Genomic DNA, 72,089 nt, shown 5'->3' on the forward strand with positions numbered 1-72,089 from the left:
AGCCTTCTAATAGGAGAAAAATATACAAAATTTGAAGGAGGAAAAGGAGGAGATACACAACATTAAAGAGGAGGAGAAGTCCTCCACCTTGAGCCGTTTCTAGGTTCTAGCTTTCGTAACTTTTTATGTATTTTGTTATATTTTTAATTTAGGTTATGGATACTTAGGGCTGCTTTGAAGCCCTAGACATGATTGAATTAATGTTATGATGCAGTTTTAGTTTATCAATTTCATTTGCAAGCCAGAATCAGTTTTTTGTCTCAATTGTTTCAAGCACATATTTTCAAGCTTAGCTACCTTGTTTATGTTTGCTTTCTGTTGAGAATGATAAAGATGACCGCCATATCTTCTTTCATTCCTTAGCAACATGTGGTTAGGTTCAGAACTAATCATGTAAGTTGATTCCATGAAAATCTAGGATAAATGTCATGTTCTAGGGTTCATGTGATGTTCATAATCCTCTTCGTTCTTAACGAGTTTCTAGGTGCTAAATCTGAGTATATGCCATGCTAGGTTGCACTTACAAATATAAGTTTGATGTATATGCCATGCATCTAACATGCAAAGAAGGTGAGGATTCATACAATCTAGTTATATGCCATGCTAGATATGTGAACATCTTAGTTGTGCATTTGAAATGGATAAGTTAAAAGATCATCTCATTGATTCATGAATGTTTAGGGGAATGCCATAACTCATTTTAAGTCATATTTATGTCCTAAAAACGTTTCTAACCTATTTCATGTCTTAGGTTTATTTTTAGATAGTTCTAATTTTTTTCCTTTTCTTTTTGTCTTTATTTCTTTTCCAAAATTACTTAAAGCCCCCAATTTTAAATAATAGGAGTCATTAACTGATATTAATATGTAAGAGTTAAAGGTTTTACTAAGTTGTTTATCAGTCCCTAAGGTTTGACACCCTTACTTGTGCCACTATATTATCCTTATATTTGCACTCGAAATGAACTTGAACACCAACTACTTGCACCATTATTTATACTATCTTTCTAATAGAGTTAGGACCCATATGTGTTGGTAAATTCTACTTTTATTAGAGAGATAATACAAATAATAGGACAAATTAAATTCCTAAAGTGAAAGCTTTTAACACTAAGCGATAGAACATTGAGTGAAACATGTGCAAGAAAGCTTCTTAGACATTGGCTACATTTTTTCTTAGGGTTCATAAAGTAATTGAAACCAAAAAATGAAAAACTTGCATGAATCGATTCATACTTTAGGTTTTTTTTTTTTTTCAACAAATGATTTAATCTACACTAAGGGGGAGGGGTTGGAATTAGGCTCACAATGGGCTAGCATAATGTGGTTCAAATTTGTCTTTGGCAAAAATCGAATCAAAGACCTCTCACTTACAAGTGAAGAGGAATGCCACTAAACTGTAGTATTAAGTGGCTCATACCTTAGTTGGAGGATCAAAAACTTCAAAATCAGCATCTGTCTTTCAAGAAGAGCTTGTTTTTATCTAAGAAAGCATCTTATGATTTTTGTCAAAATAGAACGTAGAAGAAAGACTACACGATAGTTAGGTTTGATTATTGGGTGTGGGTTTATGGATAAATACTTTTTATTGTTAATCATCTTGTTGGGTGTGGGTTTATTGATAAACATTTTTTATTGTTGGTTTCATCTTGTACTTGATGGTAATTGTACAATAAGGTAATAAAGACATTGCAAATTAAAAATTTGCGTTGGGTGTAGAACGAGGTTACAGGGTTTCAAATAATATTTTCATAGCATTTTTAATGGATTTCACACACATACTCCACATGGACTCTTTCAATCCAGTGCTGACCCTGGCCTAGGGCAAGCTGGGCGATTGTCCGAGGTCTTAAAAATTAGGAGCAAAAAAATTATTAGGGTGGTATATTCATATATATATATATATATATATATATTTACATAAGCATATATTTTTACAGAATTTGGTTAAATCATCAAGAAATTTAGCTAGAAGCTATGGTTTTTGTTGTTTATGTTGTAGGCATAATTTACTGAACAATTATGGAGGCCAGAGAGAGAGGGGGTGCAACACAGTAGAGAGAAAGAGAGAGATGTGTAATTGTGAGGTATGTGTTATATCACCCCATTGTGCATTTATTTATAGTAGTAGGTGATGCGTAAATATATAAGCACACAAATTAAACCCTCTTTTTGTTAATTGTAGTAAAGTATGTAAGTAGGGATCGTTCTGGACCGGGGATTAGGAGGGACTGCTAAACACTTGAAAACTGACTTAGAAACGTAAAAACAAAGTTTAAAACACTAGATTAGACTCAAAGAATGCAAAACTAAAGTTTAAAACACTAAAACAAACCAAAAACTCAAAACAACAACCAAAAGACTCAAAACTGCCTTAAAAACACTTTCTGGGCAGTTTTGAACACAAAGCACCAAATTGGACAAATTTGGGTTTTAACTTGTACCAAAACATTTAAAAACATAAACCAAAACACTTTCTAACTAATCTAGGACTCCAAAATAAATGGGGGTTTGATTTGGACGAAAATAACTAACAAAACAGATTGCAAAGTAAAAACAGAATTGAAAACGATTTTGGGATTTTAAATGGATGATGGATTAGTTAGAGGCTCTTTCTCCACACATGACAAGTATGCAAACGACTCGATTTCCAGTTATTCCTTCATTGAATTATGAATGACAATGCCCCAAATTAACCGTGACATCACTAGTTAATTCTCAAGTTTTCCTTGTGTTATTGGATTGGATGACATCATTCGACAACTCAAAGCATTCCTCGAAAGTTCCCTACATGACATCATAATAAAGATACAATCAAAGATCATTACGTTCAATGAAAACTATAAGCATTGACAAAGCATTTGCAACTATGACATCATGTCACTCATGCTAGGAATTGGACTTAACGCGATTGTGACTAGCGACCTTTTCTACATATGAATATAAGTGTGTGACGATTATGTGAAACAACCTTATATTCTAGCATCATATTCATGCAAGCCAATTAAGTGTCGACCCCTAATTAACAAACACAAATACGTTATTACTCGCACAGTTAAGCCAATTGCATTCACGATTCAAGAATTCAGAACTGGAATTTATCAAATCAAATTGCACACATAGTCATGGCTTCGAAATCACCCCTAACCAATAGGGGTTTAGCCACTCATGTTCATAGCAAAACGAAAGAGAAAGAAATTACACATTGAAATTATGAAACGAATTACACCTAGAATGCACCAACAATGAAGCTTGAGCATCCAAGAGTCCTTCCTTCTTTCTCCTTGCTACGACACACGAATGGGTGAGTTTTGGGGGTTATGGATGGTGTAGAAGGATGGGTTTATGGCTGGGATAGGTGTATGGGACGGCTAGGGTGGTTTTGGGTAAGAAAATATGGTGAATGGTGAAGGAAAGGTGCGGCAGAGAGTGGGATGGTGTTTCTGGCGTGAATGGTGAATGTTTTATGGTGGTGGATGGATGTAGGTAGGTTATGGTGAAGGATGGAATGCTTAGAATGGTCAGCAAGGGCCTTTATTTATAGGGGAAGGAAGGGCTACGAATTTATTAAATTTGGAATCAGAAATCAATGGAAAATAGGCAAGTAAGGTGCAGGAATTAAAGAGAAAAGGAAGGGAAATTCGGCAAAGATTGTAGGGCAGATTTAGGAATGTGTTTTGAGGCACAAAATAGGTAAGAAACATCTCCCCTTGCATGGCAAGACTTTAGAACAAAGGGGAATGTAATTTTGGGTCAGAAAATAGGTAAGAAAGAGGGGAAAGGTGCGGCAATGCCTAGAACTAAAGGGGAATGTGAATTAAAATCAGAAAATAGGAAAGGAGAGGATCCCTTGTGCGGCAAGGACTTTAGGGAAGGTTTAGGGCTTCTAGAACAACCAATTAAGTGCCCTAACATGTTTTGGAATCCCTTTGTGGCTGGAACATAGATGAGGAAAGATTAGGAAACTTCCAAGCCAAGAATAGAAACTATCAAGAATGGAACCTCCAAGAATAGAAACTTCCAACTTTAGAAACTTTGGCTTCCAATTTTGAACTCTTCATTCTTTATTTGTCTTGAATCCAATTCTTCACATCTTCATTCAATCCTACGCTCATTTGATCTTCAATTTCGTCCATCTTCTTAGCTCCACGCATGTGCAATCCATTTGATGTCCAAAACTGCTCCAAAAAGCTCCAAAATGCATCTTTTTGCATACTTTGTCCTTAAAACCTGAAATTGCACGAAAATGACTTTAAACACTAAAATAACTAAGGAAAACAACATAAATGCACAAGAACAAGCTAACTAAGTTGCATAAATATGCTCCTATCAGTAGGGAAGGTAAATTCTTCACCCCAATATGATTACAACTCTAATAGGATAATATCTAGTCTAAGCGATATGGTAGAATCCCATAAGGATATCTAGATATGTTAAGATTTACACAATCACATCTTTAATCTAATAGGACTACAACACTCTCGTTGAGTGTGTAAATACTCAACTAAATCACATATCAGGTATTCAGCGATCAAGTAAGTACAGTTGATGAAGTCATCAGCACAATGAGCGAATGCAAGTCTCAAATCAACGAAAGAATGCATAAAAGGTAAAACTCACAAAACCTCGCTATGGTAAAACCCAAGGTGGGATAAAAACCCATAGACTAAGGAGAAAAGTGAGAAGTTGTATTAAGTCAAAACTATACGTCTTCTGGATGCAAGTAGAATAGCTCTCAAGGGTATGACCAGCCCTGGATGGGTGCCTCGTCAAAACCTAGTTAGGTAACAAAAACCCAATGGGAAAATGCTTCTAAGCTTAGGGAAAAAGAGTACATTAAGATCAAGTGAGTATACTTCTGGATACTCCCCTTGAATTTGACAGAACTTCCAAATGAGAACTATAAGCATTGCATATGAATAGTTAGGCATACCAAATTCTCAAACAAGCTTCTGGAAGGTTAACTTCAGCAGTGACATCATGTAGAGGTCAGCAAGGTTGTTTGGGATCGGCTTGCATGACTTCAATCTCCTGATGCTTTGCTGATGTGATGTAGACGCAATATGTCTTGGCATTAACTTCGTTGATGTATCATGTCTTGGTCAAGTGAATACATGCGGCATAGTGTTCATGGATCATTGTCAGGACTTAACAATGGATGAAAACAACAAGTACTTCGAATATGCTCAACAAGAGTTCTCAACCATGTCTCATGTATGGGGAAGTGAAAAGAGGTGAGTCTTGGAACGGTTCGAAGATTTCGCAACTAAGGTCATATCGTGGACCTCCAAGATATTGTGATATCTCTCACGGTAAAAACATAACCATTCGGGGATGTGCTTTGTGCGGGTTTGATAAGTAACCATCGTCAACATAATAAACACGGCAAGCATCATTCCCATGATCAAGGGGGTCGGATCCACTCGAGATGCATTGTAATTAGTCGAAATCCATAGTAACTTAGGGGTAGTTGGAAGTGTATTTAATACCAATTCAATGGATGCGTGTAGGCGCGATGCTGCATCTTTACTAATAGATCAACATCGAAAGAGATGTCCTATCTAATACAATGAGCCAAGTATAACAAAGCGCAAAGTTGAACTCAGATATGGAACTTCGGATTCCATAACCTCTTCAAGGGTCTCATTTGCATATAGCGTATGAAGATCATATGTATAATAAAAAGGTAACACCTTTGGGGTGTAGTTCGACTAGTAGATCAAAGTACCGTAAGAACAAAATTTGAACTTCAGGTTAAGGTATAAATGAGTTTTTTCGAGATCCTTCATCTCAAATTTCGTCTTCAGGTGCGAGACAGTTTTCTCAAGCTCTTCTAGAGTCTTTGTGAGATTTATGTCATTTGACATAAACTATAACTCTAGAAATTCAAAATAAGACTTCATAGTTTAACACGCAAGGGCATAATTTATATCCCTAACTGATCAAATAATCACTTAGAAGGGTATACCACATCCGCTGGATTGCTTCAATCCGTAAGTGAACGCCTCAAACGAGTTGAGAAAGTGTTCCGTGGTTTGGAACTATTTAAACCAGTCCATGTAATTCTTCAAGAACTTACATGTAGATCTCCATATTAATATCCCCTATGGAGAAACACTAACCACAATTCATAATGCTGCAATCAATCACAGAGCGTTTGAAAGAAATCTTGCACCATAAAGCGTGCATCATATCGCACTATTTCATTCATCTCATTATAAACACAACATGGTTACCTTGGGAAATGTAGGAACTACATGTCCAAACACACTTTGGCTTAACCTGGTTTGTAATTTCAGTTGTCCAATCAGTTCTACGTTGTCACTAATCAACGGTGATAATTCAATATCTTCACTTTTCATTTAAGTCGATAGCTACCATATGAGTGAAAACTTCATCAATGATAATCTCATTCCAATTCCATTGTCTCATCCAAACTAGTATACTGGACCAAGAACTTCAAGTCTCGGGAGTAATTCGGATTAATCTCATGAGATGGAAATGATTTAAGATAAGGATCGAGTATGGATTCATTTTGTGTCATGACCTTCCTCTTATAGGGAAGTGAATTCTATGAATCGAGTGATCTGTTGTGCATGTATAAATCTTCTGCCCGAAGGCCCTACATCACCTGCCTGAAGGCATATATAAATCTTCCGCCCGTAGGCCATCACCAACCCAAAGGCATATATAAATCTTTCGCCCGTAGGCCCTACATCACCTGTCCAAAGGCATATATAAGTATGATTCACCTGAAGGCCCTACATCACCCGCCCAAAGGCATATATAAATGAATATCCACTAAGTAAGCACAGACAACATAAATTCGATAAAGCATGATATTTCATAAAGCGTAAATCCGATTTACTCATAAATGTTTCATAAAACGTTTTCATAAAAATCATGATTTTCATGTATGCATTTATAGTAATTAAATCATGCATTTTGGAAGGGGTCTACTCACAGATACTCTGTCGTCGAAGAGCCGAGCAAACTAGAGAAGATGAGGTCATCCTAACAAACGCACCTAAGCACATAATGGGACCAATTAATAAAACTTTATTAAAATGACTGAATTTGGGAAAACAGACGTCATGATCGAAAAAGTTAGCCGAAAAGTCGCCGACACCACCGTGGACGGTTGCAGAGCACAGTACCTCTGGTGGAGGCTCGTGTGCTCCATGCACCAGCCATGACATCCCTCAACGCGTTGACTTTCAAAATCTGGGAATAGGGTCCGGGTCAAGTAGGATCTGGGTTTTAGGTTGTGGGGTTGGGCTGGTTGCTGGGTTTTGGATACGATTTTGGGTTACGGGTCGGGTCAACCCAGTTTCAAGCCGTGGGTTGTCCAAAATCTAGGAAAAGGTTTTAGAGCTCTGTTCGAGCTTATTTCTTCACCATTTTCGATGTTATAGATATAGAAATGAAGCTTAGAATGAGAAGAAGAGTTTGGTACCAATTTGGAGATGTGTCGTGGCCATAGTTGGCTGAAAAATGGCCTGAAAGTCACGGTATCCCCTGCCGATAACTGGGTTCATTACTCCAAACCTATTTTTGCGTCCAACAGCAACCAAAACTACTAAAAAAGGTCCCAAACTCACTCATAAACACGATCTACAAAGATCTAGATGGTTTTCAAGACTTACCAAAGTGAAAAATGACGAGAACTCGCCGAAATATGTCGAGGAGGAAACATGAACAGTGGCAGCCACTGTCGAGTGCTACGGCCTTAGCTTGGGTTTGAGATAGTGACTAGGAAGGCCTTAAGGTGGTGGTGGTTGGCGAAGGTGCTTGCCAAAACGATGAGTTGTGGTGGTTCTAGGAGAAGAAGGGAAGGTGAGTGAGAATGAGAGAGAGTTAATAAAGGGATAGATGAGTGAGACATAAGGGATGTGATTCACGGGGAGTGAGAAGAAAGGGAGAGGGCCAGGAGAACAAAACAAATGGGTGGGCCCCACTGGCACACCAACAAGATCCATTAAAGACAAAATTTAAAATAAATATCCTAACCAAAGTGAAATTACAAAATTTCCCTTGACGTTCCATGTTTCGTAAGAATCTGGGACAAGTCATTAGAATCCGGGACTCGTCCAAGGAAAAGCTGGAAAACTCACTGGAAACTGGGTAAATTTTAAACGTTCATAACTTCTTCAATACTCAACGAAATCAAGTGATTCCCAAAAATCATAATTCTCGAAGAGACGAAGAGAATGGTACATTTTTTTACTGCTAAATCACAATGGTTTGGCCGAAAAATGGCTCGAAAATGGCTAACTCAAAATCAAGACAATCACTTTTGAGCCATTTTCTGGCCATACCAGAACGAGTTAGCCCCTAAAAAAGGTACCATTCTCTTTGTCTCGTCAAGAAGTATGATTTTTGTTTTTGAATCACTTGATTTTGTTGAGTATTGAAGAAGTTATGAATGTTTATAATTTACCCAGTTTCCGGCGAGTTTTCTAGTTTTCCCTCGTACCAGTCAACTTTAAGGCTATTTTCCGGCCATATCTGGCAACCATTGGGCTTCCAAATAGATATAATCTTATTCTACACTTTCCTATCTTCATTTTGATATATGGGTCAAATTTGGTTAAGAAACGATTGAGTTATGAAGCTTTGAAAATTGCCCAAACTTCCGACCAAGAACTCCGGTACACTTAACGGAGTTTTTAATGGAAGGACGAATATGACGGATGGTGGACAATCTCAGGGACCACTTCTATTGATTTGAAATCTCAGAGACCAAAGTGATGTGTTATACAAATCTTAAGGATCATTTTCGCGATTTAGCCTTCTCTCTAAATACAATGAACTACTAATATATAGCCATGTACTACTGTCGATAATTAAAAAATATTTTAAAGGATAAAAAAGATAGCCCGATACACTTTTTAGGCCTCCAGATATGACAATCATATATATATATATATAACTAGTTTGATAGTGCTGTGCTTTTTACAAAAAATTACTTCTGGTGTGCTGTAAGAGTAAATAGCTATAAAATAAAGTTGTGTGTTTGTAAACTTTTTTTTTTCTTTTCTAAAAGTGCTATAAAAAAAATAGTGGATGAGTGTTTAATAAACTTTTATATAAAATCGTTGTGGATATGTTAAATGAATATAAATGATATGGTTTGAATGTGATATAATAATTGTCAAAGAGAATAATGCAGAGATATATTAAAATTTTGTAAAATATGCGGAGTTATACTTATCATTTGAAAATTTCATTAAATGGTGTTCCAAACATACCAAACACAATTGGTGTTCCAAATTTTGTAATAAGTTGCTTTTATTAGAAACACCACAACCCCAAACCAACCCATAGTCTCTTAATGAATAGAGGTAGTAAAAATGAACTTTTCTTAGAAAATGGATTTTCAAAGGTAGTCAGCTATATCATATGGGGTGTGCTATCCACACACCCCAAATTACTTCTCACACACCCCTTGTTAATTTCTATCCGTTGATCTTCTTCAATTCATCTGATCCGACGGTCGAAAATTAGAAGGGTGTGTGAGAAGTAAAATGGGGTGTGTGGATATCACACCCCTATTAGATTATGAAATAGATTCGGAAACCTCCTAATATCTTGTCACATCCCGTCCCGGGATTCTTTATATCGGGGACGTGAAATGACGAAATTACCTTTGACGGGTATTAAGGTATGTGTGTGTATGTGACATATTATTTGGACTAAATTCATATATTTCAAGCTTTTGGAAAATATTTTAAGTTGGATTAAAATTGGTTTGTACTTTATGTGGTTAGGAAAATAAGGGTGGAATGGTTTTGAGGGACCACACACACACACGGGACACCCTGTCCCTTTCCCCGTGCCCTCTATCTCTCTCCCCTTCTCAGTTCTTCCTCTCTCCCTCTCGACTCGTACGGACGAGGCACCAAAACCCTCCAACTTTCACGGATTGACGTCAAAAAGGTAAGTTTGTGGATCCTTGCAACCTTGTGAGTTCAATGGTGCAGTTTTTAGAACTTGGAACCCTCGATATCATGTGAAACCCGAACCCCCATTTTATGTCACTATTCATGCAATTGTAATATGTCGATTTTCATGGAATTTTAAGCTTGTAGTGAGCTTAGTGAGGTCCCAAAGAAGCTCGGAGTGCTTCGTTTGAAGGTTTTGGACGTCGAGATCATTGAGTTCGAATTTGGCCGGTTTTCTTGGAATTTCTTCAGTGAGATTTTGTGGGTTTTAGAGCCTTAAAGTAGTATAATGTGAAACTACATGCTTAGGGCTTCATTTTGATATAAAATACGAAAAAAATGGTTAAGAAATGACGGAGAACAAGGAGATTGAAAAATCTCCAGTTTTTCGGCCACCGGAAAAACCAGTCCGGCGAGCCGAGGTAGGAGACGCGCTTGGGGGGCGCGTGCAGCTTCAGAAAATTTTTCTAAAAATTTCTTGACGTCCGTGACGTCGAGTAGGTCGATGTGGTATATTCATATACCTAATTTGGGCACCGTATGAGAAGTTATTTCGAATTGTCGGTTATGTGCTTAAATTAATGTTTTTATAGTTGTTTCGCATATAGGTGACACCTATCCCGAGGACGAGCGCATTCAGGGACGTCACGTGGGTTAAGACCCATCGACTTACCAATGAGTGGGCAGTTTTGTTTTCAGTATATACCTATATACTATTGATTTTCCCAGAAATTTAATTTATATGAAAGTATGTTTTCAAATGCCATGCATGCATACTATGAATTATATGAATTGATATTGATGCATATATATATATGTGAATTGGTGTTGTGGACGCACAGGTGAGTATCAGGTGAGTTTTATGTTACTCATGTGAATCCTTGATGATGTGAATTGTGTTGAGAGCTCATAACCTGCACCCCTGGTGTTAGTGCTTATATTATTCACCGCACCGCACGCTCACCTTGGATCCAAGTAGGTGCATGTCGTACAGACCATGAGAGGGTTCCGACATGCTAGTCGTACAGATCACTAGAGGTGGTTCCAACTAGTAGGTGACCTTAGATTATGCGCGCAGATGATTGATGAGAGAAGCACTAGAGCGTATCATTACACCATTCTTGTCGTACAGACTACTTCAGGTAGTTCCGACTTATGTGCAGAGTAGTGTTGAACAGGTCACCGTGGTGACTCCGGCTGGGTTGGATATTGAGCTATGGAATTAACCGTACAGGACCAACTGCAGGGTCTCCGATTGATTCATTATGTCACCTGTTATTTTGATGCATCCATGTTTTGTTATTGACATTTATGGCATGGCATATTCCTGGATTTGTGATAGATTGGTGATTTGTGACGTATGAGGTTTTATATACTATTATGTTATTTTTTGGGAAAGTATACAGGTTTTACAGTGAGGGGTTAGAAATGTTTTAAATGAAATGTTTTGGAAAACTTTGGTTTTACTGACCCACTCAATTTTGTTTTTGCGCCCCTCCAGGTTCTAGTTAGCAGTTGGTGGCTCACGAGGTCTTCTTCAGCGTTCTGACAGACTTCCTACATGTAGGACTCACCTGCAGGTGTTGTAATTTAATTATAGTCCTACTTGACTGCACCTAGTTTTTATGCTCTGAAATTATATATTGCACACTTAAACTCACTCTAGCATGCTAGTTGGATATTATTGCTAGTAGTTGTTTTAAATTCCTTCATATTTCTCATATCCTTTGCTTTCGCATCGCACTTTTGGTTACGTCACACTCACGTGACGACCAACACGCCTTGATTCTAGGATCGGGGTGTGTCATATTTGGAGAAGGAATTAATTTTTCTTATTCCGACTTTGCAAATCTGTGGGACATGAAGTAGAATATAAAATGATTAGGAAACCACCTGATGTTTGTTGGAAATTTTTGATTCGGTATTTCAAAATAGAAAATACAACTTATCAGTCAAGAGTTTATTGATCATGTTAATATCATTCCTAATGATTTTTTTTTAATTTTTAATTTTAGTTTTGTTTGCAAACCAAAACTGATGCATTAAAGGGGTTTATAAGCATTTGATTGTGCAATAATGCTCTTTCAATTCAGGCCAATGTTTTTTTAGCCCTACATTTACTATTGCATAAATAAAAAGGGTGATTGTAGTTCCAGCCAAGTCCTCTCCTATTCTATAAGTTTTCAATCCTTCCCTTTTTATTTGATCACCCATTCTCTTAAGAGCAAGTCCAGCCATCCCATCCTTAGCTGGGCAACAATCCAATTTTCCCCTCCCCTCCCTCCCTAAAAAAAACCCAGTCCACCCCACCATATCCAATGGGGTCCGGGGGAGGCCAGCAAGTTACCTAACTGAAAATTGATTGATCCAATACCCGCTGACGTCAGCCATGTGAAGACTATTTTTTTGCGTCAGGCGCGTGGGCGCGCGTTCCCAACAGTGTGCAGAGGGGAGGACCTGCGCTGCAAGCGCACTAAGAGGACGTGGGACTTGGGCTACGTGGCGTGGCGATGGCTATTGGATTTCCAACGGCTAGTTTTTAATTTATAAAAAATTTATAAAAATTAACTTAATAAAACAAAAAAATTATTTTTTTTCTTTTATAAATACCTAACCATCATCTTCCACCTTACACTACATTTCAATATTTTCAATACTTTCAACCAAAGTTTTCATATACTTTTGTTTGCAGAAAAATGGCTAATGAAGCATGTCTGAATTGGTCGGTCGTCGAAGATGTTACGTTATGTGAATGCTGGGTTCAAGCTACTCATGACCTGATTACAAGTATTGAGATGCACTTGTGAGAAGTTTGGAAGACGATTTGTACCTTGTTTTGTGAGAAGCTTGGCGGCAGAAGAACGGAACAAGTCTTCAAGGTCGCTAGAAAAACATCAACCAATCTCTTACTAGTTGGAAAAATGCCATCGCTAAAGCTATTTCTAATCAGAGTAGTGGTGAAAGTTTAGCAGATCAGGTGACAATATTTTTATTTATTTATTTGTATTACACCCAAATTGACATTAATTAGTTTGATTATAATATTGTCTTCTCCCGCATTTTATAGACACTTTAAGCACAAGTTTGGTACAATGTGAAAAATAAAAACAAATCATTCAACCGCTAGGAATGTTGGAATGTTGTCAAACATTGTCCTAAATATAGAATTGTGCCAGTCAGTTGAGAAGTTGTCATGCATGGCATCCCTCTACACTCTTCACTAGAAGTAAGACTCACACCAACAAGAAGGCGACACATTTGAGGTGTTGGAAGCGACCCCTGAAGGAGTGCCGGAATCAACTCGTCAATCGCTAAGGCCTCATGGTAAAAGGGTTGCAAAGAAAAAATGGAGTTCTTCCAGGAGTGAGTATTCAAAATATTTGGAAGAACTTGCTCGCCAAGGTGAACTAAACTTGGCGTGGGACGCGGCCAGAGATGAGGCTAAAGCTGGCACTATGCAAGCAATCTTAGCAGCTACTAAGAGACATGATGCAGCTAATGAGAGACAACGAGAACGACTTAATCAAGAAAGGGAGATGCTTAGAGAAGAAATGATGGCTCAACAAGATCGTGACATTATGAACAAGTCTTTGGAAGTAATGTCTCCAAATTCTAAATATTTTTGGAGATCAGAAAAATAGAACATGGTGCAAAGGAGGCATGCAAGAAACAAGGGAACAAGTGGAGAGGATCCTAGCTACACAGATCCTAGCAACATAGATCCTAGCACCACATATCCTAGCACCACAAATTGGTGTAGTGACTACATAATTTCTTATTTATTTTTAGTACTTTTGTAATTTCTTATTTACTTTCAGTACTTTATGTAATTTTGTATTTATTTTTAGTACTTTATGTAATTTCGTATTAATTAAATCTGGTACTTTATTTAAACTAAGAGTATGTTTATTCAAACAAAATAAAATTACAAAAGCACACCAAGCAAACTTAAAAAAAATACACCAAATAAACTTAAAAAATACACCAAATAAAATTACAAAAATACACTAAATAAACTTAAAAAAAAAAACAAAAACCAAATAAATTAAGAACTTTATTCTTCCACCACAAGCTTGTTTTAAGTTTCTTCACCTTGTTTCAATCCCCATAAGTGCTCAATCAAGTCACTATGATGGCTTAATTGCATGTATGGAGCTTGCTTTGAATTATACCGTTCAATGACCCTTTGATTGTAATGTCCATCCCCTTCCAATGGCTCGTGTTGCACGGTGTTTTTGGTGCCATCATGAGTAGAATATACGTGTTCTGGAATTGTTGAGCTTGTCCGGTTCAAAATCATCGATGACCTCATAATCATACTCATCTTCCACAACCATGTTTTGGAAAATGTGATGAGCACAAATTGTATACTTATTTAATCCGAAAATTACATTTACTTGTGATATATTGAATTTAAATGTAAAGAATTACATGTCATTTGTATTTTTATGGCTAAAATAACATGGAGAAATATATCATAACTCTTTGATCTTTAAAGTTAGTCAAGTGAATCTGGTACTTATTTTAAAGGTAAAACTAATGAAAAGCGCTTGAAAACTTTGAGTTTTAACGATAAGGACAAAATAAAGGGTAAAGTGAATAGTAACAAGATTGACTTTTTAGCGTAAAAATGTGGTTTTTCATTAAAATAAATAGTATCAAGTGCTTTTCGTTAAAGTTCCCTATTTTAAACGACCATTTATCTAGTGCTATAACTATTTAACCATTTGTGTATTTGAAATATTAAAAGCCAAGACCACCATGTGCTAATTGATTTCAATGTGAATTGCATGCATGATGAGAAATATAGAAGAACATGTGGCTACAATGCTTACGAAGGGTTGCTCTTATCGTTTCATCTGCTTAGAAGAGAGAAAAAAAATGCTGCTATCTTATTAATTTCTAAGGAGCAATCAACATCAAGTAAACCCAAAAGACACAAGAGTATGTATATCTTCATTGAGAAATAAATGAAGGTGTGTAAATGCACAAAGTGGCTATCAAGGAAGGCATTTTATATTAGCACCCCACATTAAAATTTTGTATTAAATAACTTATTTACCCTACTATGCAATGACAATTTTAACCTTAATAGGTTAAAAAAAAAGGAAAACTAATGAAAAGGGCTTGAAAACTTTGAGTTTTAATGATAAGGACAAAATAAAGGGTAAAGTGAATAGTACCAGGATTGACTTTTTAGTGTAAAAATGTGGTTTTTCGTTAAAGTGAACAGTACCGGGTGCTTTTCGTTAAAGTTCCCTAAAAAAAATATTATATGCACTCCAAATCATTTTTAACGTATTACTTATCTTCTTCAACTATCAAAACCCCTCCAACCCTCCATTGTTGAACAACACCCTAACCAATGAAACTATAAACATGTTGATTGAGAAAAATTATTTTTGATGAATGAAACACAAAATTGATGTTTCGGAAGTTTTACATGAGGTAAAACTTCATATTTTTTATTGTTTTAATGATTTTGATGACATCGATAATTATTTAATCTTACTTTTGATGCGTTATTCAAGCTTCTATGTTCATATTCATCAGGGATCACAAGGATTACATGATGAATTAAACACCTAAATTACCTCCAAATATTAAAAATTGATGACATGGGTTTTAATGGTGGAATTGAAAACAACCCACATATGCTTTAAATCTCAGGCAGCATCTTTTGTCAAAATTCCAGTCAGCATTTTTTGTCCAAATTAAAAGCTTTATAAGATTTGAGAAATGTGGGGTGTATAGAAAATATGGGGTGCATGTAGAAAATGTAAGGTGTATATTAAGAATGTGGGGTGTGAGGGTATTATGGGGAAGTATGTGGGGTGTATTAAGATCATTTTTATTTGAAAAAGCAAATGTGGGCTGTATTAAGTATGTGGGGTTTATTCAATAATTTGTGGGGTGTTAATATAATAAGCCATCAAGGAATTCAATTGTCATCTCTTCCTCTTTTTTTTTGGACAAACAAAGTAAATTTCATTTAAAGAGAAAGCTAATACAAGGTAAGGACAACTCCAAAAGAAAGTCTTAAATAGCCAAGCAAAAGCCCAACTTCATAATTGAAAACTACAATGAGAAGGGCCCAAATGGAGCAGCCCATAGTAGCAACCAAACCGAAAGACCTAGACAACCACCTCCACCAAAACAACCGTACCACCACTGCAAATCCGTCAGCACCACCGGGAAGAAAGGCCAAAGAACCAAATGGATGAATGGAAAATGGGGGTAGGCAAGCTACCTACGCTGGGAGTGCTCCCATAATCCTACCAAATAGTGCAAAATGCACTTTAAAAGGGTAGGTGGTAGAAGATTCATGATGAGGAGGGATGTTTGGAGAGGAACAATGCAAAGAAAACAGATCTGAGATAAACTCAGGGAGGACTGAGACCAAGCTCAAAGCAACCTGAGACACAAAATGCTCAGACAAAAAAAAAAAAAACTAAATACAAATACAGATAATCTAAATCTCCAACCATGGTGGCTTGGAGAGGGAAAAACTATGATGGAGTTGTAGGAAAAGGGAGAGATGGGGACATCGGGAGGAAATAGAAGGAGAGAATGGGAGAAAGTAAGGGAATAAGTGTGGGAAAAGGAGAAGAGGAAGAAGGGCAAAAAACAGGGAGATAGTGATGAAATAGAGGGTGGACAAATGAGTAAAAGAGAGGAGGGTGAGGAGGGAAGGGCTAGGTTACCGCCAACCTCAAGCCGGAGCAGGAGGCCAATGGCAGAGAAGGTTTTAGAGGTTTAGGCGCTTTACTTTGGGGGAGGGAGATGGCACAGAGTCATAGGCAAAAAGACAGTAAAAAAGACTATCATCTCTTCCTTTACTATCAGCAATAAATTGATGTTAAGTATTTGTCGGTTATGGAGAAGGAAAGAAAGGTAAAAGAAGGGGAAAAACAAAGAACAAAAAGACACGGTTGGTTTTGTTTTAATATATCAATAATGAGGTTAATCGTTAATGATGATTCAAGAGGGAGAAAAGGGGGAAGCAATCAGATCATTAAGGAGAATAAAAAAAAGAAGTGGTACGGCAACAGAAAAGCAAGGAGTTTTAGAGGGTTTTTTTTTTTTTTTTTTTTTTTGGAAAACTTAGTTTTTTATAATATTTTCGGTAATATTTCGGAACTAATTTCTTTGCACTAGGGCTACAATGTAGCAAACTATAAATTATTAATTTCTCAGTTTAATTATTTATGAATTTTCATTCACTTTGAGTATCATTTTGTTGTGCTTACGAGCTTGATTTTAATCTTGGTGATTGGCCACCACTTTAGGTTGAGTTGAGTGTATGTAATGCGAGTTAACGCAAATGTCATGTTGTTAATTCGGTTTTAGCGTCTTGCAAATGGTACCATGAATTCTTTGATGTAGATGCCATCGACTAGGTTTCATGCTGTCTTTTAGTTATTTCCAAAATCGTTAATGAATTCGTATATATTTAGTAATCTAGATGTCATAGATTGTTTGCACATATGAGTATACATAGTAATCTAAATGCTATAGATACTATATGAATTAGAGGAACTAGACTGTCAATTTGGATGATTACTCTTTAATAATTAACTGTTGAAATTGAGTTGGATTGGTTATGGTGAATCAGATGCTTTAGTGTCTTTCACAATTGATTGATAACTTGATTTCTTTGTTGTTCTCGTCACTTATTTAATCTCATTTTATTTTTATTTACATTCACAATTTCGAAGTTCTTTCTCAAATTGTCAATCTTACAATTCCAATTCAAGTGCAATTTAAATTTAAGTTAGATAATTAGAATTATATCATTCTTAGTTGGAACGATCTTGTGCTTGCCTACTATACTACTTTACGATTTGTACACTTGCAAGCATTAAAATTTGAACTTAATTGGGTTGATTTTGGTTAATCTAATTTTGGCAATAGAATGATACACGTCATCATGTTGAATCGAAGCACCTCTACATTAAACAATTTGACAGCACCTCTTACAATCGCCCAACGAGCTTGGAGGATACCAAAACAATGCTCCACACCCTTCCTACACCCCTCTTGACATCTTGCAAAGTGTTTTTTTTTTTTTTTTGTGTGGATGTGGTACTGTTTTGACAAACGATGTCCACCTTGGGTAAATGTCGTCTGCTAGGTAATATGCTCCCTCGTACTTAGTTCCATTGATCCAATATGCGGCTTTCAGTGCTTTTCCTTGCTGCACCTTGTTGAACATTGGAGATTGGGTAAGGACATTGGGGTCATTTTGAGCTCCTAGAACACTGAAAAAAACATGTCAAATCCATGTGTCAAATGATGTCATTGCTTCCAAAAAGATATTTTTGGTTCTTTTTCTGTCGCCATAAGCTCCTTGCCAAGAAAGCCTCGCATCTCACTCTTCTTCAGAAGCCTTCACAGGTCTGTTGGCGTGGGTTTCTGGAGGTACTCATTGATGTATATAGCTTCGATTGCAGAGCAAAGCCTCATCAGGGGCTCTAGAACAGTTGATTTTCCCATTCTCATGATCTCATCCACTTGGTCTGCAGATGCTCCATATGCAAGCATACACAAAGGCATAAGTAATTTTTTTCTCAAGAATGAGACCTATAACATGAAAATCATCCTCTTTTTTTTTTTTTTTTTTTGTTTTGCACAAAGTATAGATTATAGTTGCATAAAGCAATCACAAGTTTGTTTAAACAAACTTCGTTGTATTTTAAAATGACGTCTAAAAACATCAACAGAGAATACACTATTGGGATAAAATAATATTCCAAGAGATCCTTACCTCGTTTTTCCATCTTTCTATCCAAGTTTGCGGAATGCCTGGGTTTGGAGATCTCATCCACATCTTTCATAACACGACAGGAATGTGAGGCTCTCTCCCTTCTAAGTTCATCATCCTCTTCCTCTTCTATTATGAACACCTCATCTGCACCATCCTCGAGATTGAACAATTCTTCATCTTCCTCAAACAATTTTTTCTTTTACTCATCGATTTCTAACGATGTCCTTGAAGAAGGCATTGTAAGAACTCAAGATTTATGAACTATGGAGAAGGATTATGAGCTAGTTTGAGTTTGGTGTATGACTTATGATGGATGTAGGGTTTATATGAACAAAAAAGAAAGGATGATGTTGTAGATAATGTCATGTGGCACCACGTGATTGGTTAAAAATCTTGTCAATATCTATTCCAAAGGATTCTAAACAGATAGTGACACGTGGTGCGACATGATTGACTAAAAAACTTATCGGAAATCTATCTATAAAATTCTTACAGAATCATGACATGTGGCACTACAAAATTGGTTGAAATTCTACTTAAAATCTATCCACAAAAATTGTACTTTCGGATAATGACACGTGGCGTGACAAAATTGGTTAAAAAATCCTATCAGAAATTAAAAATAAAATTATTATTTGTATTTTATAAAAAAATAGTAATAATATTTTAATACGAATTAACTATGTTATTCAATTTAGGAGTGGAGATGCACTTGGGCAGTTACTATTCATTGTAGTCAATTACTATTCATTTGGGTTGATTGAATTGACTATTGCCCAGGGGGTTTTTAGGGGTGAACTTGCTCTAAGTGCTATCAGTGTTCACTTCTATACCAAAGAAAAGAATCGAGTTGTTCACCTAACTCAAGTATTGCGAGTGTATACTTAAGAAGGTAATATGTTGTTGTATCCTAGAGAGTATGACACCATAATCTACTACACTAAGACATTATCTCTGAGGGATGAAATCTACTCTTAAGGACAATGGACTTACACGCTTCAACCTAAAATCTTGTTCTAATCGGTACATAAGATAATTATTTTGTTGTTGTTTTATTACTTTATATGATTTACCAAGTTAGCGTAAACTATGTTTACTAATATTCATCTTGTGAATTTTTGTAAGAGAACTTCTCTTACAAAAATTCAACAATTCATATATATATGGCATGAGCAGAAGCCAACGAACAACAACAATCAACTCTTGCTTTCCACTAAATTGTAACTCCACAGATACAACTATTAAACTTGAAGCCCATTGGTATGTTTGTGGTTAATTTGTTTCTTTCTCTTACAAAAATTCACAAGATGAATATATATATGGCATGAGCAGAAGCCAACGAACAACAACAATAAACTCTTGCTTTCCACTAAATTGTAACTCCACAGATACAACTATTAAACTTGAAGCCCATTAGTATGTTTGTGGTTAATTTGTTTCTTTAACTTTTTTCTTGTTGTTGATCGTGTACTTCCTCTAATTTTGTTCACTAAACTTTTGCTTTCTATTTTCATGCAGGACAAAGATCATTCTACAAATACCTGTTCGAAAATACTCTGGTATTCGCTTCCCACTTCACAATTTTATTCGCAATTTCTCAACCCCTTTCGGTTTTTAGATTCTTCGGTCATTCATGTAATGTGTTTGATTCCAATTCCAACAACATAAAGTATTTATGTGGATGGTCACAATATGTTCAAGAAAGAATACGAAAATACTAAATATTGAATAAAGTTTTTGTTAAATTTCAAGTAGACAGGCCATGAGCATACTCCAATAACACTGATATTGTTCCCATTTGGCCACTTGGTGTGAGGTTTTAATACAAAAGGTTTCGACATTAGTTAAAGTGGGGTAATTCTATTTAAAGGGTTTGTTCTCAAGTTTTTTGGCCGATGTGGGACAGATGAATTCTAACAGTTTCGACTTACATAAAACATTTTTAAGAATGCGTAGCGTCCCTGAAGACCAAAATAAAAAAGTTAAACATAAAGAAAAGGAGAAAAAACAGAAGTTAAAAACATAAAAACTGTATATGACCGAAATAAATTTGACTTTAAAAAAAGTAACAAATTTTAATTTCAGAAGCATATTGTGTGACTAATTACAATACTTACATATACATTTAATAAAATAAAATCACTATTTGTCGGTTATAATATATATTAATTAAGAGTCAATTTCTATCTATTGAGATGATAAATAGATTAGGGTGGTGGTATATGTTGAAAAATACAGGGTCTAATTGCTATCACATAGAAAATTAAGAAATAATTCATGCAATTATATATCAAAACAATGCATCCACATGAGTAGTGTTTAAAATATCGGAATCGGTGGAAATATCAATTGGCAAACTTGTGGAAATATCGATGGATATATCGAATATCGATATCGATATTCATTGCCTTCGGGGGAAATGATGGAAATTTGCTCAAAAACATGGAAATTTAAAATTATTTTTTAGGGAATGTCATATAAAGTTACAACACACGTATGAATCAATAACTAATAATTAGATATTGTGTAAACAGTAAGTATGTGATATGTGAGAAGAAAAACTTCTTTCTAATGACATGTAATAAAATAAAGCATTTCACTAGAATGAATAAATTATACATAATAGAAATTTTCGTCATGAAAGCAACAAAAGTTTTATTTAAGTAAATTAATACCATAATGAAAGAAATTAAATAATAAAGAATGCATAGGCTCATGGATATTTCCTACAAATTGTCTACAAACATTGGATATTTCTTAAAAATATCAAGGAAATTGATTGATTTCCGGAAATATTTCAGGAAATTGACTAATTTCCGGAAATATCGCAGATATGGGTAAAGTTGAATTTTTGGACATTTCCATAGAAATATTGAGCATATCCATGATATTTGCTGCACATGAGTAACCAATATTAAATGAACATAACATAATGGATTATAAAAACCTGGAAAATACAGTCGAGGCAAGTGTTGGACACTCTGTCCTTAAGACAAGTTTACACCCCACTAAGGTACTTACGATTGATCATCGCTTGTCTCCCAAGATATAAAGACCATATCCTTGTAATAGTAGCACTTCAAATCACAAGATTCCATGAACCACGATTGTGTTGAAAACTCTCTCATATGTACTCAATGAGATTATCTAATATTTATTCCACTCTATGTATAAATATATGCATGATTAAAAGTTGTTTTATGTTTATAGGGACTTCCCTATTTATAGATTTTGAGATACATCTTTGGAAAGCATGCGTGACACATCCCGACCCGGAATGTCCACTAGGGCCCCCACCACATCCCAGGCCGAGATGTGACAATGCGACTATTCATGAAAAGTCAAAAGTTGCAACTATTCAATTGAATAGACACATATTTTTACCAAAATGTTTCACTTCTAATTTTCATTCAATTAATACATTTAATAATATAAAAATATTATTATTAATTTTCCAACAGTATCCACACACTTATTTTTACCTTTAAAATACCTTATCAATTTTTGACAATCGAATCAAATGAATTAAACAAGATAAATTGATAAAAATTAATAGAAATTTGAATACACACTTATTTTTACCTCTAAAATACCCTATCAATTCCCATCTACCAATTCGCACTGATACAATCGCAACTTGCAAATCCGCACACGTGACACATTTTTACCTAAAAACCCAACCTAACTTGCAGACTCAACACTCAATCCCCAATTCCGTCAGTTTTCCCACCAACCCCCGCTCATCGGTCTCCTTCGCTCTTCCTTTCCATATTTTAAAAAAAAAATGCAATTTTCCAATTCACCAAACCCAATTGGAGGAGGAATCCAATTCCAACAACACCACCTCCTCCCCCAGCCCCCATGGCCGCCTTTTCCCTCCAAACCTCCTCCTCCTCCTCCGGTATTGCCCGTCTCAGTTTCGAAACCCGCATCCCCGGATCCGATTTGGGTGCAGACCCGAAATCCGTTTATTTTCCTTGTCAGCCTCGTGTGCTTCCTCTTAAGCATCGCTGCAACGGTAAGAGTAAATCAAGAGGAGGAGTGGTGTTGGCAGTGGCAGTGAGTGGGAATGACCAAACCCATGTGGAAGTTGACGTTTCTCTGAGCCCACGAGTCAACTCCGTCAAGCCTTCCAAGACTGTTGCCATTACTGACCAGGCCACGGCTCTCGTGCAAGCCGGAGTGCCCGTCATTCGATTGGCTGCCGGCGAACCTGATTTCGATACCCCTTCCGTCATAGCTGAGGTACCTTCTTCTTCCACCTTTTCATTCCATATCTTTCTTTGTGTCAATTCCCAGTTGCGAATGATGGGTTGTTTTCAATATATTTACTTATATTTTTGTTTTCAAAGGCCGGTATTAATGCGATTCGTGAAGGATTCACGAGGTACACACCAAATGCAGGCACTTTGGAGCTGCGCCAAGCAATTTGTCATAAGCTCAAAGGTTCGGCTTTTTCGGTTTTTCTTTCTTGTTCTCGTTCTTGAATGTTGAGATATATGTTATATGGTTTGAGAACCGGAGTTGTAAGTAATGATTTATATTTTCTTAGAGGAGAATGGAATCACTTACACACCGGATCAGATTGTAGTTAGCAATGGAGCCAAGCAGAGCATTGTTCAAGCTGTGCTTGCAGTTTGTTCCCCAGGAGACGAGGTTACTTTCTCTATATCTATTACTCATGAAATCAACATTAGGCTAGGTATCTTAATATGAATTCATTATATCATTTTCTATGATGTCCTTGAATTTCGATTTGGAAGTATGTTAGTGCAGAGAAACCAAGTTGGCCCGATGATTAAGGAATGGTCTTTATCTTCGTTTTTCATTTTTGGTGTATATGCTAGTGGTTATGGTTTCATTCCAGTGAATACTTGTGAAGCTGACACACATTTACGGATAAACATGTATCTCACAGGTTATAATTCCGGCTCCATTTTGGGTGAGTTACCCTGAAATGGCAAGGATGGCCGATGCAACTCCTGTGATTCTTCCAACGAGCATCTCCAATGATTTTCTCTTGGATCCAAAACTTCTCGAATCCAAACTCACGGAGAAGTCAAGACTGTTGATTCTTTGTTCTCCATCCAACCCCACAGGGTCTGTTTACCCTAAGAGTTTGCTTCAAGAGATTGCTAAGATTGTAGCAAAGCATCCCAGGCTTCTGGTACCCTCACTCTACCTGAACTGAAAGACCTGTACTTTATTACCTGCACCTTAACATTTGAAACCTGAAGTTTCCACTACTGTTTCATTCAGGTTATTTCTGATGAAATATATGAACACATAATTTACGCACCGGCAACTCACACAAGCTTTGCATCCTTGCCAGGCATGTGGGAGAGGACTCTGACAATCAATGGGTTTTCCAAGGTAACCATATTGTTAACACCGCGTTGATTTTATGCTCCTTTTCTGCAAAGGTGGTGTTTCCATGCTAAATCTAGATAACTGGTGAAAAACAAAACCCTGAGTGGTTTGATGCTGAAGGTTGACATTCATAAGGTGGTACTTTTGTAGGCTTTTGCAATGACTGGTTGGCGACTTGGATATATTGCCGGGCCTAAACACTTTGTTATGGCATGTGGAAAGCTCCAGAGTCAGGTATTTTGTACCATATGCATCTTCCAAATAAATCTTCGTGTCATTTAACATGTGATGATGGCACGTTTCTTACTAGCTGTGTTATTCAAAATTTCTTCTTTTCTTGTTAGATGTTTGCATTCGTTATCAGTCATGGGGTTGGATAAATCGTAAAACACTTTGAATACACACTGAAAGGGGGAAAAAAATCTATGATCCTTTTCACACACAGAAAAATTGATCATATCTGAGCTATACATTCAGAAAAAATATTGAGGGTAATGATAATTTTTCGAACTGATTTCATGTTTGATGTGGTTGACATTGTGGGTGCTCATCGCTGCTATGGTAATAATTCTTGTCATCGGGACTTTCTTTTCAAACTGATTTCATAGTCAACCACATCAAAGTAACTAAACACAACACCACTATAGTTGAGAGACAGTTCTTAAGAAGCAAAGAACAACATGGATATGTGGGTGCTCGTCGTTGCTATGGTAATAATTCTTGTCATCGGGACTTTCTTGTCAACTTCCTGCCCAACAATTTGTTTTTCTCTGTTTCAGTGGTGGTATAGTCAATAAAAGTTCTTTTATCTGAAAAAACCACTCATCATTATGGGCATTGTGCTGAAAAATGTCCAAAGTCTTTACAATTCGAATGTTGCTGCTCAGTTCTAGTTTCAGAACAAGAGCCACCACTAGCTCGTGCACTCTTCGAAATAGGACTCACCAAATGGTTGGCAGAAGTGGATCCACCATAGGATTTTTTGAATTCACTTTCCTTTCTATGCATTTACAACTGATTTATTTATTTTCATATTCAAATATTCTTTAACAGAACTCTGTTAGGTGTTCCCTTTTGTACTCTCAGCCATTTGACTAGTTCATTTCTTCTCAAGTTCCTACTGCAAATGAGTTTTTGGTTTCTCTTCCATTTAGATTACCACCTAAATAATAAATCCAAGCCCTCAGCAAATTGAGGTATACTTTAAATTGTTGTCTGTTTGGTAATCATCAATATCTAATATCAAATCTGTTTTTGCCCCCAATAATCTAGGTTCTTGCAAAGCGGCTGAAGATGAGAAATCAGCGTTCCTTTTTCCTACCTTCATTGTTGCTTTCTCAACATAGTAGAATTTGAAAGCTATTTTCCATCTCATTTTTCAATCAACTGATTTCCTTCTTGTTGCCTGCATGGGCTTAGTCAAAACCTAACTCTTGACAAAAGTTATGCATTTGTAACCATTCTGCTTGAAGAAATACGAGGACTTATGAGAAAAGAAAGGATGTATAATTGCGAGTGAGTTCTAATTCGTCCTAACCCCTCCTTTGCCACCCCTAATTTTAACTATGGCATAGTTAATTTGTATTTACAGTTTATTACTCGTGGGACAGGGTTCTTGTTTCCAAGTTCCAACCCAAGTTAAGGTGATGGACGAGTAATTTTATCATTGTTGTAGGAAAGAGGTCGTTGGAAGAAATCAGGGATAATATGATTTCACCTACTTTGGAGGTTTATATTTGGACATCCCTAAGTACTTGAATAAGCTTTTAGAGGTCAATATATATGTACATATGCATATATGTTTTTGTTTTTGCAGTTTGCCACACAGCTAATCCCAGTGTAATATGGCATATAGTTCACCTCAGGTGCCAGTAGTATATCACAGAAAGCAGGAGTTGCTGCCTTAGGTCTCGGTTATGCTGGTGGAGAGGCAGTTACTACTATGGTTAAAGCGTTCAGGGAGCGACGGGATTTCTTGGTCAAAAGCTTTGGCAAACTTTCAGGTGTCAGGATTTCAGAACCCAGGGTACCAACTTAATGATCTGTTTCTTTCCCCAATGTTTTTCTCTGTTTCTTTTTTCCCCCTTGTCTTGGAATGTACAAGTCCCTTGACGGATAAATTTTGTGCATCTGTTAATTTCTCTTTTTATTTTACTCGCTATCCTAATTTCTTCATTGTCTCGCTTCTCACTTTCAGGGAGCTTTCTATCTCTTCATAGATTTCAGCGCTTACTATGGAACGGAGGCTGAAGGATTTGGTAAAATTGAGAATTCAGAGTCCTTATGCCGTTACCTACTTGACAAGGGCCAGGTATGCATCACTTCTGCTTGTCGATTGCTATTTTGGAAAATCCATATTCTAATAGCTACGCTAGTTTGAAATGTCGGTGGTGTAATAAAATGCTGACATGGGTTGTTCATTTACAGGTTGCACTAGTACCAGGAGATGCGTTTGGAGATGATACGTGCATACGAATCTCCTATGCAGCATCCCTTCCCACCCTACAGGCAGCTGTGGAGAGAATTAAGAAAGCACTTGTTGAACTAAAGCCCTCAGTTAGTGTTTAACGAAAACTAAAATGTTTCCGGTATTGCCACTGTTCTACTTGTTGTAACTCTGTATTCTAGTATCTGTTTCGAAGTTATGCATAAGTTGGTCACGTCGGGGACGTCTAAAATAATTCTTTCGGAGTTGTATTTGATAGTAATGTAAACACAGGCGTGTTTGTTTCGTTGAATCGGATTTCAAGAATTCGAAACTCATTTTTTGACTGGGTTTTTTCTTACTGGAAAAACTAATGAAATCCGACATTTTCAGCGGAATATCTGGAAATATTGGAAATAAAATGGCCACGGTTTGAGAACTTTATCAACTTGTATTCTATATGCTTAAGTTATGCGTTTTCTTTCTTCTTATTTTTCCTTCTCCACATGTTGGTCGTATGCAATAGTAAAAAAGGAAAAACAAAGTTTTATTGTTATCAAATTTGAGGATATGCGTGCAGTAGAATATAAAGTAAATAAAATACTATTTTCGACGGTCGGCAAGTGTGCCTATGTCCCCAGGGCAGCAGTAGGACATTCTTTCATTATTGGAAATAATAGGATTAAAATATAACTCTCATTATTTTCTTTCATCTCTAGCTTGATTCACTGGTATTTTCTTCTGCACCTCTTCTTTCTTTTCTCTCTTTGTTTCCTTTCTTCCATATATTTTTCTCTTCTTTTGAGTTGTTTTCTTCAACGCAAATACCTCTTTATATAGAGGTTTTCATTCTTCCTTGGTCATATTTAGTTGACTATGTTATCAACTTAACAATCTTACCAATACTTTATTTTTGACAACATTGTAAAGCTACGATCATATTTGTTTGCCTATTACCATGGGCATACAAACCTTCATTTACAACATTTGTTTATTCTTTCATCCTAACGTTCGCATAACTTGATGACCTATTCCTAGCATTAGGATGAAGGAACCATTCTTCCTTTAATGTTGACGTGGCATCAATTTACTATACAAATCTCATGGCGGAACTATTCCCTTATTTATTTATTTATTTTTAATCACAATCTAAAGATCATTACTAAAAAAGTTTAATCAATTTGAAGACTGTTTAGACATATATCAATTTGAACATTGTTTAGACATCTATATGAGTTAAACAAATTGACTTTCCTTCTTGAGGATGATACTTGTTATTATTAGCTATAGTCTCCAAATTGCATGAATTTTTTTAAAGGCAATCTTTATATGATAAATACTTTGAATATGACGTTTGTAAAATGAAATGATGTCATGCCGTCATGGAATGAGAAGTGGCTCCAAGCATTGTTCACTATTATAAACTATTTTTGTTTACTAGAGGTGGATTATAACTTGAGTGCAAGGAACAGACAATGCTTTGATCACCTCACCTAATCACGTTTGCGTAAACTAGAACTTTTCTTATTCACATTCACAGCATGCAACTTGTAGAAAAGTTAAGTACAATGTGAATCTAATAAAAAAAAAGGTGCAATGTGAATATGTGGAGAGAGAGAGAGAGAGAGAGAGAGAGAGAGAGAGAGAGAGAGAGAGAGAGAGAGGGAAGAGAGCCTATTATGCAGGGAATAAACATATTCCTGTCCTCCTAGTAGACTTTGCTTCAAATACTCCAACATAATCAGCAAGGCCTTCAATTGTAATGGGTTAAGATTACTTGTCCAAAGGAAGGCTCCCCCAAAAGGTTACCGTTTCAAAAGCAATACAATAACAGGAGGAAAAGCAATTCCCCGGAAGTGCTTTTGTGCATGACATCTTCAGGAAGCTAAGGACTAAAGGACCCCCTCATCCAAAGCCAAAGCCAAAGCCTAAGCTCTTGACTTACACCACAAGTAAATCAATCTCAAATAGGAGGAATACCCTTTCTTCAACTCTGTCCTTTCTCATTTCTTTTCGTTATATATAACCTGCACATACGATGACAAAAATTACCAAAATCCGGAAACCCGAAAGACAGAAAAAACTAGCTATACCCTGATCAAAATGGATGCTTCTACGTCATCATCCAAACAAGGCACAACAGAGATTGTGTTCTTTGACATAGAAACAAATGTACCCAATAGAGCCGGACAAAGGTTCTGGGTTTTAGAGTTTGGTGCAATTGTAGTTTGCCCTCAGAAGCTTGTTGAGCTGGAAAGCTATAGCACGCTCATTAGGCCGGGGGACTTGTCTGCTGTGGCATTGAGGTCTGGCCGGTCCGAGGGGATCACACAGGAAACTGTTGTAGATGCACCCTTGTTTGAGGAAGTTGCCGATAAGATATTCAGCATTTTGAATGGCAGGGTGTGGGCAGGCCACAACATTCGAAGATTCGATTGTGTTAGGATTAAGGAGGCCTTTACAGAGATCGGTAGGCCTGCACCTCAGCCAGTTGGGATGATTGACTCTTTAAGTGTGTTAACTGGTAAGTTTGGAAGAAGAGCTGGAAATATGAAGGTAAACGTAAATGTTAATTACAAATTGGGACCGTGAAAATTACTTACTTTTAATTTTTATAACGTTTGGCTGCAAAGCCAATCTTACTAGATCTATGTATATATGTTTAGATGGCAACATTGGCATCATACTTCAATCTTGGGCAGCAAAAGCACAGGTTGGCATGCAATACATTTTAATTTGTCGGGTGCTAAATTTTATTAATATTAAGTCAATAATGTTATGTCAGAAATTCATGTTTAATTTTATGTTTATGTAATTCTTCAAACATATATAGGAGCCTTGAAGACGTAAGGATGAACCTGGAGGTCCTCAAGAACTGTGCAACCGTGCTCTTTTTGGTACTACCACAAGAACATACACATATATGTATCTTTTTAATTTCATCTAATTTTCAGTTAATGGAATGAAAATTAACCTTTAACTTGATTAGTAGCCTTGTGATTGATGTTTCTGTATGTTTGTATGGTGTTGTGGAAATAGGAAGCGAGCCTCCCCGGTGTATTAAATGGAAACTGGCCGGGCTCTTCAACGATCACAACGCGGAGTAGAAGTAGCGGGAAATTGCCATGCAGAGAAGAAACTAGCCGCAAGTCTCCAACAACTACTGCTTCTATTGGTTCTCATAGAGCTGTTCCATATGCCTCAAGGGGGAGCTTGGCAAAGGTTTTAATTACTATAATCTAATATCTTTAACTAATATTCTTAATAAAAGTGAGATTAATTGATCATTAATTATTGAATTTTGAAAGCAGATGACAGAAAGGGTAAAGAATCTGTTGTGTAGAGCCCAAGGAAATCAGCCTCTTAATAACATCCTCAAGCATTCTCATTCCCTACTACGGTGAGACCAAGGACGTCCATTTCAACAAGTTCAAGACGACCTCTTGGTCAACTGCCTGCCATCAAAATCACAGAAAGGAGAATTAAAAAGCTTTTGTTAAAGATGTTTGCCTTTCAGAACTTAGGGAGGAAAATAAATTAGCAAACAAAAGCAACAGCTTACCTTCGATTAATTGATTCAACATTTTTTTTTTTTTTTTAATTTTATTTTATTTTTAAATAAAGACCATAGTCACCCTATTCTGCCCTTTTAAGGCTGTTTTTCTTTTTGCCTCTTTCCGTCTTATTTCTTTGTACAAAACTTGATTCGACTTAGTGGGTTGTAGTTTACATTAGTTAAAACAAACACGAATATTGAAGGAAGTTAATGTTGCACCATAAAAGTAATTGGTAATAAAAGAGAGTAACCCAAATTTTTGATATGATGAGATAATTTCATCATCGACTAGCTCACACAAATTATAAATGAGCAATGAGTTTTCATCATGTAACTCGGTTCTAGCACATACTATACATAAAACCAGTTTAAGAAGTATTATGTGAAGAAAACTAGACCCGGCAGTTTCTGATACGACACGGTGACACGACACAAAAATAACGGGTTTTGAATCAACATGATAACTTATCGGATCATTATCGGTGACCCGTTAAGAACCCATTAATAACGGGTTCTTAACGGGTAGGTAATCCGTTTCGACCCGTTAAGAAAAAATTTATTTTGATAATTTTAAAGTTTAATTATTAAAAGATTTATTATAAAATACAATAGCCATATTAATATATACAATATATTCTATATTAAATATATAGTTTTGTATTATTATTCTATATAAGTTTTTTAAAAAAAAGTTGTAGTCATTATTTATTTTTATTATGAGAGTTCCTTATTATCATTACTAGGATAAGTTTTACTTAACATGTTGTTGTCCACAATTAAAATAAACTAATATAGTATTTGTATAGGCAAGAACTAAGAAGACATACATACAAGTATGAAAAATATGAAAGAATATATAAACACTCGTGATTCATCATTATTCCTCCACAAGTAAATAATGGTTGCACTTACATTATCGTTTAGATTTTTAAAATCCTCCAAACCTTCACGAATAATGTTTTTTATTTGAGGGAAAGATTAATAAAATTTATAATAATTATTGTAGAAGTGTAAAAAAAGTAAAAAAAAATATACAATCACTCATAGTGACAAATATTACAACTTTCATAAAGGGGTCAGCTTCGAAATCCAACACTATAATTCATAAACCTTAAATTTATATTTAACCATTGATTCCCATTTACGCTTTATTCTTCTTATTGAATTTCATTTTTTAAATTTTCTTTTTTGAAAACATGATCATCTGGCGGATGTAAGAAGATGAACAATTCATATCTTTGATATCACGTTTTGATATTTACAGTTAACTGAAATATGAGTTGATGTCATATAGTTTGTAGAAACTTTATAAACATCAAGCAATATTTTCACTAACCGTAAAACTCTGAATATAATATCAAAGATCCAAACTGTTCATCTTCCTGCATTCTCTAATAGATAAAGTTTTCAAAAAACAAAATCTGAAAAAACAAAATTTGATGAGAACAATGAAGCGTAAATGTAAACAACAATCAACAGTTAAATTTCGATCTATGATTTATATGATTATAGTTGCGAATTTCAAAGTTAAGCTCTTCATGAAAGTTGTAAAGCTTGTCATTACGAGCGTTTATATATTTTTTTACACTTCTACATTAATTAAAAAACTATTAAAGACTTTAGGTAAGTGAAATATACTTAAAAGAAAAATGTGTTTTTATGTTTCGGATGTGACAATATGATATGTATATACTGATTTAGTATTATGTTTTTCATTTGATTATTTATTGGTTTAAAATATATTTTTCTTAACGGGTAACAGGTCGGGTCATATTACCTGCTAATATTATCGGGTCGATTTCGGATCGGGTCATTTTACCCGTTTATTTTAACGGGTATTACACGACACGACCCGTTAAGATATCGGGTATGACATGAACACGGAAAACACAACACGAATGCCAAGTCTAAAGAAAACAATGAAGTTCATTTGTGTTTGATCCATTTTGACACAGATGGTTAACTAGTATTTATATATAGAAGCACAAATTGATACAAAAGGGGACACAACGTGTTAACTACGTACCATATGTAGGAGCCTCCCAATTATATTATCCCTTGAGTTGGGCACTTGTACGGTTGCAGTAGTTTCAATGATTGACGATATTTCGATGGTGGTTTGAGCCAACCAATCATAGTGGCAGGGACACAAATAACATATGGAAATTAACTTTACCCAGTCTTCACTGGTGGTCCTCTCAATATAACTACCCATCATTACATCCACAGATTTAGCGCAATACATATGATTCGAAACACAGATCACTGCATTACAAGTACGAAACATTACTTATAGAACAAAGTTTTTATTGCATTAATATATTACACCCATCCCTTACAATTGTATCACAAACCCACAACAATATAACCTAGCGCCAGTGGCAGATCAAGTTGCAACAATAAAGCCAAACATTTTATTGTCTAGCTATTTGTGAACGAGGAGAAAGCGAGAAGATTGAAACCATCTTCTAATTATTCATACGTGTCCCATCTACACATCTATGTACATAAGTGGGATGGGAGCTAGCACACATGACAAGCGACAAACAAGAGACCTAAATGAGAAAGTTGCGATCGAGCGTTTTATCCAAGAGCTATAGGTATAGCTACTTGCATTAGCAAGTGATGGCCATTTTTTCACTGGATCTCGCGTCCACTGCTTCTCCGACCGTCACGAAGACCCTTCCTCCAATTTTTTCCACAAAGTTGGACAGCTTTAATTTGTGAATGACTTGCCACCTAGGGTTTGCAACGGCTAACTGAGATACAGAGCGACAGGTCACAAGTTTAAAAACACAAAGGACACTGTAAACGCAAAGAATATAAACATGTAGGGCGTGTGCGCGCGCTTATACCAGAAGGGGGAAAAATCGATGTCTTACCTCAATTCCTTCGGAGATCAAATTCTCATGCAGCTCCTCTGGAGTAGCTATTCCCGATGTATCAATGTTAATCATATAAGTCATATAGAAAGGGGGAAAATCAAAGGAGAGGAGGTTATAAATCTCTTGAACTGCACAATTATGTGCATGTTTATATATGTGTGTGCGTGTATACACACACACATATACATATATGCATATACACTGTATACGTACAGTCAGTGGCTCATATATGCTAAATGGAATAGCTGTCCTTATACTGAAATTTGTAATGACTAATGATAGTGCATTAAAGAAAATAATGTCATAGGCCTACATACAAATTTTAAATAATTGTGTTTTCAAAATTGAAATTTGTACTTTCCTAATAGAAATCCATTCGTCCGAATGAGGATCCTCTCTGGATCCTCCAATCACGTCCGTTCATCGTATATTGTGTGACCAGTTTTCGTCAGGTACTATTTATGTTCAATTTTAAATAAAAAAATATACAATAATTTTTTACCGCACGATATACAATGAACGAACGTAATTGGAGGATTCATGGATCCTCCGGAGAGGATCCTCTTGGCATTCGTCCATTCTTATGTCAGCCAAATACTTTGTATTCATGCTCTTTGACCATTGGACACAACTATATATGGGACCGAGCACTTATGTACGGATGTCTATGAGCAAATAGTATAAACATTTGTGTCCATACTAATCTATACATTTTGGGATGAGTAATGTTAGGTAGACTAAATTTGCAAACTAAATGATGTGTCACCAATAAGAAATAAACATGTTAATCAACACGTAAATAACAATCCAATCATCAACTTTCATGTAATTTAGTTTAGCAAATTTAGTCTTTTGAGATATGTATAAGGGCTAATCATTTTGGTGAATTGGAAAATGCTACTTATACACTTATTTTTATCTTTCATACACCGTTAATTTTTTGCCATTGATCTTTTATAATTCATTCAATCTGACGACCGAAAATTAAGAGCGAATGAGTGTGTGAATAACACTACTCTTAGAATTTAGTAAGATTAGAGTTTTTTTTTTCTTCTAAAAGAATAAATATAATTAAATGGACATCGAGAATGACTATAGTTTTAGTATCCAAGATTCTAAAGACATTGTCTCTAATTTTTTCGTTTAGCCACTTACTAGACATATGTCAAGAATTACGAGTTGAATGGGCTCTTTCGTATGTCCTTTGGTGTCCTCCCCTTTCTTTGCAGTTATCCACCTTACAATCCTTGCGTTTACAATACATACAAACACATATTAATCTTCAGATATATGTTTTTAAGATTTATTAAATCTTATTGACAAAAAAAAAAAAAAAAAAAGAGAAAGAGAGAAGATTCATATATTATATATATATATATATATATATATATATATATATATTTCTACAATTAAATAAATACCTTTCTCTAACCAAATTGGCATTTGCAAAACAAAACATGGCAGACTTGACACATATTATTATGACTCCAGGAATTTTAACAGCCATGGGATACCGTGCAGTGTCACAAAACATTTTAGTTCCAAGAAGTTTTCCAAGAGTTTCTGTGCCTGGTCGAATTGAGATGATAATAATCTTTGTGAATGATATGGTCACCTGATCAAAACATACAATTAACTGTTAGAGACATCTTTTGTGCATAAACATCGTTAAAGATATGCCTACCAAACATATATAGATGCATATATATTTGTCAGTGGTAAAAAGTATCAGAATCAGATAGCAAGAGTATGTTTAGCATTACTTCTATGAGATTAAATAGCTTAAAATGATTCTCATGATGTTTAACATAAAAAATGTTTTAAAATATTAAAAGTTATATACAATTTTTCGAAGAAATTAAGGTCACCATAAAACCAATTGGCAATATGGAGAGTAGCCTGATACTTATAAGCACATGCAATGCCTCTTCTTTCCTGGATGTAGGATTTATACTCTCAACACTTTAGTGCTATTCCAAGAAACATGTCATTTTTTTTTGATAAAATTTTCAATGTTCTCCCGAGTAATGAAAATGTTTATAAAAAAAGTGCTTTTGGAGATTGTTGTAATTGAATAAAAGAGATTATCAATTGAAATATTCTTTTGGTCACCTGGACCTATGAATGTTCCCTATTAGGAATTGATTATATTAAGAATAAGAATAATGAATCTACTTTTAAATGTTTTAATCTCAATTTTTGATATTAAATTTAGCGATAAGTGACTATATATGTGTAGACATCGAAATTTCGTAAATAAATGTTGACCGATAAATCAAAGTGTCAACGCTCATGTATTACATAAATTTTACACGTAGCGTGTGACTCAACGAAAATTGAAATGAGTTGGAAAAGTCATCAAATAGGACACGTGTCAACACCTAGCAGAAACGACTTATTTCATCTGGGATATTATATTAAAAAATTAGGCATTGGAAAATTCTATAAATACAAGCCCATTTCATTCATTTAAAGGGACCAATTCATATTACACCTTGAAGCTCTGAAGCTCTGAAACTCCGAAGCTCTCAAGCATCCAGGTTCCCGAAGAATCAAGAAAGCTCTCTTCGTTCTTCGTTCTTTGTCCATCGCTCTTTCAAGATCAAGCCCCGACGGCCCTTGAAGAAAGCACCATCGTTCATCATCCGTTCATCCAAGATCAAGCCCCAACGACCCTTTGGATCAACAATCACCCACCTTCAAGATCAAGCCCCGACGGCCCTTGAAGAAAGTGTTCTTCGTTCATCGTTCTTCCAAGATCAAGCCCCAACGGCCCTTTGGATCAACAAACGTCGACAAATCCACATATCCAACCGTCCTTCAAGATCAAGCCCAAAAGCCCTTGAAGATCCGTTCATCACTGTTCTTCAAGATCAAGCCCAAAAGCCCTTGAAGATCCGCTCAAATCCACCTTCAAAGATCAAGCCCACGGCCCTTTGAAGAAACTTCCAACTGTTCATCCAAGATCAAGCCTCGACGCCCCTTGGATCAACGAAACATCCACAAATCAACACCTTACGGAGATCGAATCAGAGGATCGAAATAGAGAGAGATTGTAAGCCAAAATCATCAAATACAAATATTTGTTTGTACACGTTGTTCTTGTCTCTTTCGTTTCAGGAATTTTCCGTGTTCACAAATTGGCACGCCCAGTGGGACAATCTCTACCTCTCATCTCTTTCTTCGTTCAAGGAATCCAAGCACACCTCAAAGTCAATGGCATCAAGCAAGGGACAAGCCGTTCTTGCAACCACTGAGGGAAGGATGCTAAGCACTTCTGCCGCAAACGGACAATCCATTGGCGCCACAACCGCTCCTCAACATGCCACTTCAAAATTGGTGCCGCTAAAAGAGCAAGGGGAGCATCCAAGGTGTGAGTCTGTCATCAACCTGACCTCGCTGGGGGCACCGAAGCATGATGCTGAGGCACATAAGATGACATTTCAAAGCAGCCAACGACGTTCTTCATCAGCATCCTGGATGTCTAAAGGAAAGTCACGTCTATTGGTCGCACAAGTCATGACTATCGGCGTTACCTCCGTTGAAGAACAACTGGCTCAGATGAACGAAGCAATCGCAAGGCTAACCCGAACTGTGGAAGAAAAAGACTTGCAAATCGCTGCACTCGTCAGCCGACTGGAGCCACAGGACGACGATAACCCTAACCCAGAAGATGAGCCTCAGGTGGAGAAAAACGATGCGAAGCCCGAGCCAGACTAAGCAGCGGCACTCATGGGATCTCTTTCTATCCAGCAGCTGCAAGAGATGATCACCAACACCATCAAGGCACAGTACGAAGGGAGCTCAAATACCTCCGGGTTGTACTCAAAGCCGTATTCAAAGAAGATCGACGCCTTAAGGATGCCGAGGGGTTATCAACCACCAAAGTTCATGCAATTTGATGGAAAGGGAAACCCGAAACAGCACGTCGCCCACTTCGTTGAAACCTGCAACAACGCAGGAACCGAAGGGGATTACCTCGCCAAGCAGTTTGTGCGCTCGTTGAAAGGAAATGCCTTTGAGTGGTACACGGACCTAGAGCCTGAGTCCATCAACAGTTGGGAGCAATTAGAGCGGGAATTCCTCAACCGCTTCTACAGCACCTGCCGCACTGTGAGCATGCTAGAGCTAACGAGCACAAAGCAGTGGAAGGACGAGCCAGTCATTGACTACATCAACAGGTGGCGCACTCTAAGCCTCGACTGTAAAGACAGGCTCTCGGAAACCTCTTCAATCGAGATGTGCATCCAAGGCATGCAATGGGGTTTGCAATACATCCTTCAAGGCATTAAACCACGGACCTTCGAGGAATTGGCCACCCGTGCCCATGACATGGAGTTAAGCATCGCCCATCATGGGAAGAAGGAACCGATCGCCGACTACAAGAACGACAAAGTTCTTGGGCCAAAGGTGGAGAAGGCTACGTGGAAATCCACCAAAGAAGCAATGACAGTTAACACAGCTCCCGTCAAAATCCCTACACGAGGCAAGGCGATTCAAGCCGAAGGCTTTCGTGATCAAGAGATGCGTAGACGCACTTTGAAGGAGCTTGAGGAGAAAACTTATCCATTCCCCGACTCTGATGTGGTTGCCATGTTAGAAGACCTGTTGGACAAGAAGGTGATCAGTTTGCCTGAGTGCAGACGGCCGGAAGAGATGAATCGTACCGACAACCCAAGATACTGTAAATTCCACCGCTTCATCAGTCATCCAACGGAAAAGTGCTTCGTACTGAAAGATCTCATCCTGAAGCTAGCATAACAAGGGGAAATCGAGCTTGACCTCGAAGACACGGCTGCGGCACACACTACTACTATCGTGTTTGAATCACTCAATCCTGTGCATCTCCGAAGCATGCATGACCATTCCCGTCAATGTTCAAGTCACATGGCACCTCTTACACAACCATCACCGGGGGCAAGCAACCAAGATGCATCTACTGGTGATAAGAAAGGGTGGACATCGGTGACCTACAAAAAAACGAGGAAGCCAAGACCACAAGCCATAAGGCCAAAAGATGAGCCTAAACCCGCCCTTCGAACTTCAGTCTTCGAAAGGCTGAATTATTCAAAACCTAGAATTGCAGCACTTGATCGCATCAGTGGTCGAGACCAAACTTCCGTCTTCAAAAGGCTTGAGACGGCAACACCTCAAAGATCAGTCTTTGAAAGGTTATCAAAACCCAAGAAACAAAGCGGCACAGCTAGATCTCCTCCGCAACGGTCGGCTTTGGACAGACTTGAAGAAACTAAGAAGCCTTCTAGAAACAGGAAGACAACACCAAAGGGAGAGAAGCTCGACAGTCTAGCAGGAAAAGACGATGTTCAAAGCTTGATTCCTTCAAGGATGAAGCGCCAAGCCACTTTGGAAGTCGACACAAAAGGACCACTGAAGGTAAGGAGGCGCACCATCATCTACACCGGCCAATCTTCACGGCAACAAACCCAAGAGGACCGCACTAAAGAGAAGGCCAAAGAAGACGAAATCCTGGAAGAAGACGTCACTTCCGGCTCTGTCAACTCAAAATTTTCACCTCAATCGCTGGGGGCATGCTCCAAAAACATGCCAATTAAGCCGAGTGAAGTTGAAGGATGGACTTATGTCACTCCGAAGAAACTACACAAGAAGCATATGTCTTCTCCACAAGTTCACCAATGGGAAAGGGGGCAGATCAGCTCTTGTCAACCTCCAGAACAATGTGAAAGTGTTGGAGATAATAAAACTTTGACACGAAGATCATCCATCCCCATCACGATGCGTGACACCTTCCCAGAAGACTTCTTCAACTACTCAGTCAAGGCTCCTTGCTATGAAGATTGCGAGGAACAACTCTCCCGGATCGCTTGACGAACACCAGTGCTCCTTGTTCGCACGAGCCTAAACTGTACGAACCAAGGCTCATCGCCTGCATGAGCCTAAACTGCATGGCACAACGCTCCTGGTCTGCACGAGCATAAAAGGCAACACCAACGCTCCTTGCCTGCACGAGTTGAAACTGCAAACGGCACCACCAAAAGAAAATACAAAAAAAATATATCTATGTATTTGAACTACGTTACGACTTGATCTCTTCTTCGGAGGGGTACGTAGGCAGCTCGAATATTCAAAATTTGAGTTCAGTCACACCAAAATAAGGAATAAAGATTTTATTAAAAGTTTTAATGCTATTACAATTTCTTTGTGCCAAAAAAAAAAAAAAAAAAAAAAAAAAAAGAAAAGAAAAGAAAAAAATTATATGTTATTATGTATTTACAAAAAAAAAAAAAAGGATATATGTATCTCTAGGCCCAGCAGCAACCAAAAGGCACCAGCCCATGCCTGGTTCTCTCTCTCAACCTGACAAGCCATCTTTCCAAAACCAATGAGCCCAGCTACAATTACAGGCCCAAACTCCAGCTTGTCTTCTTCGGCCCCGCGAGGAAAATCTGCAGTGCTAGGGTTTCTGAACCACTCCGAGCTCGTTCGAAAACGGAATCCATGCCCAGAAGCCGCTCTGTACGATTCTCTTAGCCCTCTACCTTCCCGAAGGTGAAAAGAGGCTGGATGAAAAGGGTTCAACAAGAGTGGAGCATCTTCGAGAAAGATCTGCCTGAACAAATCTATGTTCGTGCCTTCTAGGAAAGGATGGATCAAAGCAAGCAACAAGGCCAGTCCGATTCGCCGAATCTGTCACCGTTCGTCGACCCACAGAGCCATACCCAGCACATCCCGAAGCTCGAGGACTTTCTCGGCGATTCGTCATCAATGGTGCGCTATTCCGATAGCCAAACAGAGACCCAGGACTCATCGTCCCTGACCCACATGTACGACCAGAGCCCCACCCATGTTGGCTGGCGCGGCAAATCGGACGGCGACGGCATCTCCCTCTTCGGCGCTCGCAAAATCTGGATCGACCACTGCTCCCTCTCGTTCTGCACCGACGGACTGATCGACGCCATCATGGGGTCCACCGGAATCACGATTTCCAACAACTACTTCGCCCACCACGACGAGGTGATGCCAGTGGGCACTCTGACATTCCGGAGGAGGCAACACTGATCAGTGTTGAGCAGTTCTTAGAACCTCTCGAACCCTGCTACAGATCACTCTGCTCTTATGGTAACCGAGCAATTGCTGGTGGATGACTTCTTGATTTCTTAAGGCAAGTGTCCACCTTTGGACTTTCACTTGTGGAGCTCGATATTAGGCAAGAATCTGACAGGCATACTGATGTGATAGACGCTATCACCAAGCATCTGGAAATTGGTTCCTATCGTGAGTGGTCTGAAGAACGCCGTCAGGAGTGGCTTTTATCTGAATTATGTGGCAAGCGCCCACTGTTTGGTCCTGATCTTCCAAAAACGGAAGAAATCTCTGATGTTTTGGACACATTACATGTGATATCAGAACTTCCATCCGATAACTTTGGAGCATACATCATCTCAATGGCGACTGCTCCATCTGATTTGCTCGCAGTTGAGCTCCTGCAATGTGAATGCCACGTGAAGAAACCACTAAGAGTCGTTCCACTGTTTGAGAAGCTTGCAGATCTGGAGGCTGCTCCTGCTGCTTTGTCACGACTTTTCTCGATTGATTGGTATGGAGAGCGGATCAACGGAACGCAAGAAGTCATGATTGGGTACTCAGATTCTGGTAAAGATGCATGGCGTTTCTCTGCAGCCTGGCAGTTATACAAGGCACATGAGGAGCTTATCAACGTTGCTAAGAAATTTGGTGTGAAGCTAACTATGTTCCATGGTCGTGGTGGCACTGTTGGAAGGGGAGGTGGTCCCACCCATCTTGCTATATTGTCTCAACCACCGGATACAATTCATGGTTCACTCCGTGTCACTGTCCAAGGTGAAGTCATTGAGCAGTCGTTTGGAGAGGAGCTCTTGTGTTTTAGAACACTCCAGCGTTTCACAGCTGCTACACTAGAGCATCGAATTTCTGACGAGTTTGCTTCTCAAACATTACTTGTAAATCTGCTGTCTTTTGTTTCTCGGACAATAAACTCATATTGGGGAACTCAGCAATGGATTGATCTTGCACGCTTTACTGGACTGCAATCTCGGAAGAGTTAGTCATCCTCTCACCAAATGCCAGAAATGCCCGATTCTACTAACCAAATGCCAGCACTGGATGATAAGATAGCTTCTGTAGCTGAAGCACCTGGAAAGGTTGAGACCCTGGAGGTTGGGTGAGCTGCGACACCACGTCCGACATCTCACATGAGCTCAAGTTTGGCGACATGGTATTTGACTCCACCATGAACAGCAACGGCTTGGCGAGTCCCTTCATAGAGGTGGATTTCGATGGTCTTGTGGCAACGCTTGGTGGTCTGGTGGGAAGTGCCCAGGTTGCAAATATGATCCCTTCCTTTGCGACGACATGCAGTACAGCGGCTGTGCAATGGTGGCAGTGCAAGGTAGCAAGAATGCAGTGGCGGAGCAATGGTTGTGTAGTGGCAGTGGCAAACGTCAAACGGCGGAGAACTTCAATAACCGCCGTCAAACGACTAGCCGGTCATGAAGCCTCAACTGCAGCATCTCCGTCGTCTTCATCCTTTCCTACAAATTCCTCATCCCGTCACCCAAATTTATACAGAAAAAATATATAAAAAAAAAAAAGGTGGTGGTGCATCTGGCACCACGTGAAAAAAAGTGGAATGGTGGATCAAGCACCATGTGAAGGCAGACGAAAAAAAAATATAAAATAAAAAAAAATAATAAAAAAAAGAGAAGGTGGATTCTTGGTGGCTAGCACCATGCAAAAAACAAGGGAAAATGGGTTTTGGGATGGTGGATCACTCCACGCAAAAAAAAAAAAAAAAAAAAAAATATATATATATATATATATATGTATGTATGTATATATATATACACATATATATACAGCAAAAAAAAAAAGAAAAAAAAAAGCATTAAGAGAAATAAAAGTTCATTTCATTTTTTGGAAATTTTACATAAATTTGCATTATACATACTTAAAAAAAAAAAAAAAAAAAAAATCAAATCAAATCAAATTTACAAGAGGGGATCTTCAAGGACGATCAGGTGCCGCCTCACCACTCGGTAGAGCTCCAGAAATGAGAGGCGCCGAAGGTTGACTGTTTGAAGCCACACCACTCGGCAGAACCCCAGGAGGAGGAGGCACCGAAGGTTGATCATTGGAGGCTTCATTACGCGGTACAGCCCCAGAAGACGAAGGCAAATGTTGCTGGAACAAACCCACAAACCTCTGATGATCAAGTAAAATCTGACCATCAGATTCCTGCATCTGGTCAATCTTCCTCTTCATGTTTGTAGCATAGCTATGTGCGAGCTTATGTAACTGTTTATTCTCCTGCTTGAGCCCTCTAATCTCCTGTTTGAGACTCATCACTTCAGCTGCCAATGATTCAACTTGACGGGTTCGAGCAAATAGGCGTTGGGCCATATTAGACACAGAACCTGCACACTGCACACTGAGAGCCAGAGAATCCTTAACAGCCAACTCATCAGACCGTTTGGAAAGTAGTCTGTTATCTCTGGGAGTGACAAGGTTTCGGGCCACCACCGCAGCGGTCATATCATTCTTCACCACCGAATCCCCAACGGTAAGAGGACCAGTGGGGGATATGAAGGATGGGCGCCATATGTTGTCTGGAGAAGGCGGGACTGCTTCTTCACCAAGATTCAAGTCAAAACGACGGTCGGAGGGTCCAGACATTTTCAAAGTGTTGAAGGAAGAAGAGATCGGACAAATCAAGATCTTAGAAGTACAAGAGGGGAGTTTTCACAAGCGAAAATTCAAGTGTGCTTTGAAACGAATTGCATGCCTTTATAAAAAATCAGCACTCGACGAGAGTTCAGAGATCGAAGAGGCGAGCTCAGAATTCGAAAAGGCCATTCAAAAATCGAAGAGGCAAGCTCAGAAATCGGAGAAGCATCTTGCTTTTCCAGACGCGTCGGCACCCGTCACACGCAAACTCAGCTTTGCGGAAATCACGGGCAATTTGTCGAAGCGCCGATCCCAGATATCGAAGAGGCGCCAGTCTTTTCCAGACGCGTCGGCACCTGTCACACGCAAACTCAGCTTTGCGGAAATCACGGGCAATTTGTCGAAGCGCCGATCCCAGATATCGAAGAGGCGCCAGTCTTTTTCAGCCTCGTCAACACCTATCACATACACACGCAGCTTGACGAAAATTACGGACAATTTGTCGAAGATTTCTGATAAAGAAGAAAGCACGTGAAGCCATATTGATCAATCACGCATTGGTTGCCGACACGAGTGAAAGAATAATACCTCTACAGGTATTAAGGGACCTCCTATAACTGTCCTCCTTCACCTTCCATAGCAAGGCAGACATACAGAGCCTCTCTTCATCTCCAAAAAAAAATGATTTCCCAACGAAGCCTCTCGAGTCATTCAATGTTCCTTATTCCTTGGGGTACCTCTGCAAGCCAATGACTCCAAAGCAAAAGTATCTCATATCACCAGGGTAGAAAGCAAGAGTATCTAATATCATGCGTTCTCCCTGTCCTTTCCTTTGTCCTTGTTCTTACCTACAAAGACAAGGATAAAGAAAACACTATGCCGGAACTTCCACTCAAACTCGGGTAAGGAACCGACTGCTTGGAACCCTTCCCTGATTGCCTACCTGGCACTGCTCTCGAGTACTCGTTTCCCACTGCTGCTGTACTTCCAAAGAAGCTGCCACATCTGCCTGGAGAACAGATAAGGCAAGTGAAAATGATACCTTGCAGCATGTGGAGACAAGGTGCAGAAGGAACAAGCAGAGAAGAATGCAGTCTGCACAGTCAACTCAGCAGAAGGAGTCCGAGCTGAAGAACTCGAGAAGCTGCCATATCTGCCTGAAGAAACAAGCAGAGAAGAATGCAGCATGCACAGTCAACTCGGCAGAAAGAGTCTGAGATGAAGAACTCGTTTTGACCCTCAAATTCTTGGGTCGACTTACTAGGCGTTGTGGGCTGCACGTGCCGATTCACCACCCTTGAATCAAATCCTTAAAGATCAAGTCACCAACTGGAAGAAGAGCCCATCAATCTTGAAGATCATACCACTGACCAAACTGCTCAGATGTGAATTAGAAAGATTGAACAAAGCAACAAGTCGTCACCTTCACCTCGTGCCTGCTTGCAATATGTTCGAGTCAACCTTCAAGAATCAAGTCTCGACGACCCTTGAAGAAGCTTCCAGCCAAATTCAAAATCAAGCCTCGACGGCCCTGGAAGAAATCACAAGTCCGATTCAAGATTAAGTGTCTACCACCCTTGAATCAAAACCTAGTTCAAGAATAAGCTGTGGAAAATCAACAATTGGAGGAATCTAGAAAATCCTTCAACCCAGTTCAAGATCAAAGCTGTGGAAAGTCAACAAAGCGCAACAAAATACGTGTCGATTCACCCACTACCAAAGCCAAAGATCATCTACCACATGAAGCTCTTTGTGGTCCAATTTCAACCTTCAAGATCAAGCCTCGACGACCCTTGAAGAAATTTCAAACAACAATTCAAGATCAAGCCTCAACGGCCCTTGAAGAAATCTCAAGCCCAATTCAAGATCAAGCCTCAACGGCCCTTGAAGAAAGCTCCAGCCCAATTCAAGATCAAGCCTCGACGGCCCTTGGATCGACATCTACAGTAAAGGACTTCAAAACGCATCTCCTACACGTGACAAGCACATGTATACGACGTGCCTTGAAGTGGGGGCATTTGTAGACATCGAAATTTCGTAAATAAATGTTGACCGATAAATCAAAGTGTCAACGCTCATGTATTACATAAATTTTACACGTAGCATGTGACTCAACGAAAATTGAAATGAGTTGGAAAAGTCATCAAATAGGACACGTGTCAACACCTGGCAGAAACGACTTATTTCATCTGGGATATTATATTCAAAAATTAGGCATTGGAAAATTCTATAAATACAAGCCCATTTCATTCATTTAAAGGGACCAATTCATATTACACCTTGAAGCTCTGAAGCTCTCAAGCATCCAGGTTCCCGAAGAATCAAGAAAGCTCTCTTCGTTCTTCGTTCTTCGTCCATCGCTCTTTCAAGATCAAGCCCCGACGGCCCTTGAAGAAAGCACCATCGTTCATCATCCGTTCATCCAAGATCAAGCCCCAACGGCCCTTTGGATCAACAATCACCCACCTTCAAGATCAAGCCCCAACGGCCCTTGAAGAAAGTGTTCTTCGTTCATCGTTCTTCCAAGATCAAGCCCCAACGGCCCTTTGGATCAACAAACGTCGACAAATCCACATATCCAACCGTCCTTCAAGATCAAGCCCAAAAGCCCTTGAAGATCCGTTCATCACTGTTCTTCAAGATCAAGCCCAAAAGCCCTTGAAGATCCGCTCAAATCCACCTTCAAAGATCAAGCCCACGGCCCTTTGAAGAAACTTCCAACTGTTCATCCAAGATCAAGCCTCGACGCCCCTTGGATCAACGAAACATCCACAAATCAACACCTTACGGAGATCGAATCAGAGGATCGAAATAGAGAGAGATTGTAACCCAAAATCATCAAATACAAATATTTGTTTGTACACGTTGTTCTTGTCTCTTTCGTTTCAGGAATTTTCCGTGTTCACAATATGTATCCTTGATTAGTAGGTGACAAAAAAAGGATGAAATTCTAGAATTGATATGTAAAACACGGTTCATGGAAGAGATGCCTAGAAATATTTACCAAAATAAGAGATGCCTTCAATTCAATTAATTTAATCATATGCTTCTATCTCCTAGGAACAAGATAAATTATTCTATGTATGGCAATATGAAATCATATCGTACCAAACTGGCTACGTGATAAAAGAATTTATAGTTTGCGTTCCACCTCAAAATTATTTGCTCGTTCCTCGTATCCCACTCATCTACTTTTTAGTTATTTTTTGGCATTGTTATTATTATTTTTTTACTTATTTTACACAAGTAATCACTTACGTAGATATCTATCTTATGTGTTTTATTTTTTTGGTCGAAAATGAAGCTTCATTAATGAAAGGAAGATACAATTTGTGATAGAAAGGTCTAAACCTAAACAGAGCATAAAGCCCTACACAAGAAAGCAAACATAAGATAGAGGACAAGTCCAAACAAGGAGAGTTACAACTCCAGCTACAAAGAGAGGTCCACACTAATTTAGGCCCGTAGGCTACAAAAGAAACAATAAACAGTAAAACCCTCAAATTCTGAAGCCAAAAACCGGTCGCCACCACCACAACCGCCGTTACCTCCGTGAAGAAAGACATTACACCAAACAGAAAAATGCACCCGAACCAAAACCTAGATTTGAGAGTATTGCACAGAATCAATCCACCAAGAGCCAAAGCCACCATAGCCACACCTGCAAGAAAAGTCACCAAACAAAACAGGAGGAGGGGGAGGGCAAAGGGGTGTGTAAAACACCCTTGTTCCAACGTGAATCGTTCCACACTTTGCCCAATTTTTCCGGTAAGCCGGATTGACAGTGGGCTGTGTAGGTTGGGTTTTGATTCAAGATAGAGCTCAATACTCGTACATCTAAATCATGGTTCAAAGTTGGGAAAGATGAAGGGCAGCAGGAGGGAGGTAGGAGAACAATGTGATGGGGAGGGATGGGGGAGATGATGGTGAGCGACCGATGATTGAGGAGAGGGAACAAAACGATACTTTGTGAGATGGAGAGAAAGTCATCAAGCGCTATACAAGCCAGGAAAGTCTACCCTATCAACCTTCCAAAGTAGTGGTGCTTTTTTTTTTCTTTTTTTCTGGAAAGTTGGTAAACATATGGTTAAGGGTTGTGATTAATTAAAATGTGTTCTATTTGCTGACCCAAAAAAAAAATAATTAAAAATAACTGGGTCCTGTTTATACATGGATTATATATGCAAACATATGCATCGATCTACTGTTGCACACATAAACTAATTAAGAGCTATATGTTACCGCAACTAGAAGGCCAATCTCCACGGACGCAAATAGGACCCCAAAGAAGGCTCCAATGCAAGCCAAGAAGTCTAGCTGATCAACCTTCCAAATTTTGTAGACTTCACTGAGGTTAATAAGTCCGGGCAGTGAAGAGAGAATAATTGAAGCAAGGATTGCTGTTGGTGTGTAATACAAGAGCTTTGTCAAAAACTGCAGTGATATGATCACAATAATGGCCATGACCACGTTTGACTCTGGAGTTTCACAACCGGCACTGAAGTTTACGGCAGTACACGAGAATGAACCTGTTCATGATCATGATATACACGAAAAGGAACTGAATTATTATTGATGAAGTATCATTCTTATTGATGAAGCTATTTGTACCATCATGTGGGACTGTCTGACAGTGCAATTAAAAATCGTTTTAAGATAAGCAAAAATGCTTTTTGCAGTTTTGCGAAAAAATTGTTTTACTAAGAATAAAAGTGCTTCTAGCAAAAACACTGATAATTAAGTAAAGTGTGTCCTAGTGAAGCATTGTCAAATGAGCTGTAAATAGAAGCAATTTGTGTTAGAAGGATGGTACAACTGTTAGTTCGGTGAGAATATTGCACATAGTCGGCACTCTTCTATCCATGCTTACCGGCTGCAACATAGCAAGAAGTACAGGATCCCACTATGTTCATGAATCCCATTGCCATCATTTCTTTGTTACCATCTAAGTGGTACCCTTTCATGGATGAGAAAGATCTTCCAACTGCAATTGCTTCCTGTATTTTGACAAAATATAAAAATTAGTAAACCATTCATTAATTTGTTGTTCAGTAAGATATATGATACAAACCGTGAGTGCAATATGGGCGACTATGAGCCCAACTTTAGCCACATCCCCAACATGGGGGCGGTTCAGCTGTATCAGATTCATCGAGCTAGGGTTCAAGCCATCTTTGATATGTTTAACAATTTTAATTCCATGTTTATCTCCTCGTGTTAGATAAACAATCAGAGTCGATAGTATAACGGATAGGAGAGGAGCAACGGCTGGCAACCAGAAAAGTGTCTTCTTCCTTTTACCCTGCAAGTGTACGTTCATTGAAATTTGGTGCGTAAAATGAATAAATAGTTACCCCATTAATTAATTAGAGCAACAGCTTGCAAAACAATAATAACTAACACGTTCGAAGTGTTACTCACCAGAAATCTAGAGATTAGGATGAAACACAGGAATGAGCAGCCAATGATAAAATCATGAGGACTCCACTGCAATTGAAGTTAAAAGAAAATGAATGATTGGATAACTTTTATATGATTATTATTTTAATATGAGGAATCATTTCTTTTCCTTGGAGAAAAGTAAAAGATACGGGGTGATGGAAAGATGCCCAAACAGCTTCCATAACAGATATAATATCAGTAGTGGTTGGAAAGTGAGTGATCCCAAGTAATCCTTTTAGTTGTTGAAGACCGATTATGATGGCTGCTCCGGCCACGAACCCTACTATTGCAGCGTGAGAAAGAAAATCCACAAGAAACCCCAATCTGACAAAAGAGGGGTAAGTTTAAGTTTAAGAAATATCCGAAAAAATATTTGGACAACTTCGCGCATATGTACAATATACGATGCTTAAGTCATTGCTAAAGAGCCCTAATACTCCGCATAGTCTAATCCAATACGGTCGAATATCTCAGAAATTGTAATAAACTTCATTGTTATTTGTTTACAAGAGGGAAGTCCTCTCTTATAGAGGGCGAAAAACTACACAAGTAGTCCTAACAAGTGGACAAGCCAAATGATGATTACATGAGGAAAACACCGAAGAGGAAAATAAGGAGAAAATGAAAGCAAAGCAAAGTAATGATGGCTAGCTATAAAGTAAAGTAATGATGGCTAGCTAGAGGAATAATTACAAGTCTATTATCTATACCAATAATGTCTAGCAGCTATTGTTGACACTCCCCCTCAAGTTGGTGCATAGATGTCATGAATGCCCAACTTGCTTAGTAAGTTGTGAAATACTGAACTTGTAACTGTTTTGGTAAGCATGTCTGCTAATTGATCTTCAGATTTAACGAATGGAACTTCAATAAGTCTTGCCTCAATTTTTTCTTTAATAAAATGTCTATCCACCTCCACATGTTTGGTTCGATCATGTTGAACCGGATTGTGAGCAATGTCAATTGCAGCCTTGTTGTCACAATGTAGACGCATAGCATGCTTGGGCCTAAATCCCAAATCTCTCAGTAAATTCTTCACCCAAAGCAGTTCACATACTCCATGTGCCATGCTCCGATATTCTGCTTCATCACTTGATCTAGCAACAACCTTTTGCTTCTTACTACGCCAAGAGACTAGATTTCCTCCAACAATAACAAAGTATCCTGATGTTGATCGTCTGTTAGTTACATCACCAGCCCAATCAGCATCAGTGTAGCCTTTAACGTCTAGATGATCATGTTTTGAAAACATTAATCCTTTCCCACGAGCTGACTTTAAATACCTCAAGATACGGTTTACAGCATCCATGTGTGTTTCACTTGGTGCATGCATAAACTGGCTTATCATGCTGACTGCATATGCTATATCTGGTCTAGTATGTGCAAGATATATTAGCTTACCAACAATTCGTTGATATCTCTCTTTGTTGGTAGGTATCTGATCAGGATATTCACCAAGTTTGTAATTCAGCTCAATTGGGGTATCTACTGGTTTGCATGCTAGCATCCCAGTTTCCGTCAAAATATCAAGAACATATTTTCGTTGTGATAAAAATATTCCTTGTTGTGAGCGGGCCACCTCAATGCCCAAGAAATACTTTAAAGCACCGAGATCTTTCATCTCAAATTCACTTGTTAGATATTTTTGCAGTGCTGCCTTCTCTTCTGGATCATTTCCTATAACCACCATGTCATCCATATATACAATAAGAGCAGTGATTTTACCTTTCTTATGCTTTAAGAAAAGTGTTGGAAATGTGCCCTAAAACCAATCATATGATGATACTTTGCGGACATTTCACATGTTAAACTAATCTAGTTTAATATCAAGGGCAAAGATTATTGTTTAAGCTGTCTCATATAAATGTTATATGCTTAAACGATAAGTCCAAGGAATATGTAATTAGGAGAATGTGATTTAAACAAGTTAGATTACTGAGACCATTCTCTTTCGTATACATATCCTAAACGTTCCTGATCATAGGATTGCCAATTGGGCATTGACAGTCCGTTAAGATCAGTACATGCTATGTCTTCTCTTAGTGAGAGTGACTAGTCTCGAGTCATTGGTGTGATTGACACCAAGACAAGCATGTAGGTGCTCAATAACAAATGAGTCCACTGAACACGATCAACGAGGAGTTCTCATACTCATGTCACATGAGAACTCATGGTTGGGATAATGCAAAGTAGTCCTTTGACCTGAGGCATCATAGTTGTCTTGTGGTTAAGTCCTTGATCTTTGATTATGTCAAAGTCACTCTATCAGGAGGGTGTCCACGGCATAGTTGGGGTTAAGCCACTTAGCCATGGAGGCAAGTGAATGCGCAATAAGGGATCTCTAACCTTCAAACTGTTTGAGGGAGAATACTCTATGATATGATTAAGAATCTCTGGCCAGAGTATGAATGAGATTTAGGAAGTCATTCCAAATCACATTCAAGGTAATCATATAAGTAAATGAATCACATTGGATAGTAGACATGATTAAACTATCAAACCAAACAATGTGGTCAAGAGTATTGTATTAGAGAAATACCGTATTGCATTGTAATCCTAAACTGAATAGGTTATCCACCTCTTCTGATTAGCTTGGGTAACCATGACATACTGCTAGGTGTCACTCATGGTTTGTGGAAGCCCTAAACGTGTATAATCACTAAAGGGAGAATTGAAAGTAAGTTTCAATTCACAATCGATTTGAAAGTGTTCTAATCGCCCACTGCCTCGCTAAAAGGAACCTAATGGATCGTACACCGTGTAAGGCAGAGATTGAAGAAACAATGGAGATGAGTAAGAATAATTAAATGGTTTAATTATTTATGGCAAGGATTAATTAATATGTTAATTAATCAAACGAATCAAGTTCGTTAAAAGACCACGGGTTAGTTTTGGGCCTCAAGGCCCAATGGGCTTCGAACGTTAAGCCCATTGACTTAAGTTGTATGACAACTTAATGGCAAATAATTCACAAAGGCCTTAAAAGCCCAATGAAACCCTATGGCCGGCCATTTAGTTAAAGGAGTGGATTTTGGACTTAATTACAAGTTTGCCACTCAAATGAATGTAGGTATAAATATGACTTTATAGCCAAAATTCATTTAGGGTTTCTTTTGAGAAAATTGGAGATAACACAAAGCTCTCCTTTCTCTCTAAAGAGGCCGGTCACCCTTGGAGGGATTAGCTAGTAATCTTTCTCCTCCAAGGTCACTCATCTCTTCTTCACATCTTACCTTGGTGTGGAGACTTAGAGGTTCTCAATTTTGGGAACTTGGAGAAACCTATTCTTCCATCCAAATCCATGGATCTAAGAAGCAAGGAATGAAGGCCCTCTCCTTGGGTGATTAGCCTTTGCTTATGCAAAGAGGAATCTACAAAGGTATAAATTTCTCAACTCACTTTGATTTGAGTTGAGTCTTGGTTCACCAATCTACTAGGCTTTGAATTTCATGGTTAATGTTTTGTTTTTAAGTGCATACAAGCATGATTCCGCCTTTAATTGTTAATTGCATGCTAATAGATGTTGCTTAAATGAACATGTTTTTCACAAAATTTCCTTAAAAAAGAGTATGATCCGAGTTGCTTTGCTTGTATCCGAAAAATTTCATCGATTTGGTAAATCTCTCAAATCAAGCTCTCGGTGATTGCTTTAAACCATACAACGACTTTTTTAGTTTACAAACGTTGTTGGTCTGATTGGGATCCAGCTTGCATCCTGGGGGAAGCTTCATATAAACTTCTTCTTCTAAATCTCCATGCAGGAAAGCATTTTTGACATCGAATTGTTGCAAAGGCTAGTCAAGGTTTGCTGCTAGGGATAAGAGTACACGAATATTGCTTATCTTAGCTACAGGGGCAAAAGTCTCTCCGTAGTCAATGCCATATGTCTGCGTGTAGCCTTTTGCCACTAATCTTGCTTTGTATCGCTCAATAGTGCCATCTGCATTGAATTTTACTGTGTATATCCACCTGCAACCAACTGATTTCTTCTCCTTGGGTAGGTTAGTTAACTCCCAAGTGGAATTTTTCTGGAGTGCCTCCATTTTTTCATTCATTGCACGAGTCCTAGGATCTTTCATAGCATCCTTTACACTACAAGGAATAGATACAGTGGATAATTGATTTACAAATACCTCACATGATGTAGATAGCCTATGGAGGGACACATGGATAGCAATTGGGTATTTAACCTTGGCTCTAGGATCAGGATCATATAATAGTTTAGGAATCCCTCGAGATTTTCGAGGGGGAAGTTGATAATTAGTGGACTCAATTTGACTTGACTCAGGTACGATCTCAATAGAATTAGATTGATCAGTTACCTGTTGATTGTGTTCAGGGGCTGATTGATCATGTGGTACTGTCGAAGAAGGTAATCCCAAGCCATCTGGACTTAACGTTGCTGGATGTACTTCTATGTCTGATGTTGGAGTCGATGATTCTGTTTCTGCATGCAATGTTTGATTACAGTCGTCTGCCGACTTATCAACATTTATCTCAGTTTCCAAAATTTCTGCAACAATTTTAATGTTGCTAATGTCTTGGGTATCCTCTTCAAACATACTATTCTCCTCTTGAAAGGGATACTCAATGTCTCCCTTTGAAAAATATGTTTCTCCTTCTTGAAACTGGACATCTGCAGTGATGTATAGAGTTTGGGTAGGAGGATGAAAACATTTGTATCCCTTTTTTGTATCAGAATAACCCAAGAATACACACCAGAGGGCACATGGATCAAACTTCCCCCGTTGATGTGGATAAACCTGTACATAAGCCACACACCCAAAGACACGTGGTTCTAAATTTGGGATAGATGGAATGGTGAGAGGTGGTTAAGTGTTTGGAATGGTGTTTGATATTGGAGAGTACTGGATGGTGTTCGATTTATAAGATATGTTGCAGAACACAGTGCCTCCCCCCAAAACTTATGATGCATGTTGGCACCATATAAAGATGCACGAACCACTTCTAAGAGATGTCGATTCTTCCTCTCTGCTACACCATTTTGTTAAGGTGTATAGGCACATATGGTTTGATGAACAATACCATGCTCTTGCAAATAGTTATGTAGAGCATGATTGACATATTCTCCTCCATTATCAGACCTGAGTGTCTGAATTTTCTTGTCAAACTGAGTTGCAACATATTGATGAAAAATATTGAACTTGGTAGGAACTTCACTCATGTGCTTCATTGGAAACACCCAGGTCATTCTAGTACAGTCATCTATAAATGTCACAAACCATCTAAATCCAGAAGTGGTAAGAATTCTGGCAGGACCCCAAACGTCAGAATGAACGACCATGAATGGCACAAAACTTTTATTTAATCTTAATGGATAGGAAACACGATGACTTTTGGCCAAAATACTCACAATGGAAATCGGATTCTTTGAATTGGGGAAAAAGTTAAGGGAATAAAGTTTAAGATAACCAAATGATGGATGTCCTAATCGCCTGTGCCATAACCAAATCTTCTTCATTCAGGTTGACCCAATCTATTGCTGCATTCTTTCGTTAAGTCCAAATAATATAGTTTGTTCCTTCTAGTACCACAACCAATCACGGCCCTGGTGAGCAGATCCTGGAAAAGACAATATAGTGGCAAAAAAGAAACAGAACAATTAAGGGAGTCAATTATTTGAGAAATAGATAAAAGATCGTAATCTAAGGATGGTACAACTAGGACACGATCAAGATTGAGTGAGAAAGTTAGTCTAAGAGAGCCTTCTCCGGTAACCAAAGAGATTGAACCATTGGCATTGGTAATGAATGTCTAGTTGGCTGTTTTTAGTGAGTGAAGAATGTTAACATCAGATGTCATGTGATCTGTGGCACCTGTATCAATAATCCACGATCTATTACAAGTATTAGCAGATGTAGAATTAGATATACCTGAGGTGTTCAAGGCTTTTGGGACCTGGTCAGATGAGCTAACATCTTGAGAAGACTCAGAGGTGGTGAATGATGCTCTGCTGGATTCCTTCTTTCGTTCTTTGTGAACCCATCCTTCTGTATACCCAATAATCTCATAACAGCCTTGAATAGTATGATTTTTAAATCCGCATTTAGTGCACTGCATAGGTGGTTGATTACGAAATCGATCAGCTGTTGAGGAGTTTATGTTTTGAAGTCGAGGTCCTTGTGGAGATCGAGATTTTGTGGTAAAGAGCATAGTAGCTTCAGGCATGGTGGCACTTTCTGACATGGTTCCTTATCGATTGCTTTCACGTTTGACATGAGAGTATGCTCCTTCAAGACTAGGTTTGGGCTCCATCCTCAAAATCTCACCACGAATTTGATCAAACTTGTTGTCTAATCCTGCAAGAAAAATATAAACTCGAAGTCGCTCAATTTCTTGCTACCTTGATAAGATATCATCTGGGTCCTTCATGTTAGTAGGACTAAGTTGATCAAGTTCTTGAAAAATCTCGGTGAGATTGCTGTAATAGTTAGCAATAGGAGCTCCATTTTGCTTCATGGTAAATGACCTTTTATGAAGATCATAAATTTTGGTTTCATCAAAGCCATCTGAGTAAGTCTTTTTAATGGCATCCCATACTTGCATGGTTGTGTCGTAACGGATGAACCACTTCATCTGATTGGGTGTCATAGCATCAAATAACCAACTTTTGACTTGGCAATTTTTAGGTCGCCACTTGTTATACAGTGGGTCTGTGACTGCGGGCTGCTTGGTATCACCAGAAAGATGCCCATGTTTTTCTCGACCAACAATTTTCATCTCTATGACTTGATGCCATAGAGAATAGTTGTTCTCATTAAGTTTAATTCCTGCAGAGAAATTGGAATTATCATTTTGAATGGTGACCACTTGTGTGGTGGAGTTTGATTCACTTGGTGTGAAGGACTGAATTGGTGGGTCTGATACTTCATCATCACTAGCCATTGTATAGGCTTAAGATCAATGAAGTTGAAATAAAAATAAAACTGAAATGATGATTGAGATATGATATGGCAGAAGCTTTTTTTTTGTTTTTGAGGTTCAAGAGTCAGTCATGATCGACTGCTCTGATACCATCTCAGAAATTGTAATAAACTTCATTGTTATTTGTTTACAAGAGGGAAGTCCTCTCTTATAGAGGCCCAAAAACTACACAATTAGTCCTAACAAGTGGACAAACCAAATGATGATTACATGAGGAAAACACCGAAGAGGAAAATAAGGAGAAAAGTAAAGCAAAGTAAAGTAATGATGACGAGCTATAAAGTAAAGTAATGATGACTAGTTAGAGGAATAATTACAAGTCTATTATCTATACCAATAATGTCTAGCAGCTATTGTTGACAAAATACTACCTGATGAGTCCGAACGCAGCTTGAAAAACACCGGTGAAGAAAGTTGCAGTGAGGACGAGCTTGGTGTAAGCAATAGGATCACCCCCGGGGTCTTGTAACTTCTGAATCATTGAGGGCAAAAGAAGTGAAACAACAGCCACAGGTCCAATTGCTATCTCTCTTGAAGTCCCCATTACAGCATAAATAAGAGGTGGCACAACACTTAATTAATTAATGTATATATCGAACCAGAAAATTAATTACAGGCTAGAACATAATTAATTCCATTACCATCTATATAAATCCATGCAACTAAATGCTGCAGAAACATTATATTCCCAAATATTGGGAAAAAAGAAAATAAGAAATACTAGAACACCAGTATATAAGTTAACTAGTTGACTTACAAAGGCCGAACTGAGGGTTAAGCTTTGCTAAGGTTGCATATCCAATACTCTGCATTAAACTCATATTAAGCTCGTAACATGGCAAAATAAATATTATGTTTATAGTAATTATGCTGTACTAATTATAATAGTAATTAGGGTTGTTTCATGCATGCATGTTCGATAACTTTTTTCGTTACCTGAGGAACGCAGAGACTTGCTATAGTTAGACCTGCCATTAAATCATTCTTGAATTTTGAAATGTTGTAGCTTCTACCCCATACAAGAGTAGGAAATATCTCCTGCAGGACAGAGACTACACTTTTGAGTGTTGGCTGATTCTTGAGAGATGCGTACTTTTTTCGACAAAACGAAACGGTTTCCCTCACAGAATCCATGAGCTCATGCCATAGACCTGGGGGTTCAGGACCATTCAGCACCCACTGAGACCTCTCAACTGGGCCGCTGGTTTTCTCAAGGTCAAGGTCGACGTCAAGCCTTTCCTCAACAATATCTGAGGCAGTGCTTGAATTTTGAAGTGTTTGGGGGAACCTGGAACTGGATGGGTATCTTTGGGACTAATTTCTTCACCTGAAACCTCTCTTAACTCGCGCCATGGCCCCGACGGCCGAGGCTCATGAGCATCCAATTAGCCTCTTCAGAATGCTCTGAAGAGCCCATTGTTGGGTGACCTAGTTTTCAGAGGAGGCTACTTATCAGAAGATGGAAGATTTAGGCACCGAAGTATACAAAGTTTTACGCTTAAGTGCATGTCCAATCTTGATTGAAGGATCCTATAAACCCATCAAAAAGGTGAATTTAATGGTTGAGAGAACTTTTTTAGGCAAAAAACTATTACAGGTTTGTGGAGCCAAAAATAATCACAAGGCAACACGTGGATTTTTGGGTAAAGATGACAAATTCACCCTCGAGGCACACCGGGTCTCCTACACGCGAGCAGTGGAGAATCATCTATCAACCAAATCAGGAGTACCCAAAATAGGTAACAATTCAAGACCTATTTCATTCCATATATTTTTTACCTCATTTTTTCCTTATTCAATTAGCCATTTATTTCAAACATTTCAAAACCTTCAAAAACATTCCATAACATCCCTTTTTATTATGATTAATCAGCCAATTAATATATTTATACCTAATCAATATATTAAAGGCTAATTACATCACCAAATTAAGCCCAAAAATTACCCTAAAGGCCGGTTATCCCTTCTCCAAAGGGAGCCGGCCATTTCTTTCTTTTTTTCCACCATAATTTTCCTTTTTTGTGACATTGATTAGCCAATTATACATAAACTCCCAAAAACATTTCTTTAATTAGTCAATTAATATATTTATTCCTAATTAATATATTAATGGACTAATTAAATCCACAAATGGCACCCAAATTTGATCCAAAGGCCGGCCAACTTTTCTCCAAAGGGGACCGGCCATATCCTATATATACCACCCATTTTTCTCACAAAGGAGGATTCCAAGACACTTGCAAATTTCAAAAAACTTTCTAAACACTTTTTCTCTCTAAATTCTAACTTTGGCATCGGAGGTTCTTCGCCCAAAGCCCCCCCATTCATCGTGGGCACATGAGGCTCTTGGCCATGACCTAAGATGTTAATTGTTTTGTAAGTGCAATTTTGTCCAATATCAAAGAGGAAGAAATTTGCATCCACAAAGTCCACATATATTAGATATAGTGCGGAGACTAGAGAAAAGACTTAGTGGAATGCATACTTTTTCAAAACAATATATTAGGTATCTTTAACGTGGCCATGGTGGCAATTGTTTAATTGTTTATACTTCCAACTACGTTTCGTATTTGTTCTATATGAAAAAAGTTTCCTATGCTCATTTTGTTTATATATACTGATCAGTCAATTTAGAACTTTCTTGTGGCATATATAGACATCCCATGCTTGTTTGAATATAAGATTTGATGAAATCTTAACATGGCATCTTTTGGACTTGGATTAGACCTAACTCCTAAGGTAATAATTAATAATACAGGTTTGGATGGGGACTGGCACTCCTTGTGAATAAAAATTATGAAGCAGTTGGTATTGCAGCTGGCATTAAAACTCTTCCAAAGAAATGTATATATGTGTACAGTGTACATGCATTCTATAATAATTAAAGATGCCCGTAACTTTCTTAGTACCGTACCCTTCCCCAAGCCACCAGGCTTCGTGCGTAGCAAGACCTCCTTTGTCCCTTTCCTTTCTCCATTCCACCCCCCTCCTTTCTAAGTTACGTCTATTCTAATGTTGGGGCATCGATTTAACGATCAAATCCCAGTTCAGTTTTTGAGCTCTCAAATAAGGATTACTCAACAAGGTCTTGGCGTCGAGAAAATCCTTGGAGATGTAGTATACCAGAGACTACCACGTAGATGTATAGGTCTTCCCTATATACTGCTTAGACAGTAATGGTGGTGAAGGGAGGTAATCCTTCAAATTTTGAAAAGCTTGCTCACACTTGTCGTCTACTTGACTTGTTACCCCCTTCAGGGATGAAGCCAGAAATTTAATTAAGAGGGGACACCTTAAAAAAGTTGAGCTCATTTTTTGGACAAATAAAGCTAGTTCTTTTACAAATGTTGAAAAAAAATTAGTTACAAAATGCCTAATTTTATTACTCTATTGTTTAATTTTGTCTTTAATTGTTGCATTGACAATTCAATGCTCATTTGTACTAACTAACCAAATACATGCAACTCAATAAGGTTTAGACATTAGTGCATGAGAATAATATACAGGAAGGAAGGAGGGGCATTTAAAAACTAAAAGAGGATTTTCATTATTTTAATATGATTAATTGAATAATTTGTAAAGCAAAAAAAATGGGAATGATTAATTGAATAATTTGTAATGCAAACAAAATAGGATAAGAGGGGGCATGTGCCCCCACTGGGCTTTACCTTCCTTTGTCCATGACCCCCTTCCTTTTTAAAGCCTTGAAAGAGCTTACATTTGTTTGTTGACCGTGATAGGAAATGGTTGAGGGCCACAACTTTGTTGGTAAGGCTCTGTATTTCCTTGGTAATTGATGGAGACTTCATGTCTGGTATGGCCTTTTTTTCCCTTGGATGGGCTTCGATTCCTCGCTGGCTCACAAAGTACCCTAAGAATTGACCCGAGGAGATGCCGAATGTGTACTCGGTTTGATTTAACTTCATCCTATACTTTTGCAGAATGTCAAAAGCTTTAGCCAAGTTGGTGATATAATCTTCACGCTTTGGGCCCTTGACCATGATGTCATCCACGTAGACTTTTATAGATTTGATGAGGTGGTTGAACATCTTGTTGACCAGCTGTTGATAGGTCGTGCCACCATTTTTCTGGCTGAGTAGTAAGTCCCTTGCTTGATGATGAAGAGGTCTTGATTTTGTCCGACTCAAGCATCATGATTTGATTGTAACCGTAATAGGCGTCGAGAAAGTTGAGTAGTTGGTTGCTGAAAGTTGAGTTCACTAGGATGTCAATGCTTGGGATAGGGAATGGGTGTTCCAGACCAACCTTATTGAGGTCTATGTAGTCGACACAAACTTGCTTCTTGTCAGGACATTCCTTGAGGACCAGGACGACATTGGCTAACCACTATGAGTATGGTACCTCATTGACAAAGCTGGCCACAAGGAGCTTGTCAATCTCGGCTTTGATGATGGTAGTTTGTTGTAGGGTAAAAGTGTCACCGTCTTTATGCAACTGGCTTAGCCAAGGGGTTTACGTGGAGCTTGTGGCAAGCTATCTTGGGGTCGATCCTTGGTAGGTCCGAAGGTAACCAGGCAAAAACATATTGGTTAAGGTGGAGGAAAGGTTGTGAGTTCTTATTTTTTCAGATACTAAGTTGGGAACTTATGTGCCAAGTCTACTCCGGGATTTCAGGATCGAGATAAATGATGTCTGCCTAACCTTGTGGGAGGCGTCGAGATGAGGCCATCTGCTGACCTTTGGGCTATGATTGATATGCGAAATTGGTTGAGGCCTGTCACTTATCTATTGTAGACACAAGGGCGAAGATAGGGGTGAATTCCTTGTGCGTGGTCTCTTTCAAACTTTGTACAACGCATTTCTGGATCATGACTCAATTGCCACAAATTTTCCCTACTATGCTCCCTGAGTTGTGAAAACGGACTTTGAGGTAGTTGTTGTTAGAAGACGCGTCGATCTTGTTCTTTTAAGGCATAGATTTCCTCTACTTCGCCCCTGGTAGAGAGATGGCTTATCAATGACCATGAAGGTTTTAGCATTGACAATATGCAAGGGTTAGAGATCCAGGATAATGGTGCCAGTAATGGTCAATGTGGATCCATTAAAAGTCGAAAGTATTTTCACCTATTTGTTAATGTCATTCACTAGCCCTATCTTTTACACTACAGAGAGCTATAACATGTTGTCCACGCTTCTTTCATTGATACAGATATGGTCAACCTCAACATAACTGATTTGGTTGGTGACGATTATGGCATGGTCATGGAGCATATAGATTTTGCAGGTCTAGCTACCCTACTATTATCCACAAGGGTAAAGGAACAGCACCACTGCTTGATAACTAGAAAGTCTCAATGTGTGTCAACCTCCATGCTCCGTGGCAAGGCAGACTGGCAAAAATGCCCAACATTTACTCATATTTGAGAAAACACTCCCAACAAGATTGCTTGCTCAAAAATCGAAAAGGAACCACTCTCCGAATCTCGAGAGCCAGACTCTCAACAGGATTACTTTCTCAAAAATCGAAGAGACACTGCTTTCCGAATCTCAAGAGTCAGACTCCCAACAGGATTGCTTTCTCAAAAATCGAAGAGGCATCGCTCTCCGAATCTCGAGAGCCAGATCCCCGACAGGATTGCTTGTTTGAAAACCGAAGAGGCATCGCTATCCGAACTTCGAGAGCTAGATTTCCTTGGATAAAGCTTGTCTGCAATCTTCACACGTAACATCAGCTTTCCAGATACCACATACCACTTTTTCAAAGCGCTCTGACAAAGTTAAAACATGTGAAGCTTTTTGCTCCCACTACATTGCTATGACCAAGAAGGGTAAAGGAATAGCATTATTACTTGCTCAAAAATCGAAGAGGCACTGCCCTCCGAATCTTGAGAGCCAGACTCCCAACAGGATTACTTTCTCAAAAATCGAAGAGGCACCGCTCTCCGAATCTCAAAAGCCAGACTCTCAACAGGATTGCTTTCTGAAAAATCAAAGATGCACCGCTCTCCGAATCTCGAGAGCCAAATCCCAGACAGGATTGCTTGTTCGAAAACCAAAGAGGCATCGCTCTCCGAACTTCGAGAGCCAAATTTCCTTGGATAAAGCTTGTCTGCAATCTTCACACGCAACATCAGCTTTTCAGATACCACATACCACTTTTTCAAAGTGCTCTAACAAAGTTAAAACACATGAAGCTTGCAGCTCCCACTACATTGCTACGACCAAGAAGGGTAAAGGAGTAAAGGAATATCATTACTACTTGTTGTTAGGGAGACTCCTATATATGTCGACCTACATCCTTCACGGACATGCAGACCTGCAAAAATGCTCAACCCTTCCTCATATCTGAGAGGGCACTCCCAACGAAGCCTCTCAAAATACTCAGTTTTCTTCCCCCCCAAATAATACCTATGCAAACCAGCCACACCAGAGCAAGAGTATCTCATATCATTAGGGTCAAAAGCAAGAGTATCCCATATCATGTTTTTCCCTGTCTTTTCCTTTGCCCTTGTTCTTACCTGCAAGACAAGGAGAAAGAGAGCAATCAGTCAACACTCCCAACGAAGCCTTTTTTTCCCTATCTTTTCCTCATATCTGAAAGGGCACTCTCAACGAAACCTCTCAAAATACTCAATTTTCTTCCCCCCCCCCCCCCAATAATACTTATGCAAACCAGCCACACCAGAGCAAGAGTATCTCATATCATCAGGGTCAAAAGCAAGAGTATCCCATATCATGCTTTTTCCCTGTCTTTTCCTTTGCCCTTGTTCTTACCTACAAGACAAGGAGAAAGAGAGCAATCAGTCAGCACTCCCAACGAAGCCTCTTTTTCCCTATCTTTTCCTCATATCTGAAAGGGCACTCCTAACGAAGCCTCTCAAAATACTCAGTTTTCTTCCCCCCCCCAATAATACTTATGCAAACCAACCACACCAGAACAAGAGTATCTCATATCATCAGGGTCAAAAGCAAGAGTATCATATATCATGCTTTTTCCCTGTCTTTTCCTTTGCCCTTGTTCTTACTTGCAAGACAAGGAGAAAGAGAGCAATCAGTCAACACTTGGAATCAAGCTTCCAGTTAGGAACTGATTGCCTAGAACCCTTTGCCTGATTACTTACTTGGCATTGCTCTTGATACTCATCTTCAACATCTTATGCTTCTAGAAAAGATACCACATCTGCCTGAGGAACAGATAGGGCAAGTGAGAAGGATACAAGGAAGCATGTGGAGACAAGCGCAACAGAACACATGTCGATTCATTTATTACTTCGTCAACAGCAAAAGTATCCCATATCATCAAGGTCGAACGCATTCTTGATTAGATGGACTTGTTTTGACGCTTAAATTCTTGAGTCGGCCTTATACTCTAGAGGAAACCAGAAAACCCTCCAGCCCAGTTCAAGAATAAGCATGTGGAAAGTTACTTCTTCAAAAGCAAAAGTATCTCATATCATCTCTTCTCCATTTGCTTCTCCTTATCCTTGTTGCTGTTTACGACACAAGAAGAAGGAAAACAATCAACCGGAAGCCGAAGTCGAACCTCCAATCCAGGTTGCTTGCTTGGAAGTCTGATTGCTTACCTTGTCTGTTACCTTTTTCGGCAAATCTCCTAGCTCAGCGACTTGGGGGACTCCTACTATAGGGTTTTGTATCGCACTTGACCAAGCCCGAAACTACAAGTAAGCTTCAAGTGAAATTGATACATTACCTTGTGCATCTTCATTGGTTAAAGATACCACCCTTGGATGGAGGAAAAGTACTTCCAGAGAAGATGCCACATCTACGTATGAGATAGATAAGGCAAGTGAAAATGATACCACACTTCGGTACTTAGAAGTTTCGTGATTACTTAATGGCTTGGATCTTACAAGACCCCAATCGAGGAGCTTCCCTCACTCGGGAACTTAAGGGAGCATTATTTGTACTATACTTGACCAATCCTGAAACTACTAAGCACCGGTCAACGTTATACCGTCAATGACCCAGAAGAGTTTCCCTACAACCAAGAGGCCAATCATAGCGTGACACGTGTCGACATCAGAAGCCAATAATAGCACGACACGTGTCAACATCAGAAGCCAATCACAACATGACACGTGTCAATGTCAGAATGAAACTAGAAACTCTCTTCTATAAATAGAGATCATTCTTTCACAATATTTCCTAATGTCATTTGTACTAAATCATTCACTAGTACTCACAAAAGGAGAGCTTGAACCTATGTACTTGTGTAAACCCTTCACAATTAATGAGAACTCCTCTATTCCGTGGACGTAGCCAATCTAGGTAAACCACGTACATCTTGTGTTTGCTTCCCTGTCCCTATCCATTTACATACTTATCTACACTAGTGACTGGAGCAATCTAGCGAAGGTCACAAACTTAACATTTTCTGTTATACCAAAGTCCTTACTGATTTTGTGCATCAATATTTGGCGCCGTCTGTGGGAATCGACAAAAAAAGCTATGTCGGTTCCCTCTCAATTTTTCATCTCACCACTGTGACAACCTCACCACCGTCCACCGTGAATCAGCAGAAACCCAGAACCTCCCTCCTTGGGCTTTTTCTAGAAAACCCCCCACAAACACTAAGCCATCATGGCCACACTCCTCTCTCTCTCCCCTCAGGAAACGAAGCTCTGTAAGGCCCTAATAAGGGCTGCTGATGTGAGCTCTCTGTTTCGGGTTCTTAGTGGGTACAACGACGACCCACATCTGAGCGTTGTGAGTGATTCTAGTGGTAAGAAATCAACGGTTCTGATTACAAGAGACTTGCTTAATGGTAGTGGGTCATCTTCTTCCAAGCTTCCCAACAACTCCCAAGAACTGGAGCTCGACTTACAGGTCCCCAATTGTTGGAAATGTGCCCTAAAACCAATCATATGATGATACTTTACGGACATTTCACATGTTAAACTAATCTAGTTTAATATCAAGGGCAAAGATTATTGTTTGAGCCGTCTCATATAAATGTTATATGCTTAAACGATAAGTCCAAGGAATATGTGATTGGGAGAATGCAATCTAAAGAAGTTAGATTCATGAGACCATTCTTTCGTAGACACATCCTAAACGTTCCTGATCATAGGATTGCCAATTGGGCATTGACAGTCCGTTAAGATCAGTACGTGCTGTGTCTTCTCTCAGGGAGAGTGACTAGTCTCGAGTCATTGATGTGTGTGACATCAAGACAAGTACGTAGGTGCTCAATAGAGAATGAGTCCACTGAACACGATGAACGAAGAGTTCTCATATTCATGTCACATAAGAACTCATGGTTGGGATATGCTGCTAGGTGTCACTCTTGGTTTGTGGAAGCCCTAAACGTGTATAATCACTAAAGGGAGAATTGAAAGTAAGTTTCAATTCACAATCGATTTGAAAGAGTTCTAATCGCCCACTGCCTCGCTAAAAGGAACCTAATGGATCGTACACCGTGTAAAGTGGAGATTGAAGAAACAATGGAGATGAGTAAGAATAATTAAATGGTTTAATTATTTATGGCAAGGATTAATTAATATGTTAATTAATCAAACGAATAAGTTCGTTAAAGACCACAGGATAGTTTTGGACCTAAAGGCCCAATGGGCTTCGAACGTCAAGCCCATTGACTTAAGTTGTATGACAATTTAATGAATAAAGATTCACAAAGGCCCAAAAGCCCAAATCCCTTATATGGCCGGCCATGTGTGTTGAATTAGGGTTTTTGGTTCTTTACGTCATTTAAAGAAGTGACTATATAAAGAACTTTATAGCCTAAAATTCATTAAGCGTTCTTTTGGAGAAAATTGGAGAGAACATGTCTCTCCTTTTCTCTCTAGGAGGCCGCCCCCCTTGGAGGGTGTATCTAGCAATCCTACTCCTCCAAGGTCACTCATTTCTTCATCAATCTTTCCTTGGTGTGGAGACTTAGAGGTTCTCAATTTTGGGAACTTGGAGAACCATTTCATCCATCCAAATCCATAGATCTAAGATGCAAGGAATGAAGGCCCTCTCTTTGGGTGATTAGCCTTTGCTTATGCAAAGAGGAATCTACAAAGGTATATATATTTCTCAACTCACTTTGTTTTGAGTTGAGTCTTGGTTCACCAATCTACTAGGCTTTGAATTTCATGGGTAATGTTTTGTTTTTGAATGCATGCAAGCATGATTCCGCCTTTTAATCGTTAAATGCATGCTATAGATGTTATTCAAATGAACATGTTTTCACAAAATCATCCTTCAAGTGGTATCAGAGCCTAGGTCTAGTAGTTGGTGAATCCTTTTGGGTTTTGTAGTTCATAGTTTGTGATTTAAAAGTTGTAATATGTTACAAGCTTTATTCTTGTTTCTTTGAATGTAAATTTTGTTAGAAAATTTGGCATCTCAAATGTTGTAGATGTAGTTCATATGAGCATGAATATTGGAGCTAAAATTTGGTGCCATGCTTTTGGGAATTTTCGGCCAAATCCAAATGGTGGATTTTTGGGTTCTTGTTTGACTTGTTAAAAGTGTTTTCAAGTAACTTTTGGAACCCCTATGTACCCTAGTTTGGTTATATGTTATTTCCCTAAAGTTTGAATGGTTTTGGGATGTTTTTGGAGTAAAAATGTTCATGGAAATTTTTTGGGTTTTTCATGAATGTTCTTCATTGTTCTTGACATTTTTGCCAAGAACAAAAAGGTTTTGTGTTTTGATTCAAAGTTTTGATTTATTTCATAAAGTTTATGTTTTATGAATTTTCAAATGTTTAAATGTTTTAGATATTTGTTTAAATGGTGTAAGAATTATTGGTGGGTGTGTAAGGATTAATTCCCTTTCACACACACCACTTGCACCACTTGATTGCTTTATGTCTAAACTACAAATCAACACACACATCACTCCCTTTCCTTCTCCAAAACCGGCCCTCCCTCAAGTGGGAGTACTTTTGGGGCTTTTATGCAATTACATAAAGTTTTGATACTTTTGTGTATTTGCACTTTGGCCCAAAAGTTTACGTTTTTACGTTTAGGTCCAAAAACGCTAAAGGACAAATTGTTTTGCTCCTTTAATGAAGTTTTTGCATTGTTTAAATTTTGGATTCTAGTGTAATTACATGAAGTAGTGGACTTTTGTGTTCTTACAAAGTGACCCCAAAAGTTTATGTTTTCGCAATATAGCCCAAAAAGTTGTGGTTATTGCATGATGGCCCAAATTAGGTAGAGAACAAAATCGTTTTGTCTCTTTAAATGAGAATTGGATTTTCATTTCATTTAGCTCCATTTAAATCAATCTTATGGATACAAAAACCAAATGAAAATGTTGCATTCAATTTAATTAGTTAAAGTGTTAATTAATTAAAGGGTGATTATGAACCTAAGCCTACGATAATTGAGCTATGTGAAAGGCCGTTTCAAATTTGTTTGAACCATGGGAATGTGTAGATTAGATTTTGGTTGTAATTTGGTTTGATCAAATGTTGTAAAAGAGCATAAGCTCTTTTTTACTTTAAAGTAATTTGATTTATGCAAATGTTGTAATGAGCATAAGCTCACCTTTACTTTGAAGTACTTCTTTCTTGCTTTATTTGATATGCATGAAAATGAAGTAGTTGGGTCCAACGCCCCTAAGACAACACGCCTTAATGTGATTAAACGCGTAACTAAAATCAATCACCATCCCTAGACCGAGATTCAACACAAGGCTCGCGTTGAATCTAAACAAAGGTTCATAGTCATCCTAAGGCCCTAAGGCAACTATATAGTCCATCAATGAATGCAAACCTTATGTTAGTAGTATCATATACTCTTGCTTTAAAAACCGTTTTATAAGCATAGTGGGAGTATTATATACAACTAAAACAATCAAATGGACCAATAGTTGTAATAGGACCAAAATTTTTTAATAAAGATTCAAATGAATATTTATATGTGATGAGACCTAAAAACCCTCAACCAAACCATTATTAAGTTGACAAGCGTGAGAGTGCTTTGAACACTCTTTCGTGGCCTTCCACCATGGTAGGCTCCGATCATTTGTGACTCGTACACCGGCTTCACCTTATCATGGGGGAGTACAAAGTGCGCGCTTACACTCAAGAGGAGCCTATATACATACTTGATGAGGTGAGTGTAGGCAACGAGGATGGCCAACATCATATCATTGTGAGGCTATTCTTGAACCCCTTCATGAACTAAGCATGGTGGGAATGACTTAACTAAGTGCAATGGAGCCAACATCATATCATTGTGAGGTAACATTCTCTAGAGGCCAAATTGATGGGTACTTGCAAGAGATGCAAATGAGTAAGCGTACTCTCTCATTATTATTAATGCTAGCCAACATCATATCATTGTGAGGTGGGCTTGGTAATAGTGACTCTCCCATACCCTACTAAGAGTTTCATCCAAAACTCTCGAATTCCAATGAGGGATATGGAATTTGCCAAAAATAGTGGGTGGTGCTATTTGATTTAAAGACCCGAATCAAATGGCTTAAAATCAATCAATTTATATTCGTTATGTATTTATTTACCAATATATTTGCAAACGCTATCCAAAACTTAACAAAGAAAAGCCGAATGCTTTAGTTTCCGGACTTGGTACCACAATCCCAAAGATTGTCTTAAAAGGATTGCATATGTACCTAAGTAGTCTCATCCTCACAATCTTCCTATTGATAATGTATCATTGGAAGAACATGTTAGATAAAGTCTATCATAAAGAGGACAACACTTTTAATGTCATAATTCTTCAATTACAATTTGTTGTATGAAGAAATAAGAGTTGCTTTAAACAACCCTTAATCAATGCAAACATTAGTGCTTGTTTCTTTGTTACATGAACAAGGAACTTTAGAAGAAAGCACAATGGCATGGACACTTTATGTGCCATGATTCTTCACTTACAAATTGTTGTATGAAGAAATGAGAGTTGCCTTGTACAACTCTTGAAAGTTTGTAATTATGTTTAGAACATAATGGTTGGTTGACAAAAATAGTCCATTAACATGAACTTATGATGATTTTGAATCATTGAGTGTTGAAGTGATAAACCACTTAACAAGACGGAAACTAGGCAAGGACTTCACCTTTGTGTCCCTATACTAATGGTTCACTAAGTTTATTGTAAACTATGTAGTGAACAATAAACACATACTCCCCAAAATGTTTGATGTGTATAACACAATTGAAATAAGTTTCAAGAGAGATAGTGGGAGTTTAGGGACCATGACTAATGTAGTCAAAGGTGAAAGTCAAATAAAGAAGATAAAAATAACTCCAAGGGAACAAACTTTCTTTATGAAAGGATGGACATTGGAAGGGGTATTTGCAAGAAATGTCTTGCAAAGTGTCAAGAACACACCTTTCGAAGGTGTTGTAAATTGTTCTTGAATAGTTCAAAACAGTTGGTTCTTCTACTTGAATGCTTGATTCCGTATTAGTGACTATGTTTTACAATCGTTGTAAAAGTGTGACTAATAAGAAGTAGAAGATATATGAGAGAAGAAAAGGTACTTCACATTCGGAACGTGAATAAAATATAGATCTCTGCGAAGGCAGATAGTACTTACTTCCTCATATGAACTACCAAAGAAATTGGAAAAACCAAAGATTGTCTTTACATTCCAATTTTAAGGAATTTAATTCTGTCACTATAGTAGAGATGGATGAATGTTTTGTTTGACAAAACATTGTTCTTTATTAATCAATGATTGGATTATAGTAATCTAATTGATTGTCTCTATAGTAGAGATGATATGGTAGTGTTAACTGTTTAGAATATAATGATGCTTAAAACCCAAAAGGTTGCAAGGTAGTGACTAATCCCAACTAAAGTTGTGATACCTCTAAAAACATAAATTACGAGTTGGTCATAGATGGATGCTTTGGATCGTTAGATCCGGATCCAATACCTTCTTGTTAAAATTGTATAGAGGCAAAATGTTCGAATCTTTATTCTTTTGGAAAGAAGAAAGAATTACAAAGTTGTTGAGGTTAATTCACTTAGATGTTAGTGGCACTTGTCCACAAACATAATACTACTCATGTTGTATGACATTCACCGAAGATCACTCTCGGTTGGACTATAGTTTATTTTGAATAAACACAAGTCCGAATACTTTGCAAAAGTTTTCAAAGAATTCAAGAAATGTAAGTTGATGAGTAAGACGTCTAAAGTATTTACCTCCTTAGATTTGATCCAAGGAAAAGAAACACTTTAGATGAGTCTCCTTGAAAGATATCAAGGAAAGAAGCATCATAAGATAATAAATTTCTCCATTAAGGAGAAGAACGAACTCGAATAAGATTTAGTTCGTTAGATGTTATCTATTACCCATATATAGGATATATACTTCTAAAAACAATATGATTCTCAATTAGAAGATCTTCCAAATTTTTTATGACTCCATAAGATGTAGTTGGAAAGAAAGACAAATCTTAACCATGTTAAGATTTGGGGTTGTGTGCTAATAAGCAATATTTGTTTGATAACAATCTTGTGGGATATCCTTAAATTAACTTTTGGATATCGCTTCTATAAACCAATTAACAAATGTTGTTTTATTGGGTAGTTCATTGTAATCCTACAATGTGATTTGCCTAAAAGCAAATGAACGAGAAATAGAACTCAAAGAATGGGTTCTTTGAGAGACAAGAAAGTAATCAACAAATATAAACAACCTAGTTCCTATACCAAAAGCTCCAAGGTAGTCGAGAAGGATTTATAAACCATCAAAGTTGAATGGTTTGAACTTTATGACTATGTCATAGAGTTGCACCTCTTAATTCGAAAGAAATAAGAATGAAAATCCTTATGACTACATTGAGTGTATATATGATATATACTCAAGGAAATGGTAAAGTACCATTTGACCCGAAATAATGAAACCTTCATAAGCTAAATGGTAGCTTAAGGTAACTACAATCAAAAGGATGGTTGACTTTGAAGAAACCATCTTTGACGTAGTGTTGGTTTCAATTAATTCGAAGATAGCTAGCTACAACTAAATGGTGATTCAAATGTTTGGACATAATATGGGTTTCCGAAACCATTATTAAGATAGTCTTGATAATATATGTCTAAAACTATAAATCACAAGACATGTAAGTTGTAGAGATCCATCCATCATGAATCTTAGCAAGCTAGTGGGAGCTATATGCGTCTTATGAGAGAAAGATCAAATCGTTTGATTTCTCATAAAGATGTAAATGAATCTTTTGTTTACTAGGTTTACAAAAGATTAGTGGGAGTTAATCATTTTCCTAAAATTTAAATATATATATGATATATTAATTTTGGAAATGAAAAGAATACTTCTTCTTTAAAGTTATGACTTTGAAACATTATATGAAGATAGAATGTATATGGGAGATATAGTCTATATACATGGGATGGAAATCTATAATGATATATTTCATGATATAATTGGATTATATCAATCCCTAATAATAGACAATAGATGCTAGGAAGTTTCTCATATGATGATAAACTTCAATTAGAAGGACAACTCTAGTGAGACTAAGAAGTTACTCTTCTCAAAGAGAACGTACTCTTTGACTCCCAAAGAAATAATGCGTAAATAGAATCCTTTATGCATACGCATAAAGGTGATTTATGTATTTCATATTGTATGAAAAACATTGATATGAGTTGTACCTAGAACGGTACAAGACGATATCAGTGCAAGCCCAGGATCAGAACCATGGCAACTGTCAAGTGAGTCCTTAAGTATTTAAGAAATACTAAAGGATAGATTCCTCAAAGAATGAGGAAGAATTAGAGTAACGTAATGGAAGCGTAAATGTATTAGATTATGAATCTAATCCATCATTGGATGTTTCTTCACTATGAATGAAGAGATAAACGGATATCTCTTTATTATGACTAAAGAGATATTTGGATGGAAACATTAAAGTAATGACTTTAGTGTGTTCCATTATGAAAGCAAAATATATTGCCATATAGAAGCTTACAACAATGTTGTTTGGATGGGAAAGTTCATTTATGAACTCTCTATTCGGTTCCAACCAGAAAGTGTATCTAGTGTACTGACACTATGACACTAATGGGGCGATAGCTCAAGCCAGGGAATCAAGGTCCGAACTCAAATGAGAGACTGAACCACATGATTGAGAATCATGTATAATGGTGACGTCGTTATTCTCAAGGTTGCTTCTATGGATAACATATAGATATCCATTGTCGAGGCCTACTATTCAGCCATTTATGAAATGACTACAGAAGAGGTATCATCACTGATGATCAAGCTGATTGGCTCTAGTGCAAGTGGGAGATTGTTGGAAATGTGCCCTAAAACCAATCATATGATGATACTTTACGGACATTTCACATGTTAAACTAATCTAGTTTAATATCAAGGGCAAAGATTATTGTTTGAGCCGTCTCATATAAATGTTATATGCTTAAACGATAAGTCCAAGGAATATGTGATTGGGAGAATGCAATCTAAAGAAGTTAGATTCATGAGACCATTCTTTCGTAGACACATCCTAAACGTTCCTGATCATAGGATTGCCAATTGGGCATTAACAGTCCGTTAAGATCAGTACGTGCTGTGTCTTCTCTCAGGGAGAGTGACTAGTCTCGAGTCATTGATGTGTGTGACATCAAGACAAGTACGTAGGTGCTCAATAGAGAATGAGTCCACTAAACACGATCAACGAAGAGTTCTCATATTCATGTCACATGAGAACTCATGGTTGGGATAATGCAAAGTAGTCCTTTGACCTGAGGCATCACAGTTGTCTTGTGGTTAAGTCCTTGATCTTTGATTATGTCAAAGTCACTCCATTTGGAGGGTGTCCACGGCATCGTTGGGGTTAAGCCACTTAGCCATGGAGACAAGTGAATACGCAACAAGGGATCTCTAACCTTCAAACCGTTTGAGGGAGAATACTCTATGATATGATTTAGAATCTCTGGCGCCAGAGTATGAATGAGATTTAGGAAGTCGTTCCAAATCATATTCAAGGTAATCATATAAGCACACGAATCACATTGGATAGTAGACATGAATAAATAAACTATCAAACCAAACAATGTGGTCAAGAGTATTGTATTAGAGAAATACCGTATTGCATTTGTAATCCTAAACTGAATAGGTTCTCTACCTCTTCTTATTAGCTT

The 72,089-nt window shown here is 38.0% G+C and overlaps 2 protein-coding genes and 1 pseudogene across 2 annotated transcripts; 2 read left to right on the forward strand and 1 right to left on the reverse strand.

Moving 5' to 3' along the window:
• Nucleotides 1-22,442: 22,442 nt before the first annotated feature.
• On the forward strand, nucleotides 22,443-26,949 carry LOC126602376 (bifunctional aspartate aminotransferase and glutamate/aspartate-prephenate aminotransferase-like). The gene is made up of 9 exons (XM_050269222.1): nucleotides 22,443-22,955; nucleotides 23,063-23,156; nucleotides 23,263-23,366; nucleotides 23,629-23,877; nucleotides 23,970-24,083; nucleotides 24,231-24,314; nucleotides 25,936-26,106; nucleotides 26,278-26,391; nucleotides 26,508-26,949. Exons 1-9 carry the CDS (start codon nucleotides 22,572-22,574, stop codon nucleotides 26,646-26,648), a joined length of 1,455 nt encoding a protein of 484 aa, XP_050125179.1. The 5' UTR covers nucleotides 22,443-22,571; the 3' UTR covers nucleotides 26,649-26,949.
• Nucleotides 26,950-28,398: 1,449 nt separating this feature from the next.
• On the forward strand, nucleotides 28,399-30,158 carry LOC126602378 (protein NEN4-like). Its single transcript, XM_050269223.1, has 5 exons — nucleotides 28,399-29,061; nucleotides 29,172-29,218; nucleotides 29,339-29,402; nucleotides 29,545-29,727; nucleotides 29,817-30,158. The coding sequence occupies exons 1-5, from the start codon at nucleotides 28,609-28,611 to the stop codon at nucleotides 29,907-29,909; spliced, it is 840 nt and encodes a 279-aa protein (XP_050125180.1). The 5' UTR covers nucleotides 28,399-28,608; the 3' UTR covers nucleotides 29,910-30,158.
• A 2,518-nt stretch (nucleotides 30,159-32,676) lies between these two features.
• On the reverse strand, nucleotides 32,677-56,431 carry LOC126602931 (sulfate transporter 2.1-like; annotated as a pseudogene).
• Nucleotides 56,432-72,089: the final 15,658 nt, after the last annotated feature.

This window comes from Malus sylvestris, chromosome 15 (assembly GCF_916048215.2).
Source record: "Malus sylvestris chromosome 15, drMalSylv7.2, whole genome shotgun sequence".
NCBI classification, from domain to species: Eukaryota; Viridiplantae; Streptophyta; class Magnoliopsida; order Rosales; family Rosaceae; genus Malus; species Malus sylvestris.

Coding starts and splice junctions, on each gene's coding strand:
- LOC126602376 (XM_050269222.1), top strand. CDS start 22,572: ATGGCCGCCTTTTCCCTCCAAACCTCCTCCTCCTCCTCCGGTATTGCC. Junction 26,107..26,277: donor TCAGGATTTCAGAACCCAGG/GTACCAACTTAA, acceptor TCTCACTTTCAG/GGAGCTTTCTATCTCTTCAT. Junction 26,392..26,507: donor ACCTACTTGACAAGGGCCAG/GTATGCATCACT, acceptor GTTCATTTACAG/GTTGCACTAGTACCAGGAGA.
- LOC126602378 (XM_050269223.1), top strand. CDS start 28,609: ATGGATGCTTCTACGTCATCATCCAAACAAGGCACAACAGAGATTGTG. Junction 29,062..29,171: donor GAAGAGCTGGAAATATGAAG/GTAAACGTAAAT, acceptor ATATATGTTTAG/ATGGCAACATTGGCATCATA. Junction 29,403..29,544: donor GTGCAACCGTGCTCTTTTTG/GTACTACCACAA, acceptor TTGTGGAAATAG/GAAGCGAGCCTCCCCGGTGT.